This window comes from Rhopalosiphum maidis, chromosome 3 (assembly GCF_003676215.2).
Source record: "Rhopalosiphum maidis isolate BTI-1 chromosome 3, ASM367621v3, whole genome shotgun sequence".
Taxonomy (NCBI): domain Eukaryota; kingdom Metazoa; phylum Arthropoda; class Insecta; order Hemiptera; family Aphididae; genus Rhopalosiphum; species Rhopalosiphum maidis.
This window is the reverse complement of record NC_040879.1, coordinates 74,898,265-74,957,910: the sequence shown is the minus strand read 5'-3', so window position 1 is coordinate 74,957,910 and position 59,646 is coordinate 74,898,265. Positions and strand designations below refer to the sequence as shown.

Here is a 59,646-nt window from a genome sequence, read left to right as displayed (position 1 = left end):
TTAGCGTTTTAAATGTCAGACATATTTAGATTCTATTTCTAATGCGTTGCAATGTCATGCACTAAGTTTTCAACATTTCAACGTAACATGGTTTTAGTTTGTTTTAATGTGTTAATTTAGTACTTCAAGTTATGAATAGCTTGGTTTTTTTCTTTTAATGATTTTTCAAGTTCCGATTATTAAGTACTGTTAAAGTATTATTTGTAGTTACTTGATTATTTATAACCTCGTTTAATCTATTTATATTATTTATAATAGCTATAGTGTCTATCTCTCTCTATTATCTATAGTGGATTATTTTTTCGAATAATTTTGAAACAGACAATAAAAAGCTTTCGTAGGTCGGTAATTATTGTTAGAATCAGTGTTATCTTTGTCAGGATTTTTAATTTTTATTATTTTAGCTTTTTTCAATCCATACGAATACATTGTTTGTAACTTAATCAATATTTATCTTGATAAAATGAAGTATCTATCAATAGTTATCAGATAATTTTGAAAATGATGTGCGGCTAATATGATTAGTCATAATAAATTCAAAACTCTGATAAAATGCATTAAAAACATATAATTTACTCGTATTATATACGTATTTACAAATATAATTGTATTAATAGGTACGTAATAAAACAAAATATATTATTGACAAAATTAAACTTAAAAATGACAATTCAAATATGTACAACATAATTTCCTAATAATCGTTACAATTTATAACATGCATATTAATAATAAAATATAATTATAAATAATAAGCCAATAAATTTATAAACATAATGATGATACGTAAGACAGTTACAAAATGATTGTATGATACCATATACTCCTATTATCGCGTATACAGACTATCATGTCATTGCTATGATGGTATATAACAGGGGTGGCCAAACTGCAGCTCGCATGTTATGATAACATTTAAAAAAAAAAATTTTTAGTATGAATTTAGGTATGTATATTTATATTTATGTATGACCTTTTTTTTATTTTTTACATTTTGGCTCTTCCATATTTATTAATATATTTGGTGGCTCGCGAATCTTTTCTCATTGACCACCCCTAGTATATAATATTTTAAATGAATAATTATTGTCATAACTTTCAATGTCACACTATAATAATAATATTATACAGGATGTATTTTTCTTTTAAGAATATATGCTTGATTTCAAAATAACTAATTTATAAACATATTGAAAAAAAAATAGTTTAACATTTACTAAAACCGTTTAGTAAAATATAGTAATCAAAACTAAATTTTCATCAGTAGTTAACGATAAAGATATTTGAATACTAATAATAATATGTGCAATTTAAATAAGCCATGGTGGAGATAGGACTAAAACGTTATAGATAATAAAGAATAATATTGTTATCGTATATTCGTATTCGTTTTCACTAATGGTTTTTACTTTGAGCAAGATAAATTACCCAATAGTAGAAAGTTGAACGAATATTTTAACTTCATAACTCGCAAACGGATTACTCGAATTAAACACAGTAAAATATTGTAAACATATTTTTTTTCAATATGTTTATAAAGTGGTTATTTTCTGTACAAAAAAAAAAAATAAATATTGATTAGAACACAAGTTATTTCATTTTTCAGAATTTCGTGATACATCTTTATATTATACCTATTCATATTTTGTACAAATTGTTGATATTAACGTATTATTGTGAGTTTGAAGTAATTTCTCAAATGTTTAAATGTCACATACGTTTGCGAGGCCATGTAATATAATATACATTATAATAAACTAAGCGTTTAAATACACGTTATTTTATATTATATAGATATATAATATGGAATCTGGCCTTTTTAATGTTACTGAATTCTGAATGTAAATAACCTTACAATGATAGAAAAGATACTTTATCGTTCAACCTTTTTTATCTGCTTACCTCTCCTGTATCAAATGAGTTGGAAACTAAAGAGTTCTAATTAAAAAAAAAAATGCAATGACCTGCGACACTGATTTTAACTTAATCAATTTATGTATGACTTTATAATATATAAATGACCATTAAAAATGGGCGCCTAGAAATGAAAAAAAAAATCGTTTGAGGGAAAATAGTTATTTTACGCATGAAAATGCAATGTTGTAAATATTTAAGTATGGATAATTATAATTTAATGAATTTTTAACTACAAAAATATTTTATTATTTTCATATTTTGTTAAAATTTTAATTTGAAACGCTTAAACGCTTATACATTTTTTTGTGGATTAACAACCTTATTTTTGTTTAATTTTATTTTATTAAACAATTTTTGAGGAACCTAGTATGCAATTTTCAAAGCGTTTGACTAAATTAAATTAAAAAATAAATTTGCTATACATAACTCAAACATATTGACTTTTTTTTAAATTTTACTACATATAGAAAATGATAATACAAATACTTTGTGAACATTTTTAAAGAAAGTATCTATATATTTGGTTTTGGAATTACATAAAAAAAAAACTATTAGATGTAATCAAAAACTTAACTAACATAAAAATTCTCGTTTTTCCTTAATTTTTTTCTTCGATTATTAAAAAAATTCAAAGGACTTTTTACTTATAAAATAACAATTAAATTAAATTTACTATTATAAGCTACACCTATAGTAGATTATTGAAGCATTTCTACTGTTCTTAAAAGTGACGACATACAGAAATAATGAATAATACACATATATCTAACGATTTTATTTAGTAATATTATATAACACTATAAAAGTCGCGAAAATCATGTACAATTATGTCCCTCTCCTTCCCCCGTATATCAGTATTCAGTGTCTAGTTAACACGACGTTCACGTGGCTGATCACCGTCGCCGCCGACGCGTTGCTTTGGCTCCGGCGCGCACCGGGGTGCATGGCTGTAATAACGTCTCCACAAATATTGTAACACGACCCGCAATGTAATCCCTCACAACGACGAAGACTTCATGATATCAAACGCCAGAGGTCCAACGGCTCTGTCGTTTTTTCCACACTTAGATATTTTTTATCTTATCACGACCGTTGACAACAGTTACCTTCGTCAAGTCAGTAAGTCACACTATTTTGTCAGTTGCCAGATGTTTCATAATATACGCAGGTGAACCATTTTGTACTTCCAAGTTCAACTCCATGCACGTCTTGCAAATGATAGGCTAAGCATCGACCATGGGCCCTCGGTGAGCGAAAAGCCGACAATCACTACTCAACAATAATCCTAAGACATCATGTTGTCGTAACGTATCTCAACCAAGTGTATAAAACAACTCCCCTATGTTCCTTAAATTTTATATATATATTGTCATATTTTATTAGCAGATAAATGTCCTGTCCTTTCTAAAACGAAATTAGTTTTTTTATTATTAAAAGTTGAATTTTCATCCATCAAAATTATAAATATTATTATATCTTATTATATCCAATAATGTTATCCTATATGAATTTCCATGCGGTTTGATTTTTGGTTTTGTATGTGTACATACTGCATTGCCATTTTTCCATATTTTACTATTTCATATTTTTATGAATGTTATTTTACCCAAGACAATTTATTGTCAGCCACCTACGCAAAATTCTTACAATAATAGTATGCCAAATACAAATAATTGATTACCTAAATTATTTTTGTTAATATTTTATTATTCTTATTATTAATGTCTTATTTTTGTTATTTTTATTGTATAAAGCCATGAGTTCTACCGACGAGCCTTTAATTATAATAACATAAATTATGTTGTTGTAGTATATGTTATTTATTCTTTGTCTGTGGGCCGGATAAAATTTGTTCGTGGGCCACCATTTGGTGACCCCTATATTAGAGCATAAGCACACTTATACAAATCAGTTCGATTATCTGTAAACTATAATTTTTATTATAGTTATTTTATTTTTAGGCAGGTCGCATTCTAGAGGTTATACCATGTTCCGAGAAGGCACACCAGCATCTGAAAGTGTTCGCATGTTTGCTAAGACTGGGCGCAGTGATAAATTGGACGATGGCGGTGGTGAAGATTTGATTGGAGGGAATGGTGGACGAGCAGCCGAAGATATGATACTGAATACTTTTGTAGCGCCCAGCGTATCGACAGGAGCTGCCTGGACTCAATCACAGTTCTTCGTTGATGGAAATCATTCTAGGGTAAGTATTTACTAATTCATTATAACTTAAAATATAATAAATGTGAATATTCGATGATCTATTATTTAAACCCCGGTAAAGCTAAACTATTTCATAATCATTTTAAAAAGTACAATCCGGTCACAGATTTATTAATTTTTCAATCAAAATATTTCACTCTTCTTAAAATATTTCAATGAAATATTGAAAAACATTTTTTTTTTCTTTTAAACGTTCGGTTATAGATAATTAGAAATAATATATTGATTTCACGCAGAAATTATTGATAATGAATAATTTATCAGTTATCATTCAAGGTGTACAATTACTATGATATGTTAATAGTTATAAATTAAGTTTTATAACTGACTAGCTATCCATGTAACTCGGTGTAAGTGAGTACCCTAGGTCGGAAACACGACTTTGGAGAAATTCTAGTAATCACAATTTTAGTTTTGTGATTAAGTGGGTGATAAAAATGTTGACGAAGTTGTTGCTACTACTGATTAGGTAGCTCGATATTATAGTGGTCTTGTTTTGAATGCAGAAAAGTTGAATTTGAGTATCTAGGTGTCTGTCATCAACTAGTGTAAATCGATGCCTAACCATGCAATCCCACATCCTGACATCGAAAGTCTGGTGCTGTTTTGTACGTCAAAAGGTTAAAGTAGAAACTGAAAATTGATTTCAGTGTCATGAAAATTTTCAAAAACATGAAAATTTGATAGTTTATCATATTAGTTTTTTAAATTAAGTAAATAAATCTTTTGATATTTTATAGTTATAGCTATAACTTAAAATTATGTTATTATTCATATATTCATAATTATATTTTAAACTATGTACTTTTATTACCATTTATACCTATTTTAATATTATTTTGGTGTTATATTATATTGAACATAATAATATAGTAAATTAAAAATACAAATGATTAAATATATATTATATATTATACCTATATTAAATATATAATATTTAACTCAGTAATAAATGTGCATTTTTTTCTTTTATTAAAAATGTTGTATTTTTACTTCAGTATAAATGTTGAGTGTATATTCGTTTTGCTAGGTACAATTATTGATTTTTTTTTGTAATTTATTGTTTGAGTCACTTCCAAAATTTTACCCAAATTATAATTTTTTTTTATTTTAGTAGTATTCTTATTATAAGTGTTGTGTTTGACTCTGACATTATACTTGTTATAATGTAAATAAAAATGAAATAGAAAATTTATAAAGTATTTGAATATATTTAAAAATTAATTTAATATATTAAAAATTAATTAAGTTAAGAACAATTTATTTATTTATTTATTATCAACAATACGGGCTGAGCTCAATTATACATAATATGATAATACTAATTCAAATTTTAACAATGAATAACAACAATAAAAATAGTGAAAATTTTAATTATACTTAAATAAAAAACATGAATTTAACAATAAAAGATACTACAAAAATGACAAACCACTATTTGCCATACGCATCATTCTAAAGATTGGCTGATTCTCAGCAGTCAGCATAATTGGTGTTGCATTTTAAAATAAAAAATAAAAAACCTAACCTTGACGGACAGAAGAGCAAAGGACTTTAAAGTTAATCATGGAAAGTAAAATAGGATAATCAATACAGCCATATATTAGTAGTTGGAGAAATTTCAGGTTAGCAAATTTTCTTTTATCTTTTAAGGATGATAAACCAAGCTTATTTAAAATTGGGTTATAATCATGAAGTTGATGGTCAATACTTAAAATAAATGCTGTATATTTTAGAAATTTATGTTGTACTCTTTCAATTTGATCCTTTCCACAAAAAGTGGCAGGATCCCATACAATAGTACCGTATTCTAAAATAGACCTTACGTGGGCACAATATAAGGTTTTTATGGAAGAATTTAACTTAAACTCAATAAAAATTCTTCTAATAAGAACAATATATTAAAACTAAAATTTTTAGAAATTTTCATTTGCGAATTTTCAAGGTTACATTTCTAATAAAATCAAATGACGTGATTGAACTTTAAGTATTCAGTAATCAACGGTGAAAATCAATTTTTGATACGCAACTAAACCTACCAATTAGGCAATCCGACTGCGACGGATTACGGATAATGTGAGCGCATAGATGTTATTGTATTTGTATTTAAATACCTATACAATATTACCAAAATCGTGACACTCGAGTATTATTAAAAATAATTTCTAACTTATTCTTATTAATTTACAGAAATAGAAACTATATAGACGAAAGAAAATTATTTATAGTATTATATTTAAGTATTTATCGTACTATGTACAAGATAATGATTTTAAATAATTTTGAAATAGAAAAGGGTGGGTAAGTGAGTATCGCTCTACTGTATAGTAGAGATGGAGAGTAGGTCACTATTATAGTTTTATAAATGTGTTAAATTTAAATGCAATGACAGGTATCATTGTACACGAAAAACGATTCTGAACGGAAATGATTTGTCAGTCTAAGATAATTAATAGGATATATTATATTATTACCTAGCTATATTTAATTTTTAATACATATATCGTTATAAATTTCATACGCTAATTTTTTTTATATTGACGCTAGAATTTTTTTCTACAGTTATTTTAAGAAAAAGTTATGGAGAACCTTGTGTTGGGTTTTTTAACCTTAGGTATAAATCATAAAAATTTAATGAATTTTAAACTTCAAAATTCCTTGCAAATTTTTGCAATTTTTGCGATTTTGACATATTTCGTAAATATTTTAATTTTAAATGCTTATAAACAAAAATTGTGATTTAAAATTTTTGATTTTTTTTTACTGAGATAAGTAAAACGTATAATAAACCTTCTATTAAATTTTAAAGATTTTTTGGAATGCCAAGTTTATTTTATCGGCATTTCAAAAAAAAACTTAGAAAAATCGAAAATTTTAATTGTAAATTTAGATAACGCTAATATAAACATTTGGTGAAAATATCAAGTATTTCCAATAATTCGTTTTTGTGTTACAGTAAAATTTAAAAAAATGATTTTGTAGAAAACTGATTAATGCGTAAAATTCCCGTTTTTTCGTTACTTTCTTAGGGTTTTACTTTTGACCCCCCCCCCCAAAGTACCAATTAGATTAATTTTCATTTTTAAAGAGTGGCTGAAGTCAAAAATCTAAGCATTATTTCTACTCCCAAACGTGGGTGGTTGTGCAATTTTCAACGCCGCCGCCGTAACTGCCGGAGTGGGGTTCAAACCTGCCTGCTTAATTATGAGAACCTAGGCCTAAAGCCCATTTACCAACTACAATTTGAGTTGTAAATCGAAACCAAATCTCGAGCACTTAGTTTCGGAGCCGCTGAGAATTTCGCGTTAAACGTAATTTTACACAAGCAAATCTTTAATTCGCAAATAACGAAACACATTTAATCTCTTTTCGTGTCTACAATAAAAATTGTTTATAATTATAATTTGACGTACAACATGTATGCACACACTATTTAAACGTCTAAGATATATTTTTAGGTATACTATTCATTACCACACACAAACGTACACATGTCGTTTTTTACAGTTAAACGTATAGATACATATATATTTTTTTTCTCTGACAACTATAAAACGATTTAAGAGGACGTAAGTACCCGCATATTGTGTTGTCTTCGTCTTACACACGTGCAACATAGCAAATTTTTGTTCACCATTTTCAATATTGTGCTGTTCTGTTAGTTTTGATATTAGAGTGAACTGACTTATTATAAAATTTAAAGGTAAGATAATTATCCATGGGCCCCTCGTAGTCTTTTATTGATATTATTATTTTTAAGCATGTTATGATATTTTGAAACTGTACATTTTAAAATTATCATAACTTACTTAAAAATAATAATATCAATAAAAGGCTAGGTCTACGTAGTACTACGTCCTCTTAAGCGCGATTTAAATAAATCCAACGTCAAAACGCATCGCGCGAGTTCCTAAAGTGATTCGCTGTCGAACATCGGTTTTAAATTGCTAATAAAATATTTTTCAGTATGTCATCGTGATTCAGTTCGTGTACGTTTATTTGTTTTCCTAATTAACTAACTACAGATAATTGTTTTTTTTTTTTTTTTTGGTAAAATGATTTATTGGAATTTCTTGTATTTTTTTGTAACCTGTTTATGTAACGAAAAAAATTGAAACGCAATTTAGCAAATTTACGTATAAAAAAAAATTAAATTAATAATATGATTTTATAATAATTATTTAAAATCTCAGTTGGCACCCTTTCAGGCACAATTAAAGCGGATAATCGACACGTCACTGTAATGTACATAGTAGGTACTTGTGTCCAATATATTAATTTAAAGTATACAATATTATAATGGGAATTGAGAATTATTATTAAATAAAGAAATATTATTACGTTCGATCATCAAAAACAAATTTAATAGTGATAAACCTATATATATATATATATATCAGATAGTGGACTGCCAAAATATATCTAGGCTATTATGAGTTGAGTTTTTGGCATTTTTTTTTTATTATAAGAACTAACAAGATATTATTATAAAACAGTAAGGTTTAATTAGTTACTTTTGTGATATTATATACTTATAAAATATGTTTATAAACTTAGCTCAACTGTGTTATTAATTGATATAACATTTTAAATAATATTTTAACTGGCGTTGAAGAATAAAAATTTTCATATTTATGTAATACATGACCGTAGATTTAAATTAATTATGTTAATATTTTCTAAGAAATATTGAACAATTATTTTTATACCTAATAATATATTTATTTGTTAAGTTGTTCTGTTTATAAATAATTAATTAATTGTGTATATAATGTTACCAAAATTCTAATATATGCATATTGATATTTGATATCAAACAAAGATTTATTTGACAAAAAAATAACTTCAATAATTTGTATGATAAATATACCGTCGAACATAAAATATATGCATTGATTCACTGTACATTTTATACAATTCGTGGAATATAATAATAATTGTAATTTTAACTATTCATATTAACAACAATATGCAATAAGCACAACAATGAAGACACGTATTATACAAATACCTTGTTATAATAAAATATACTTTACCATATTTTTTTTTTTTGTTTTCCTTTCGCAAAATAATCATCGATTTTTTCTTATTTTAAGAAAAATACTTCAGTAAGAATTCAAAGTTATTTCCCCGGTGACTAGTTATTTGATTACTGAGAGAGTCCTAGTATCGGAAAGGTTATCAGAAGTCGTATCAGGTACCTACTGCGGATGAAGCAGTATATAATTTTAAATAATAAAAAAAAGCATTGAACATTTACACCATCTCTACAATTGTTCGAGTGTAAATTCGTTTTGTTTATTTTATCTGATGAGTTTACTTTTTTCCTTTCCCACCGCGCTGACTCGGCTCGATACACGGAATTAATTTTCCGCTGATTACCTGATATTTTTCCACTCCTTTTCCTTCAACTCCCATCAGGTACCTATATACATTACCTCTATTACCTTTAATAACCTGTATAATTGATAATCCATATAATTATTCCAATGATAATATGTTAAAAGTTATTTAAGTTATGTCTGAAAATACGAGTACAAGCACGTATATACGAGTATTAATAATAATAATAATACATTTAACACAGTTTGATGAATATAGTAAACCTACATGCCGGTAGGTATTGTGTCATAATATTAGCTAATTACAAACCAGTCACGCTAATAAAACTATTACTCTGGATAAAATTTGATTTTCATTATTGGATGTTAATGATAATGAGGTACCTACAGTAGGTTAGGTTAAACCTACTTACACTCTGGATTTAATATTAGCAACACTAAACTATCAAACTCAAATCTTGTTTTAGTTTAAAATTAAACAATATTCCGAAATGAACAACATTGATTCCGTCGAGTTAAATCTACATTAAATAATACATTAATATTTTATTTCTATTTAATAAAAATCGTTGTCCATTGGATTAGGTGGCCAGATCAATACTATTTACACTGATCTTTTAACTAAAATAATATGGGATCTATTATTATCATGGTTTTCTTTATGAGCTCCTCAAATATTTAAGATTATATTTAAGAAGTTTCTAAAGGGATCGTTATCACGTTAAATGTTCTACAAGGCGATCATTTATAAATATGTTCATATTTAATTTAATCGTTTTAAATCTTATAGAATCTTATATTAATTCTCAGTATTTTATTAATGGTTTATTTTTTCACTCTATTAATCAAGTACGGGATCTAGATTTTATCGTGTCGGCTGATTTATCATTTAATGCCTATGTTAATACACAAGTTATGGAAAAAATTCCCATGTTTATTTGTGTTCATTAAATGCATCTGACTTGATTTTAATGATCCTTTATGCATACAATATTAAAGTATTGTATTGTTCACTACTAAGATCATTCCTAGAATATGCAATGGAGTATTTTTATATATTTCTTTTATTTTCATCTATAGTTTCTTTCAAAAAATTATTGTGTTTTCTAAAAGAAAACAATTTTGTTTTAAATCACAGCAATTGCATAAATCGCACTTGTTTACTGTTTACGTTTAGTGCAGTATATAAAGTATATTAAATTTTTATATTATTATTATAATTGATCAAATTGTAAAATCCATACATTTATTTTTAAGGTGTCATTGATGTCACGCATGATTCCATCTCCGGATTGGTTTATTGGTATAGATTCGTTTGATCTGTGCGTGAATGGAAACTGGCTCGATAGCATCACTATTGAGGTTAGTATATTATTATCATACTCAGTATCGATACATTAAATTTATCAAAATATAAAATGTGGAATATATATTGTTCTAAAAATATGCATGTTTATACTAATGTACAAGTTACATAATAGAGTTTGTAGTTTATACTACATTATTGTTACATGGCTATAATATACCTATATTTCAATATTTGTGTGAGTAAGTAAAAAAATTTCTAAAAAGTAATACAAAGTTGATTAACTAAAAAATATTATGAATTTTTTCGATTCGGGATATGAACTTTAATAATATTATCATTTATTCTTTATAGAATTTAACTACTAAATTACAAACATTAATTTATGATAACTACGATATACCAGTAATAAACGTTTTTATGTATTACTGTTAGTTAGATAATCACTGAAAACGGCCAATATATGTATATGAAAAGAGAGTGAACAATTTTGTGAAACAACAAATTATTTTACTATCTTAGTTATACTTTGCATACATTGACTAAATGACTAAATATTAGCGTCTTACATTAAATAATAATAATATCAATCATTTCACTTTAAGAATGTTCTTTGAAATATGTAAATTAAACAATGAACCATCTTAAAATCAATTTTATTATTATATCATTGGATTAAATTTAACTATTAATTTAGTTAAATTTAGATTATATTTTATCTAATTGTGTATACATTTTAATATAGGCTGATCCAATTGACGCGGGATGCGACAACGGCTTCACGTTTACCGCGCCGAACTGGCCCACCGATCCACAGGGCATTGTATACCGAATAAAAAGCAACTATCCATCACACCCTGCCAGCTCTTTCTATTATCCACAGTTCAATCGGTTACCCACCATAGCGACTTTTCAATTTATAAAAGTATTATTCGATACCTTTTATGGATATAATAGATGATCTATTTAAGTATCTACACTATAATTGTTTAAAAAAGTATTAATTTTTTTAAAATTATTAATGTAATAGTAAAACTACATTTTTGAAAAATCTATATTCTTACAATTTTTAATCGTTGTCATTTTTTAAGTTTTACTTTTTTGAGTCACAGCATATATTTTTATTTTCATATTTCACAGCAGAATGATTTTCTAAGTACTTCAATACAAACAAATAAATGTCATATAACTATACGAGTATTGTTAATTAGTCGGTATTATAACCATTTAATGTTTAAATGCGTGGATTAGTGGACTAACATTTCATTCAACACAATTCATCTAAAGCCTGTATAAATGATTAACTTCAGGTTTGAAATTAAATATTTATACTCTAAAATACTACGAAATATACAAAATATTGTAACCTAACACAAGGGTTATCAACCTTTTGAAATCCACGCCCTACCCCTTACTACTAAAAGATTTATGTATGCCTAATATTTTTATGTATAATATAATATACTTCATAACATAGTTTAATGTTGGTTATTGGATTAATATAAATATAACTTAAATGAAGTTTTTTTTTGATATTAAATTAATTTATTTGCATAAGAAAAAAATATTATTACAATTTAAAATTAAAATTAACTATTATTAATTATAAATTAATGAGAGGGTTGGAACTGTTTAATTTAATTAATTTTTGAATGTTTGACGACATGTGATAATGCGCATCTCAGATTACTGTCCACGTCCAATCATGATCGATGTTTAGATTTTATATAAACAAGCGCCGAAAAGCTAGACTCACAGAGGTAGGTTTAAACTGAGACAAGTAAGGTACGAAAGCTACAATACAACTAAATAGGACATAGGTAATAATATAAAATTAGTCATACGTAATACGTTAGTCATTATTAATCATACGTTTTACGAGATTATTAGTGTAATCATAATATCTATAGAATAGGTTAGGTGCAAACCTAATCTATGAAATTAAAAATATGTACTGTCATTAAAAAAGTAAAGCCAAACAAATGATAGTGACAAAAAATATAATTTTTTTATCTAATTATGTGAAAATAATATTTTCAAAAAAAGTTGAAGGTAAAATAATGAGTGTGAGAACTTAAACGAATCACGCGTTATAAGTATATTATATATGTCATAGGACCTATAACCTAACCTAACCTATGTCATAGGCCATATAAAAAAATCAGTATTTTATGCAAAAATACTAGGCTCTTTACAACGGGATAGCCTGTCTGTGGACTACTTATTAATTATTCAAATGGCCGGATAAGCAAGCTTATTGAAAATAGACATCTGCATTGGGAATTTTTACAAACGTCAATTATTATACAGTAATTTTTACTTGCACAAAAATAAAATATTATGTAAACTTTATAAGCATCTATTATATTTATTTTAGTGAAGTTGAATATTATTGTACAGTTTTTGACTATAAACTAATTTTATGTATATATATTGTATACTCATAACTAATTTTGCCTATTTATTTTGACCTAACTTAACCTAACCGTGACATTTTTACACAGTATTTGTTTTGCACGATGTTTTGTAATAACATTTTTGATAACCCCGCTCTCCAAATTATTAATATCTCTTCCTTGTTTCTCTTTATATTATTATTTAATTTGGTACTTAGTCGAAAAATATAGATATTGTTATTTGTTTTTTTTTTTTTTGTACAAGCAATAAATTGCAATACAATAACTTTATAATAATTTTAGTTTTTAAAAAGTATAACTGCTCTAAATTTTTCTGCAACAAGCCCATTTAATAGCTGGCTGTTTGGAAAAATAATAATTAGTTCACAAACAGACTGTTCCATTAAAAAGATCATAGTGTTTTTGTCAAAAATTTTAATATTCCTTATGACCTACGACATACTAAATGATTACATTTATAGAAATACTTATAAACCAATTCTTTTTCATGGAATGTGTAATATTGCTGTGTTTTGTTTTTCTTGGTAAATATTATAGATCAAAGAATATGAACAATCTTTGAACGGTAGAGGACAGGCATCAGACCCCACGGTAAAAATCGAAGAGAGCGTTATTAAAGTTTTAAATGGTGACAGTGATAGCGATCGTGAGGTACAACTGGAAATGGAACAGCAAAGACGAGAACAAGAGTACAATAACTATAAAAGGTAAGGTTACAGTACACTGTGTATTAACTAAACTGTGTAAATTTCTTAAATTAGGCTTAATTTATGTTATATCTTACTTAGTCTATTACAATTTTTAACGACTTATTAAATTAATATGTATAAATATATTTCACATTAATGATTTTTAAAAAATAAGCATTAGAGTTGGGTTATGTTATATAGTAGAATCCACTTATTTGAGACACTACATAAAGGGGACAACCGCTTAATAGGGACAGATTGTATAGTCACGAACGAATGTATCGGTGTATTAGTTATTCGGTTAATCGGGACAGTCGGATAATAGGACAAATAGTTCACCGCCAAATGTGTCCCAATTAAGCGGATTCTACTGTATATTTTAATTGTATGCTATGTATTTAAACAGTAAAATGTATGGTAGTGTATTATAGCTCTTATAAGTATTAATGTGTATATTTATACTATTGTACACTATGCAAAAATTGAGTAAAAAATGTTAAATTCAAATACTTGTAACTTTTTGAATTTTTAAATATAAATGCAACTATTTATCGTAATACAATTTTACAAAATTACTAGTTACTTCACCTTAAATCTCTCTAATTTGTTCGAAAATGTAAATTACTTAAATATAATATAATATTTTGACTTAGTAAAATGGGTATCATTGGAGGTAACATTTTTATATTATTATAACAAATTAATTAAATTATTTTAATCAAAGTACTTAACAGAACAATTATTTATAATGTTACTATTATATATACTCTTCATTTTATATTTTCATATGGACAGATCTTTATCTAATCTTTATCCTTATCCTTATCACTATAATATGAAATATCATACAACGTTTTTATTTTTCGTATAAATGCCATAAATTGTTAGGAAAATTAAAATAAGTTAAGCCCTAAGTTATGCATTTAGTTATATATATTTATTTATTATAAATTTAGTATATATTACTCATATTTTTCTTTATTCTTCTTCTTATTTATTTATTTATTTTTTTTTTTGAGGACTTATTAGTATTTTCAGGAGACAGAGTCGTTTTAACATCAATTAATATTGCTTTCACCAATACTGTGAAGAATTGGTGTTATGTTTATTTAGACAATATCATAAATATTATAGCTTAAATGATTTAATAAAACTGTAATGACTACATTCCACTTTAATAATCGATTGTAAAAATACAATCCTCAAATTAAATTTGGTGGAAAAAGCCTTGAATACGATCCGTCACCGAAATATCTAGGAGTGACGCTTAATAGACAGTTAACTTCTAAATACCACATCGAAAATAATGCTGCTAAACTTAAAACTGGAAACAACATTATTTATAAACTAGCTGGCTCATCCTGGGGGGGCAGCGATGCCCACCCTGAGAACGTCGGCCTTGGCGCTAGTCTATTCTGCCGCAGAATATGTCTCTCCAGTATGGTTAAATAGTTCGCGTTGTAGCAAGATCGATGTTCAACTTAATCATTCTATGCGTATTATCTCTGGTACTGTCAAATGGACTCCGACAGAATGGCTCCCAGTCCTTTGCAACATTCTACCGCCACACATCCGGCGTAAAAAAGCTGCATGTAGAGAATAACCTAACCTTCCATTACATCAAGACGCATCAAACTAGAATCTTAGGCTAAAATCTAGAAAACCTGCTTATCTAACTATAAATAGACTCATTGATAACCAGTATGACGGTATGAATGAATGGACACTAGAATGGCAGAATTATACCATAGACAATTTTATAGCCTAATCAAAAGCCTGGATATTCTAGTTTCTGCAGGACAACAATTAGCTCGTCACGAGTGGGTAACACTTAATCGCCTACGCACAGAACATGGTCGCTTCGGAGAGATGCTACATAAATGAAAAATGAGATATAGTCCTGGCTGTGACTGCGCCCACTCATTACAGTCCATCTCCCATATTTTAAGTGATTGCCCTCTTTGCGCATTTAATGGGACAGTGGAAGAACTCCACAAAGCAACCGACAACATTGTAAAATAGATAAGGACACTTGACATCCAACTTTAGATTACTTAACTAATTGACAACATGGAAAGGTTACCCATTACATTAATTTTAAAGTTTAATATTGTTTTATTGTTATGTGAATTATTTATACATATCTGTGACTAGTTTGTAATGCTTGCATATTATACCATACGATAATAATAATACTAATAATAATGGTTTATTATAAATAAATATAGTTTTAAATTATATTAATGTATTATTATTTATTAACTACTGCTTACAGCAATTAAATAACGACTGATTGTTCATTTTTCAGTATTGGCGATGATAAAGTATTGGTTTCCAATAACGTTACATCGTCCATATCAATACCAAAAGGTAATAAAGAAGCGTTGATGAACAGTATTTTGGACAACTATCATGTTCAAAAACATAATAAAACTCACAAAAAATCAAGTGATTATTTATTTTATTTATTTTTAGTTTCCAAAAATACTGTAATTATGAATATCTAATAATTGTAAACTATCAAAGCGTTATTTACCCTTTTATAGATTTCAATTAATAGGGGTTTTATAGTTTTTTTTAAACTAGATTTTCATATAACTATGTTTTATGTGCAGGGTACCGGGACTGTAAATTGGGTGTCTGGTCTGAATGGAGCGCATGCAGCGTGTCATGCGGCATCGGCGAAATGCAGAGGCGCAGAGAAGTGATAAAACACCCAAGAGGAGCAGGACGGCAGTGTCCACCATTGTTGCAGACCAAATGGTGTGGGAGCGCCAAAGACTGTCCCCCACAAACACATTTTGAGTGGTAATAATACAAGTTATAATAACATATATCATATTATGTTATGTATGTTGTTATAATAATACATGTATACTGTACATCAAATTATTAATAATAATTTTATTTTATAAAAAACATCATTTCACAAAATGTTAATCAATAACTGATTCAGAATTACAATTTCCTAAATTCCTTAAACACTCTTCGTGTACAACATATAGGTAGTATTATATATTATAATATATATTGTTATTTAAAACGCTAATTGCACTCCAAGTATCGACAACTAAATCGTGTCACTAGCCTTATTTATCGCCAATCTCCTTCATGCAATATTTTTTTTAAGTTTTGTCTCCTTATATTTTAAGACAGAATTGTAAAATTTACTGTAAAATATTTACTTGTATAGATAAGGTATAGGTTTATCAAAAACTTTAGATCAATTTAAGACTATGTTATATTATATTATATTTACAACAGTACCTTTGTATGTTAAGACGTGTATTATATTATTTATTTTCCATTCAAGTGGCCAAGCTAATTATAAATTATAATTAAGATACTAATTATGTTTTTGACATCAAATATGATAATAATATTGTATGTATTAATTTTACGAGAGCAAAAATTTGTATAATCTCACCATTGTATTATTGAATGTCTGGCATATTGTGGTTTTTTTTGTCAAACGAAATAACTATTATTAAAAAGACGTACTTAATATTGTTGTAATAAGCAAACTAATTATTAGATTTTTAAAATCTATTGAAAATTGATTATTTATATAATTCTTCTTAGTATTTTATTATGTAATATATTTTTAGGATACCACGTTCAGTATGATTAAAATAATTGTATTTTGTATAATATAGGTTATGTATCATTGATTGTAAAATGTATTTTTTATTATAATGTAATATTATATTAGTAATTTAACTTGACTATTTAATTGTAATTTAGATGTACTGGAGTTATAAAAAAAACATACTTACCTATATTATCATAATAATATATAATAATTTAGGTAATAAAATATAGTGTTATAATTAATTGTGGATTGTGATAAACAATATTATCATACTAATTTATTTTTTTTACTTCAAGAAAATGTGGCTATATCTATAATTTTCCATAAGTTGTAGTTATTTTTTTCTAATTACTCTTTGGCTGCGTATATGAGTATATAATAATAATAATAATTATTATTATAATATAAACACATAAATACATAATCATATCATTGTATTTATAATATATCATATCATACAGATATTATATTCTTAAACAGCGTTATATCTACTCGTTTGTGTAGTTATGGTACTCCGAATGGGAGAGAAACTACTTTCGCATTTATTCCCTTCATTCAGCTTAAACATCCGTAAACCACAATAATTCTTGAGGAATACCACCGAAACAAATAAAATTCCTATATTGGGGACAATATTTGATATTTCTAACGTTAACTTAAAGTTCCAGAAACATATAATAAAATATATGATTTCTATTTTCCCTATGTTATAATAAGTTGTTGACCTACGCGAAGAAGTTTTAAAGGATGTTATACATCAGAGGTGGGCACCCCGCCAACTTTAATAGATTTGCGATCGACCTCCGAGATTTTCTAGGTTGTCGCGGTCGACCAAAAAAAAAGGTTCTCATTTTGTCAATAAACAAAAAATATATTATATGTACAGTTGTTTTACTCATCTTTTATTCGATATCTGTGTATAATTTCGTTTTTCATAGTTATTTATTGTTTTTTTCTAAATATAATTTTTATATTCGTGGAATATACAAAGATATACAAATTTACAAAAAAAAAAAAATATTTTAATTGTTTTCTGAAAAAAATTCAAAAATTCAAGAAAATGCGAAAGGGTGTCGCGATTGACGGTAAACGGTCACTTTGTGCGGTCCATTGTTTGAACTACATAACACGGACACTTAGTACAGTCAGATAAAATTTTAGATTACAGAACGCAGACACTTTGTACTGTTATATACATAAAGTATATATTTATGTTTATAGTTATACATAAGTGTTAAGTAAGTATAATATAAGTTATTATAATGTAAAAATTAAATATAAAAGTATAATAAAAAGTCAATAAAATATTATATTTTATAATAATATATTATATATTATTTTATATTAAGTGTAATATAAAAAGTCAATTTATTAAAAAACGTTATAAAATATAGTATATTAATATTAGTCAAAATAATAAAATCAACAATGTGTATAATATAAGTATAAATTAAAAATCATATTGAAAAAAAAAGTTAAATAATAATGTTAAAACCGGCATGTATAATATAATATGGAATTTAAAAATCAAAATTTGTCATTTCTTTCTTTTGGTGCTGGTTACATAAACTGAATAGATTATTATTTTCACATTAATTGGATTTTTGCTTTTTATGTAGCCTATTACCACATTTGCCTAATTGTACTGCACTCAAAACTGTCCAAAAACTCGGATTCGTTGTTCCAACTAGTATATTAAATGAATTATTCCACCCTTCACTGAAATTATTTGTTTGGTGAGACTTAGACATTGTTTGCGATTTTACATTCCAATTAGGAGGAGGATACCGTGCATTGTTATTATTATAACCACTAACATAGGTTCTATCAAAGTATGAAATAAGAAGTAGTAACTCTTGAGATAATGTTGCATACATATTACTAATTTCGACCAAAATATCGTCAATGGGTAAAAACGCCAATGAGGTAATCATTTTGCACTCTTTGGCAATCCGTTCATTTTCTTTATACAATTTTGCTAGTCCAAGTTAAGTCCTGTTGAATTTGTCACCATACAGACTGACAGAAATGAAAAAAAACAACCTTGAATCTGGACTCCGTTAAAAACTCGGTTTATCATTTTTATTACGTCTAATTAAAAATCTATAATAATTTGTAAATATACTAGAACATTTAAATGTGCCATCCATGAACCATATATTAGATGATGATAAAAAAGACAGATCTTCATTTGTAGCAAAAATTAAGATTCTATGTCCATATCCGTTGTCATAAATTAGAAAATCAGCTGCCTTGCCACCCATTGTAGTTTTCCATTTATCTGGTAATGAAAAAAGAAGATTTTCGCGCTCGCCAGGAGCATATTTACGTCGTGCACGTCTTATCGTTCGTCGTAAAGCATCAGAATTCCCCAACTTAGAACAAACTGTACCTATAATAAAACATCAATACATAAAAATATGTATAAATATTTTATAATATATAAAAATATGTAAAAATATTTTACTATAAAATAAATAATTTTATTATTTACTACATTAAACTATTTACTTACTGTTACATCCATGTGCAATTGATAAAAGAATTTGATTTGTTCTTTCTTTGTTACTAATTGCGCACAGCTTCATGTCAGTTTTTGCATTGTTAACGGCACAGAATGTTGTGTCATCCAATTGTTTTGGATGGTGGTTATGTGATATTAACTTAGTAAATATGTTATACTAAAAAAATGAATACATAGTAAAGTTAAATTTATATTATAAAATATTATATCATTCATAATAGGTATTATGGAAAATTAGCCTTTTGGTGAATATTTTATTAGGCTTTTAAAAACTACATATTATAGTAAAAATATAAGTATCGTAATAATATAAATAATTCACTATCTAAATCGAATATCTTGTTATAATCGTCGGACAATCTACTCGAATGTAATTATTTTGAAATACAATCGTAATTTATGACTTTCCTTAGCTGGTGTTATCAGTTATTATACATATATTCGTTTATTTAGATTTAAAAAGCTTAACAAAAATGTTCACAAAAAGACTTATTTTGTATAGTATATAAGTAGTAAGTATTTATAATATTTGTGAAATATATGTTCTCAATATATTATATTGTTGAAAAAAATATAATATTTTTGACAATAACAAACATAGTATAGTTATTAAAACATATACAATTAAGAAATAACATTTATGTATTAGGTACTTAATGGTTCTTTACGATTTGTAGAAATTTTTCCTATACACGCAGTGATAGAACATTTCCAACGTACATCGTTTAAACTTTCTCTCAATATTATGCACTCAAAACCATCTTTAAAAAGTTTTGGTCTTAATTTAGTAGACTTTGTTGTTGTCATCGTGACGACGTGACAGTCGTCGTTTTAGTGAAATTCAGTTCAACGATAAACACAAACGATAATTTGATTAACTCCGATATCGCGCTTGGGAAATATATGTATATTTAGAATGTATAAGATACTTAGATTTACCAAATAATATTTAAACTTAATAACACTTCTAATAAAATTGTATATAATATATACATATGTATATACTTTAATACTTTATATATATATATAATAGTATAAAGTGTCCGCGTTCTACAATCTAAAATTTTACCTGACCGTACAAAGTGACCTAGAACCGCGATCGACTGGGGTTGGCCACCTCTATTATACATCACTCAAATTTTTAATTATTCGAGTGCTTGTTAACATCTGTAGGAGAAGAAGTCGTTCTAACTTCAATTATTATTTTTCCATCAATACTGTGGAGAATTGATATTATATTTATTGTTAAGTGCTCTAAAATCTTAGAATAATAATAATAATTAATAATACATTATGTGCTTAACAACACACCATATAGTAAACGGTAATAAAACTTAGTACTACATACTCAAATTTTCCGTGACTGGTGCTAGGAGTAGATATCAAAGGAAAATCTAAGATTAACAACAATGAAAGGAAAGATAGGTCTAAGAAATCCAGATTTCTAAAAATACACCAGATTCATAACATAATAGTTCTAGTACTTGATAAACAATGAATCATTTTTGTCTATATCAGAAATTACGTGTAGGTGTCGGTTTGCAATGAATAAAACAACACGTCGTGTATGTAATTGGGACGGCACTTTATTGTATTTAAATTATTACAATGTATGTATATAGTTATCATTATTATCAGCCAGCACTATCAGAAAATCTAATACAAAAATAACTTATTCCACAATCACTGAGTTAAATTTAGAAATTAAAATGGCCTATTCATCTATTATTGGGTTGGTCCGTTTTTGGCCCAAAGTTATTATTAAAATGGTAATTATAAAACGAATTATGTGCTGCTATCTAGAGAATAATTTATTTTTTAGATTTTGGCCATTTTTGCACTAAAATAAAATATAATTCTACAACATTTTTTGAAATAAAACGCAATTTGATTTTTTGTGGATTGGGCCGATATGGTGCTACACGCTGATCATATATGAATAACTCTTGACCGTTCGTACTCTCGCGAACTTAGTTAAGTAATCGTGGTCGTTACGATAACGACCGCAATATACGTGTTACGTTTTAACTTGACGTTGGTTAATATAGATGGAAGCGGATGAAAACAATAAACGATATCAATTAATATAATGTGCTTTGCTTAAAGTCATGAAAGAGCTTTTAATGAACACAAAACAGCTAAGCTTGAGCTAAAGAATAATGTAATACAATGTTAGGTTATGTGGTATTATTAGTGGTAACACTTTTATCATATAATATTATGATAACACAGAATAACCAGAATGGACATTGGCTGTGAACTCAAAAATAATGTTCAATTTGTTGGAATATTAGTGCAACCATAAAATAACAAAAATTTAAAATTCTTTTTCTCTGGTTACACTGATTTACTAATTTTACAGGGCCTAGGACAGTTCAGCAGCATACATTTTTGTAAGCAATAACAAACGTTATCACGTTATTTCGAATATTTGGAATATCAATCTTGTTAGAAAAATAGAATAATGGGAAATATCCTTCCATAGGCAACACTGATATTCCAACAGGTGTAGCAAATAGGTTAGCTCTGAGGGCTTGGATTAAATTTTTAATTGTAAAACAAATTTGCATTTAATAACACTAAGATATTTTCTTTAAATAAATATTTTAAAATTATTTGCAACATCTTATTTTATTACCCCACTACTATATCATTGCACTGCTCAATGATTAGTTGATTGGCACGCTACAATATTTGGACATTATAACTAATAAACTTAAGTGGTTTAGTTAACATAATATATTTGAATTATTTACAAAGTTATATAGTAAACTTGTTATTGATAATCAGTTATTTCAGCCAAAAAATATAAAATTTTATCCATCATACAGAATCACCTGGTAACGCAATAATATTTTTATAACAGATATGAATTTGTCATTAATTTTACTTGACAACGGCTGGACCATATTATGCACAAATTTCATCCTATAAACCACCTCTCAATTTCAATTGATTTAGTTTAAATATTTTAAAAATTGGGAATTTTCGAAGTAAACACATTCAAAACAAAATCAAAAAATTATAAATGAGGACAGCAATATGTCAAATAGACATTATGATGTATAACTAATTTAAATTAGATTAATGATAAAATTCCACAATATTAAATCAGTAGAATTAACAAAACCTAAGTAGTTTTAAATGGATTGTCGGTGATCAGTTGTTCAAGCCAAATTATATAAAATATTGTCTATGCTACAGAACCATACAACGATTTAACCATTTGATAATGTAATAATAATATATTCAACAGATTTTAGTTTGATTTTAGTCATCCACTTGAGGCGGTGTTTCATACCAAATCGAAGATTATTCTCGAAAATTTTGAATTTTAGTGATTTTATTTAAAAAATTTTCTAACTTAATATGTCTTATTTATTAGGTATAATTGCCTTTTATTAAAAGGGATGATATATAAATAAAATAATGTGAGTTTTTTATACTAATCTAAAATTTTTTAAGTCATTTTACTTTTTATCTTATTGTTTGATACAAGAAGACTATGTTGCTCTCAGGTAAAAATATTTGAATTTAGTATTTAAATACAATGTAGTACAGTGGTTCCCAAACTGTGAACCACGATGCCCTATGAGCACGGCGAGATCTTTCTCACTTAACCTACGTTTTTTTTAAAAATTTTTTACGGTTTTTCCGTTTTGGAGCCGGTGTTTACAAGAGGTTAACGGTTATACTCACCGTGCCTCTTCGTCCCCGTTCGATTGGTATGTATTATATATTCTATAACCTAACCTATTATATATATTGGTACAGGTCGCGTCCACCGGACGTGTTCCTAGGTTGCGGATAGGGGAACGCACTGTAGATATACAGGTTAGGTTAGGTTAGGTTAGGTTAGGTTAGGTTAGGTTAGGTTAGGTTCTGGATCGATGAGCATCCCCGACGGTTGGAAAAACCTTAGGGGCTGTTTGAAGGCGCAGGACGGAGACCTTAAACTCCTGACAGCCAAAGCAAGGGACCTCGAGCTGTGGTTAGGTTAGGTTAGGTTAGGTTAGGTTAGGTTAGGTTAGGTTAGGTTAGGTTAGGTTAGGTTCCCCCCCGACGGGACCCACCTTGACGTGGTGGGGGGGCTCACCGCCAATCACTTGGTTGGTGCTAAGAGGTCTCCACTCTCGCGCCGGTCCTGACCTTAATTGGTTGGTATCGGCAGGTCTTGTCCCCCTGCTAACAACAGCAAACGGACACGGAAGGAACCGTAAACCACCATCGGGGGATTGATCGACCCCCGGTGCCCTGGTAGATCTGGACCATGGACTGATAACCGGACAGACGGCGCGAGGCTGGTGTCGTCAGTGGAGGCCTAGCCAACCACCAAACAAAATGGACAGTTCATGCACCAAGAAAACGGTTACTGCTTCAGGGGTATCGGAGACCCCAGAGCCGGCGGTTGGGGGACGGTGCTCGCCCCAGGTGTCGTCATCACCCGTAAGCACCAAAAGTGTAGAAGTGCTGAGGCAGGCTTCTACCGCCAGCAACGGAGCTGGTAGAGTTACTGCCGGAGGGAGTGCGAAACAGGCTCTCTCCAGTGGCCGGAAAGCCACTGAAGATACTGTAGGATCAACTGGAGCTGGATCGATGAGCATCCCCGACGGTTGGAAAAACCTTAGGGGCTGTTTGAAGGCGCAGGACGGAGACCTTAAACTCCTGACAGCCAAAGCAAGGGACCTCGAGCTGTGGTCTGTTAAAGTGAGAAGCATCGAAGCCAAGGCGGCTATAGAAGGGGTGCTTCTTGCTGTAGCAGCAATAGGTTCAGTCCGTGAAGCGGTAGCAAAGGCTGCCAACGCCATGACAAAGGCGGTCAACGATGGCGGTCAGTCCCGGAGTGGTGGTGCGGCAGCAGGCATGACGGGCGTATGTGCCTCTACGCAGACTATTGCGATTGGGACCAACCCGGTCAAAAGGGTCTGTGCAGGGACGCAGACCACAGACCAGGCGCAGCAGAAGCCACAACAGCGACAGCGCCAGCGGCAACAGCAGCAGCAACAACCACAGCAGAAGCCGCAGCAGCAGCAGCGGCAGCAACAGCAGCAGCAGCAGCAGCAGCAACAGAAGCAGCAGCAGCAACAGCAGCAGCAGCAACAACAGCAGCGGCAGCGGCAGCAGCAGCAGCAGCAGCAGCAGCAGCAGCAGCCGCAGCAGCAACAGCAGCAGCAGCAGCAGCAGCAGCAGCAGCAGCAGCAGCAGCGGAAGCGGAGGCGAAGAGGTCCTCAGGGATCCGAGCAGCCCACATGGAGCCAGGTGGTCCAAAGGGGAAAGAAGAAATCCCCGTCCCGGCCCAAAGCCCAGCCTTCTCCGGCAACGGAGAAGATCTCATTGCTGCGCCAGAGAGCCCCTAGGACCGCAGCCGTCACCATTGACCGCCCGGCCGAGGGGGGTTCGCTGGCGGCAGTCATGAAAAGGGTGTCTGGTTCCGTGAGCTTGGCAAGTCTCGGGGTCAAAGTGGTGACTACGAGGCGCACCAAAGCCGGCGGAATCCTCCTCGAAGTGGAAGGCGAGGAAAAAGCCAGAATCCTGGAGAGGAGGATCCGAGAGGTGGTAGGAGAGGCCGCCAGAGTAAGAAGGCCCGAGCGGAAGACTCCCGTCCTCCTTCTGGATGTCCCTGAATGGGTAGAAGTGGAGGACGTGGTCGGAGGGCTCGGCGCGGCCGGAGTAGTCGTCGCGGCTCCTGACGTTGACCGAATTTCCATCAGGAAAAACGGTGGCAGCCGCGGCGACCGTGTCGCGAGGGTAGATTTACCTTTCCGCGACGCCATCGCTCTGGCCGAGGCAAAGGTGGTGGTGGTCGGCTGGACCCGTTGCAGGGTAAAGCTTCTTGAAAAGAAGCAAACCACCTGCTTCCGGTGCCAGCAAAAGGGCCACCTCGCCGCCGAGTGCCGCAACGCGGCAAAGCCTCGGGCCTGCTACAGGTGTGGAGCCACCAGCCACCTCTCGCGGGGCTGCTCGGAAGGCAGAAGAGGAAGCGGCGGCCCATCTTCGGTCGTTGGAGGAAGTTTTAGCGGTGGTATAACAGTCGCGGTGGAGGAGGGGCCTGCCGAGATGCAGCCAGTGGCGGAGGAGTCGTCGCAGCAGTTGGCCGGGCGGCCGGCGGGCCGTTCCGCCTCCGCGTCGTCGTCGTCGGGGCCGCAGCCGTGATGGAGCTAAGGTACGTGCAGACGAACCTAAACCACTGCCGGGCAGCCCAGGACCTGCTCGGGGAGTTCGTGAGGGCGGAAGACATCGCGGTGGCGCTGGTCAGTGAGCCGCAAGGTGGCGGTCGAACTGGCTGGCACTTCGACTCCACGGGTCGAGCCGCCTTGGCTGTCTTCCGCCCCGGACTTACACTCAGCGACGTAGAGTCGGGCGACGGGTTCGTAGCGGCTACCGTGGGGGGCGCGGTTCGCGCCTTCAGCTGCTATGCTTCCCCCGCCATGTCCGTCGCTGAGTTCGGGCAGTTCCTGGGTCGTCTCGAGGCTTCTGTGAGGAGGGATCGCGGTGTTGGAATCGACCTCATTGTTGGGGGAGATTTTAACGCCCGGTCGGCGTCCTGGGGGGACCGCCTCACGGAAGTCCGCGGTGACGATCTCGCCGCGTTCGCCGATTCCTTGGGGCTGGTCGTCATCAACTCGGGTCGGGAACCGACGTTCTTCGGGAGGGGGAGGGGTTCGTGCGTCGACGTGACCTTTGCCTCCGAATCCGCCGCGAGGAGGATTCGGGGGTGGACCGTGCGTACGGACGTGGAGAACATGAGTGACCACCATCACTTGTGTTTTTCATATCGCACCGGACGCACGCTCCCGGACACCTCCGGTGATCCCCCGGCGGCGGCAGCGGCTGGTCGGCGGCATCCGGGTTGGCGTACTTCCCGGATGGACGCGGACCTGCTCGCCGCGGCCGTTCTCACCGTAGAGTGGACGGGAGCGACTCTGCCCTCGGTAGCTCCAGCCGGTTCCGGAGGCGCCGAAGCCACGGCCGAGAGGCTGGTCGGCTGCGTGACCGCGGCTTGTGACATGGCTCTCCCCCGGAGGAACCCACATCCTCGGGGAAGACCACCGGTTTACTGGTGGAACGGCAATGTCGCGGCCGCGCGCGCCGAATGCGTGCGAAGGAAACGGCTGTGGATCAGGCGTCGCGGACGCGCCCACGGCGGTGACGTGTCCGCGGCGGACGTCGAGCGAGACTACCGGGAGGCTCGAAAGGAGCTGAAGCACCGCATTCGCGAGGCGAAGGCGAAGTGCTGGGCAGAGTTGGTGAAGACCGTCGACGACGACCCCTGGGGGAAACCCTATAAGGTCGTCTTGAAGAAGCTCCGTGGGCCCCCGGCGACGGCGTCGATGGAACCGCAGACGGTCTGCGACATCGCCGCCGTCCTCTTCCCCCGAGGGGATAGAGACGGGGGAGCCTGCCGATCTCGTGGGAGTGCGGCCCGAGGACGTTGCGGAGTTCTCTCTGGAGGAGGTTACCGCGGCGGTCGGTCGCTTCGGGAGCCGCTGCAGGGCGCCCGGTCCAGATGGCATTCCAAGCCGGGTCTGGGGCGTCGTGCACGCGGTGAGTCCTGGGTGGCTGGTCGACGTGTTCAACCTCTGCCTGAGGGAAGGCATCTTCCCCGGCCGGTGGAAGCGCGCTCGGCTCGCGCTTCTCGCCAAACCGGGAAAGCCGGAGGGGATGCCGTCTTCGTACCGTCCGCTGTGCCTCCTGGACGACGTCGGCAAGATCTTCGAGTTCCTGTTGGCGGTCCGGATGAACAGCCACATGTCCGCCTCGGGCGTCGAGTTGTCCGAAAGGCAGTTCGGCTTCCGGAGCGGACGGTGCACGGACGACGCGTTGCGGTTGCTTCGCGGGCGGCTCCGGACCGCCGTGAACGCACGCCGTTACGCCGTTGCCGTGAGTCTGGACATCCGGAACGCGTTCAACACCGTCGGGTGGGGAGTGGTGCGCGCGGCGTTGGTGCGGATGGGTTTCCCGCCATACGTACGACGGGTTCTCGACTCGTACCTCAGCGACCGAGTCCTGCACGTGTGCGACGACAGCGGGGGGCGTTCCAGTGACCGTGGGAGTCACGTGCGGAGTCCCTCAGGGCTCCGTGCTCGGACCGCTCCTGTGGAACGTCGCGTTCGATACCGTGTTCCGCTTGCCGCTGCCCGCTGGTGTAACCATCATCGGGTACGCGGACGACACGCTCATTGTGTCGGAGGGGAACACGTTGTCGGCGCTGCAGGACCGCGCGAACGCCGCCCTGGCTACGGTCGCCGGCCACATCGGGGACTTGGGGCTGCAGCTCGCCGTCGACAAGACGGAGGCTGTGGTCTTCAAGGCTCAGTATGGGTCGCCCGACCTGAGGCTGCGGATCGGGGATCAGGCCGTCCAGTTGTGCGAGACCCTCAACTATTTGGGGATCTTGCACGAGGGCAAGGGGACGTGGTACAACGCGCACTTTCGCGCCGCGGCCGACAAGGCCAGGCGAGTCATGGCGGCGCTGCGCGGACTGATGCCTAACATCGGCGGTCCTCGCGAGAGCAGGAGGCGCCTGCTGGTGAGCGTCGTGCATTCAGTGATGTTGTACGGCGCTCCTACGTGGGGGCCTGACCTGGCTGTCAGCAGGACCGGCCCGAAGGTGTTGGCATCGGTTCAGCGCATCGCCGCCATTGGGAGCGTGAGTGCGTACCGGACCGTGTCCTACGACGCCGTGACGGTCGTCGCGCGCACCATCCCCATCGTCCTGATGGCCAAGGAACGATTTGTGTCGTTCGGGGCCAGAAGGGCGACGCGGCCGACGGGAACGGACGAAGGGGGGCCCCTCCCGCCGGGCGATCCAGCAGAGGCAGCGCCGGCACACGACCCTCAGGCTCTGAGGGCTCGGGTGGTGGCACAGTGGGCTCGGGAGATGGGGCGCGAGGTTCCGCCCGCGGACAGCGGACGCGAGTGGACCCGCACCTTGATCCCCCCGGACCTGCTCTGCCGGTGGGTGTCCAGGACGCACGGGGAGATGTCCTTTCACCTCACCCAGCTGATGACGGGGCATGGTTGTTTCAACCGGTTTCTCAGGAGGATCAACCGTGCACCGTCTGCCGGGTGTTCCCACTGCGGACCACCCGACGGCTACGGTGAGGAAGTCGACGACGCTCACCACACCCTCGTTCGCTGCGAAGCGTTCAGGGGTGAACGTGAGCGTCTCGTCGACGTGATCGGACCCTTCGACCCTGGCGGGCTGGTCCCCAAGATGTTGGAGAACCCGGCCAACTGGGGGGCGGTTGCCGACTACGCGAGGGCAGTGATGACCGCCAGGAGGAGGCCGAGCGCGGGAGGCAGTTTCGGCAGGGGGTGGCTCCGTCTAGGCGGCGGAGATGACGGCGACGCGTTCGGCGGGGCGACCTCGGCGGCTAGCTGGGTCGTCGGCTGGGGCGGCCTTCTCTTAGCCTCGGGCTGAGGGCAGGCCTCTCAATAGGTTTAGGGTACCATTGTAAGGGGTTGTGGAAGGGGGACTGTCCCTTCCTCACCCCATATGAATATCGTTTATTTTGTGTTTACAATTCATTTATATTGTTGTATATATATTTTGTTGTTTTTTACCCAATAAACGATGGCGACTCACCAACCGAAGTATTGCCTCACGGCGTTTCCGGGTGGTGAGTGTATTGCCGGTTCAAAAAAAAAAAAAAAAAAAAAAAGTTGATATATAGTACCTATAAATATAGTACCTAAATTACCATTCGTTCGGAAAAACGATCGTTTCGGTGTTTTATCGGTATTTCAGCGTAAACCCATTTCGACGTAAATTCCATTTTCATTTATTTTGCATATAGATATAATGACTTTAAAAGCATTATATATTGTAATTTAATTTAAAACGCATTTAGATGTCATAATATTTACTATCTGATTTAAAATGGACAATTTTCATAAAATACAAAATGTCATAATCGGTTAGGTAGATTTATTTTTTTTTTAAATAAACTTAACACGTTTAAAGAGTACTATATAATATAATATTATATTTTTACTGTTTAAATTAGTTTTATCAATCTATCTATATATCTCCCAAATATTTTAGGTGGTTTAAATGCACACCGTCTTAAGTGCGTTGCCTTGTTTAAATAATTCCAAAATAAAAATATTATTATAATAATAAAAGTTGTTAAATAACAACACGAAACGTTGTCGATACCTATTTAAATTTCATTGTGTTTACGATGAATGTTTTTTATTGTATTTTAAAATTAAAAAATAGTTATATAATACATGATGGCAAGTATCTATATTAGTATACCCACTTAATAATGTCAACAAAAACTTAAACATAATATCATACTATTATTATTGTAATTTGTATTAGATTGCGACGTGACATATAAGCATGAAAAATATATAATTTAAGCAAATTACATATAGGTGCATTTGACCGATAAATTTGTATAGTCAGACCGTGGAACCCCCTCCCCCTATTTAGGCATTAATAAAAAAAATGTTTGTGGTTCTCGGTAAAAGTTGTGATTGAAACGTTTTGACGGTTAAATCGTTCGGTATATACGTGACGTACTAGCGGTTCTCAAACTCTTTTGGTTCAACTATCCCTAAAAATAAAAATAATTAATCGCTCTTCCTTTGGATAAATTAAATAATATTTTAGTTATAGTATTATATTAGTACCAATAGTGTATGGGTACAAATATAAATTGTACATCAAGCCTCCTCTGAGTATTTGAGCGTTGAGCCTCATAGTTTAGGAATCGTTGCTGATAACTATCCATCTGCCATTATATATACAAAAGGTTATTTTCGTATAATAATTTGGCTTTAGTAAGTACACATTTAAATTCAAATTTTAGTTCTGTTCATTAAATGAGAAAATACATTAATACATTTTTTTCGTGTTTGATTTTATGAGAATGTTTGTTAATAATATATTATCTTAACTAGACTACCTATGTGATGTATAATACCATCGACGTTGTTGGATTTTAAAGTCCTTAAATACTTTTACTATTACTATAATATGTTTAATGACTTTACGTAATAGAAGTAATTGATTTTTATTTTAAACTGATGTTAGAATTAATTATTTTTCATATTTTAAAACAGTTGAAACATATTTGAAAATTTCTGTATATTGCTTAGCTTATATATCCAGCAAAATATATAATGAGACAATTTATAATGATCTTTTAAATTGAATAAATAAACTGGACTGTGTTCTATTATAAAGAGATAATTTAATTCAGATACAGTATATTAATATTGATATTTTTGTCATTTATTTTAATCGTATCATCTTCGTTTAAAGTCGTTTCTATTTGAATATCTTTCGAAAAATGCTCACTCAAAAATTTATTATAATCATACACTATATTATGTATAATCAATGACACGTTATTTATGGCCATTAGTTCTTGAAGTGGATGCACTAGACGTCACCCAGTGGCGTTTTGTAACCGCCACTACCGGACAAAAAGTCTTGCGAAATATTTTTATTGCTGATTGTATATTTTCAAAATATTATATTTTAAATCATAATATTTTCAAATATTATATCACATTAATATATTATAATATAATATAGATCTATTATACCTACATATACTCGTAATTATGCGTATCCGATATTCACGTTTCGCATACTTTACACTGGGTAAAAAAAAAAATAAATTATTATTAATTCCACGAAATGTATTATAATTTTGCATAATATGTATTGTTATATTATATAATTTATAAAGTAGTTATACTATTATTTAGTATACAAATCGTTCACATTGTTTACAATATTTTGGTAACAATAATATTATTTTATGTTGGTAAACTAAAACTAATTTTTATTTAAGTTTAAGTATAATATACTAGATATAGGTTGGTTATAGATGGTAAATTAATATCATAAAAATCATAGTTTTTTAAAAAAATTTTGAAAACAAAATATTTTATCGTAACAAAAATTAGTATTTAACATCGTAGATTTATAAAATATCATCAATTTACAAGACATTACAATTAAATATAATAATAATATAATAATATTATATAGACATAATTTTGTTAGTTCCTAATACTATATAATATGATAATTTTGTTAGTAAAAACTAAAAAGCAAAAGGGAAAATTTTACTATTTTTTAAATTTTATGGTATAAATTTTAAAACTTTCATCAGTAACTAAAATATATCGCTATAGTCTTGAAAATGAAAATATTTCATTATAAAATGGTCAGAAGAACGCTAATATTGTGGTTTCAAAAGCTTAACCAGTTAATATGTTGGTCATTTTGGTCAAGTTAGTCAACCCATACACCATGTCAAAACCCTTTTTCCTTTTACCAGTAAAATTTTCCCTATATAACATTTTTAATTATAACAAAATTTATGATTATGAATTACGATTAATATAATATTTGTTATTATTGATTTGTAAAATGGTTTTTGTATTTATTAGTTTAAATAACATGTAAAAAGTTTGCATGACTACTGATTATAGTCATTGTAACTATTCGGAGTTCATATTATTTTCTTTAACATAAAATAAAATATTTTATTTTAAATTTAGTCTTAATTCAATCGTAAAAAAATTAATTAAATCGCAATAATACATCGTGCGACGCAATTGTTGTAGTCAACATTTAAAAGTTCAAACAATTTACGCATGATATCAAAATATTCTTATTTCTTAATATATCTATATTTTCTTAAAATATAATAATATTACTCTTATCTCAAATAGTATAATATATAGGTAACTATTTAACAATTTATATAATATGGTCATATAGGAATGTATATAAAACTTATGGGGATTTTATCAGTTAGAACAAATGTTCCAAATTATTCGTATAAAATATTGTCTGGCGGAGACACATAATAGTTAAATTGGAAAATGTATAAATATATTTAAAAAATGTTACTCTAAAAGGAATACATTTTATTAATATAAATTGAATAATAATTATAACAGGTATCAAACAAATTAATATATTATTATAATGAGACTTACACGTATTATACTTAATTTTTGTACCTAAAATATCATTATTACTTATTATTTTTCATACTTAAAATTTTTAATCTACACTCATTGCCCTTTGTTATGTATATAATATAAATATATATTTATGTATATACAAATATTCAATCTATTTAATCTAAAAAGTATATACATTTATAAACTTATTATATATTAAATAAAAAAATGTATTTCGGATTTCAATAGAGCTTTAAAATAATAATTTTGGTCGAATGTGTATTTAAATATTAGTTTAGAATGTTTAACTAATTTAACCGTATAATAGTGTCAACATCAAACAAAGAGTATGTAAAATGGTTATTATTGATAGATGGTACATAGGGCGATGACCTAAATAAAAAATTAAGTAATTGAGTATTTAAGTACTAATAGTAACTACTCAATTTTATTAAAATGTGCTAAAATAAGCAAGACAAATATGTAACAAAGTTACATTTATTACCAATTATATCCAAAATAGCATTAATTAATGCTTATATCACTTAAGTGATAGTAAATCATCTTTTAATTTTGTACTACCTAGATGAATTTTTTTAACTTTTTATACTTTTTATCGAAACTAAATAGTTTTGTTTGACAATCACATATAAACCTGCAGAATTTTAATAGATTTTAAATTTTTTTGTCAAAGACTGAATCACTGATATTATAGCTTTGAAATTACTAGCGTACCTAATATTACAAGGCATCTAGCTACTGCTTTACTTTTTGTTTAAGTATACTCGTACATTTTTTTTTCATTATACTTATAGCTTGCTATGTGATAATAACATGCATTTAGATATTTAGCATCATACTAAGAAAATAATATGAAAAATAAAAATATAACATTTATATTAAAATAAGGATGATTCGAGATCATTACTAATGGTGGAGAATGAATATTTTTCAAAACTTGTCTAGATGAAAAGTCATAGAATAATATACATACATAAATATGTATCGTAACTCTAAAAAGCTATAGTTAAAATTGAATTTCATATATTTTTGCATATTTTGTCATTATTTCATATGAAAGCATACCTGAGTAAGTTGTTTATTAAAACAATTAAAATAATATTTTTCAATTTCGAAATAGTTAGGAGTGTTTGGACAAATAAAAACACATACAGAAAATCTTCAGTATAAAGATTAAAGATAATTATTGTACAATAATTATATTGTATAATAATTATTGTACTATTGCGTGTCGTATCCGATTCGAAATGATAAAACTACTGTTAACACCATGTCTGTGCTACATAGGTATATTATACGCGACGTATGTAGGAAATAAACTTTAATTACTTGTCATATTTAATCAGGACTAAGGAGATTACACATCGAGTAAAATACCCGCAAAGTATGTTTTTCAAGTGTGTATATTATGACGTATATGACTAAGGAATAAATAAATTAAGTCCTTTTTTATAAACTTTATTAAAAAATAATTTTTTTCTTTTATTGTTTCTTTCACTTAAATAATATAAATTATCAATTGTTTTGATTATTTTATTTCAAATGATTGTGTTAAATATATATTTTTTTGTAGCTTGAAAACGCATAAGAACATATTATATTGAGTTTTTTAATTACCATAAGTTATCGGGTCTAGTCATTTCTGACCAAATGTATTAATATATTTAAAAAAAAATTACCAATGCACATAAACTCCTAGTCCTACTGATAAATAAAAATGGTTGACAATCGACTAGGAGTCTGGTTATATATAGGTAACTAAGTAAGTTTAAAAATGTTATCATTAATAACAATATAAACTAATGTAACATCGAAATTAAATAAAATCTATTTTATAACCATTTAATTTATTTTGTTATAATATTATGTAAATATTTATTAGGTCTTTGTTTCAATATGAAAATTAATATCAAATTATTTACACAATATAGCTATCATAGTCAGATTAAAAAATAAATAGGATTTAGTGAAAAACTGAACATAAAATAAATCCATAAGATACGATTAAAAACTAAACAAAAAAATGAATTTTTAAGTAGGTACTCATATTACAATTGGTTAAACATTGCAAATATATAGCGATATTTGATAGTAATAAATAATAATAATAATCCACGAATAATCGTCCGACAACACGGATTTTAAATATTAAAATAATTAGATCCATTATTTAGTTTTTGAATATTTATACATAGTACTATGTCTTACGATATTATTAGTGTTAATATTATGTGTAGTATATTGGTTAATACTTAATACAGTTTCCTTTATACTATATAATTGTTCATTCCGTTTTACGTTATTTATTTGAGATTGTGTATACATGTATTGTAAAAACTTTCAGGATTTAAACACGGTCTCATACGGATATATAATTTCCAAATTTTTCCTCAATGAAATGCATTGTTTTTATGCGTTTAATAATACTGTTTCTTGGAATAGACTAGCATTGTACTGACTTGTTTCATAATATTATAAACTTCGTTTTATTTCAATAGTTATATTAATATTATTTTAATAATAAATCTTATAAATTGTTAACGGTTAGTATTGTTCATTTTAAGCAAAAATAAAAATAAAATATTATTTTTAAGTTGTTTGAATATAACAAATCGCAATTTATTATAATGTTGTTTTTTAAAATAGCATTAAACTATTATAACCAATCATATAACCATTATATGAAAATCATTTATATTGTAAAGCTAGAATTTCTTAAAGCTGATTCTACGCAACATTATATCACGCCTCAAAACATTTTTGGACCTTGAGTGTTCATTTGATATCATGCAAATCGTTTATAAGAACAAAATAAATTATTTTACTTATGTCTTGTTCACACCAGCGCTTAAATAATCAAAATAAGATTATTATTATTATTTTTATTTGTATATTATCTAGGTCTTCTGCATTAGGCCACTGTACAGGAATTTCTTTTGAGCATGTAACGTCCTTTGGTCGATCCTGAACGGTTGTCCACGTAATTTGGAAGGGACATACGTCTGCGTCTTACAGCCGGACTCAAATTATATTGAACCTAAAAACATCAAAGGTTTAATTTTGATTAACTACAACGTGAAAAATTTATCCAATTTTACCATATGTGTGTTATTTTGTTCTAATTTGTGTTTTTTATTATTTGGTTCTATGACTACACGAATAAAGTTTAATAAATATTTTTCTTAAGTTGTTGATTATTATTATAGTGTTAAAAAATAGAGATTAAAATATTTAATTTTCTTATTTTAAATAATAGTATGGTGTTTATTGATCAAATGATTTGTAACTAGCCTAACCTAACCTAACCTTATGAAAGTAAAAAAATATACATAATTATAATTGAACGATGTTAACAAACAGTATATCGCACTAAAACGCAACATTTATATGAGACTTTTAGCTTATGTAGTTACATAATATGAGGTTTTCATGTTATTATAAAACAGATGGTTATATACTCGTAAAATATGGAAATTATTCAGCTTAAAATAATTATTTAATTTGGTGTATGTTATCAGTAATATGAACAGTCCAGACATTGTTATGTAATCTAAATGAATAATATGTTAATGTTATGTGATTTTAGGATATGCCAGGATATATTTTAAGGTATTCATAACTGCATAAGTAATTAAAATTAATTATGAAAAAGTATTTTATAGATAGTTACACAATACTAGGTATAGTATACAAAATACATAAATTTAATCAAAATTTAATTTATGACCATCTATTATTTACTAATATAATTCCTATACAATGAAGAGTATAATGAACATTTTAATTACATTTTCATATTACCCTATTTTCTGATAGATGTATTTTAAAAATTTTACTCTATACCTTTTTATTGTTGATTTTATTTTAAAATTGAAAAAAAAATTAAATTTTTCAAAATGTTCACTGTTTAAGTGTATTGTGTAGTATTTTATTATTATAGTAATCTTAATTAGGTAGGTACTCAATTTCGACGAGCATGAGAAATACTATAATTTGTTTTGATTGTCCGAATTTTTTTTTTTATTTAAATCTGTTATTTGAATTGCTGTCCTAACTTTTAACGCGCGAAAGACATAAAGGAGATAAGGGTGTAATTAAAATGATGAATTTTCTTTTTCAAATACTATTATGTGACATGAATAATATAAGTTTTATCATACTACTATAGAACTTTTAAAGTCAACCGTTTATAATCATTAGGTCTACATTTAAATGATACCAACTTCTAAACTGTCAAGTACATACCGTAAAAGTGATGAAGGGTCATAAAGCATCCTAACTTAAAATAATAAAAAGGGCAATTAAAATTTGTATTCAAAACGAAATTAGTTTTCAACATTTACAATGAAATCGTAAATCTTAACTTATCTTTTTATTTACCTTTGCCTGAGCTAGGAGCTCCTTAAACACCTGTACTATGTTTCTATTTTCTTTGGCTGAGCATTCCATATAGCCACATTCCCAATCGTATTTAGATATTGCTTCGGTAATTTCCATTGGTAAAAACCGTTCAGACAATTCACACTTATTGCCTACAATGACTATTGGAATTTTTGGTCCTCTTCTTTCAATTATCTAATGAAAACAATTTATAAAATTGATTAAATCCTACCAAATTATAGTATGATTTAAAATATCTGTTTTCAAATTTACTTGTTCTTTAAAGTGTTTAATTTGATCCCAGGTGTCTTCTCTGTCCACACAGAAGACTAAAAGAAATGCATCAGCAGTTGATATAGATAACTCTCGCATAGCTGGAAACTGATAAGCTCCCGATGTGTCCAAAATATCTAATGTCAATCGTGCTCCATCGGGTAATTCATAGTCTCCTAATAAAGATTTTAATAACATTTATAATTATCATGCAAAGTACTGAGCATAAAAAGAAAGTCAACAATAATTATAATTCGTATTATTATTTACACTTTCCGAGTTCCTAAGGTTGGTCATATTAAACTGAAATCCAGAATAATCGATGACTTTATAGTACCACCCAAACTACGTTTTTAATTATCTTATACGACAAAGCTCGCATGTCACTGATAAATAACATAATTTATACTACGGCTATTTCGTAGGATTACAATCAAAAGGGATTATCTCAAAATATCAAATACTTCTAGAGATCAAATTTAAATTTCAAACTGCAATATATTCTTGCACGATGAATGATATTTAATAAATAATGATTGTTAAATATAAAAATTGTCAAAGTTATTCTCCATTAAGTCTTTAAATTAATTTAATTTTAAGCAAACTATATCAAATTTAACGTAACAAAATGTAAGTACAAAAAAATTAAAAAGTTATACAGTAAGAACGTTATGTGGTGTTATATAGTATAATTTTTTCATACTGAATTGTTCTAAAATGTATGTTTTTCTGGAAATAAATTTAACCTAGCTAAACAAAAGAAAACGTGTCGTAATGTTAAAATCAAAATAGTATAATGCTGCTATTGCTTATAGAATCATTAATTTTGCTGAATATTTTGTAATTAGGTAAAATAATAATTGATAATATTGTATACTATCTTTTGATTAGTGTATGGTTAAATGTTAATACAATAAATATGAAAAAGGTGGTACTAGTTTTTCACCAATTAATTTTAAAATCTTTATAAAATCTTTCTATTTTAACACAATATAGTTTAAAATGAAAAATGTGATATTTACATTGTCAAAATATAAATTTGGTAAATTGAGTCAATTTGGTTTAAAATCTTTTAATTATTTATAGCTTTTTAAATACTACATTTAAATGGTTGTTTTAGAGCTTAAATTATAGAGACAACAGAAAAAAAATATATTTAGACATTTTTAGTTTTAAGACATGATTTGACTATTAACTATACCAATGACTAAAATTACAATCGGGTATAATTTAATATTTATTTAAAAAACAGGGACAGACGAACAATTTAAATGGTGTTGGGATGAAAAGTAATAAGTACGGATAAAGCGAACGTGATTTATATTTGTATCAGTACTAATCTGAAATTTATAATTTTCAACCATTATATGGTTTTAAACTTTTAGAAGAATTATTGAGTTATGACCTATTAATTATTATACAACATAGATAGTATAATCCACCAGCTACACAATGCTATACACATGTTATACTATACTGTAGTATACTATGTATAGTGTAGCACCAGTTTTCTTAAGTATAAGAATGTAATACATGAGTTTCATTAATCATTTTAAATTATTAAAATGTACATTATTAATTAATAATTATTAAAGACTAAGTCAGTTTGGCATGGCTTGAATCCATAGCTTTAATATATGCAAGTTTAGTAAATTGAGCCATGTGCCCCAATATACTTACATAATTGTCGGTAAACCGACTCGCAGCACAAAATTAAGTGTTACTAAGAAGATAATGTCATACACTTATACGTAGAAAATGTTAAGTCGGATGGTTATCAAAAGTTAAATTATAGTACTCAGGTAATATAGTCACATAATTAGAGCTTTGTATTTAGATTAGGTATAACCTATATTAGACGTTAGTTTTATAATATTCTATATGTATTACTATAATAATAAACCAGAGTTACCATGAGTTGATATGAATTGAAATTACAAAGTAAAGCATTTTAAAATAGGTAAGTATTGATAGTTTTAAAAACGTAGAGACTTAAAATTATGATGACTAAAACTATGACTTAGTTTTTCACAATTTGAACACACCATTATTTTTTTTTTGACGAAGAATAGATTAATTATAGGAATAATATTGTTAAACATAATATTAGAAACATTAATGAATATTCAACTTTGGAAAAATAGGTAAAAACTCATAATAAATAAATTAGGTGAATAAAATAAGCTCACTAAACAGTTTCGAATGTTTCATATGTATCAATCTTTGTGAAAATGAAATCTATAAATGATATTTAAACAAAAATGGATTTTTTATTTAATTGTTTTATAAAGACATTGATAATCAAGTTAATAGTTTACCAAAATATTTATGTTACACCTCAGTTGTAAATTTGTTCAATACATGAGGCAATTTTTGCTTAATTCGTAAAATGGACTGTTAATACGATCATTTCGTAAGCTGGACATATTTTTATTTGAACAATTCATAAAATGGACATACTGAAAACTTACCCAGTTCATAAATTGGACAACAAATATGTATAATAAACTGTTAATATGCTGATGATAATCGTATAGATAGGCTTATCGCATTTATTATGATAAATTATTACAATTAATTTTATTTGTAAAATAGTATTTACCTATTGATAATTTATCAAATAAGCTTTATTATAATATTATACTGTAATCAGAAAAGAACATCAGTTACTTTTTAATAGTTGTTCGATATTGTATATTTTTAGTTTCAGGTTGTGTATAAACTTTTCCTTCTCGTTTAAAGTTATTTGATCAAGAGTTTTGATGAAAAAATTGAACTTTGTACAACATTATAGACTAAGGATTACGAAACATAAGTTATTGAAGCTTTAAAATATGACCGGAAAGGTGTAAAAAGACCAAGAAGTTATTACAATATACAAGAAAAATACCAGATTACTGGTATTGCTGGAGTTACTAAGGTTAGTAATAACTAATAAGCAAAATAAAATATTTGCAACTGACGATAATAAAAAAAAAATATTATTTACGATATTCATGCTGGAACTGACCACAAAGGAGAAAAAAGATGTAAATAAATAAACATTTCATAATTATTTCAAAATGGCTGCGATTTATAAAAAAAAATTGTATAAACGCTGCACTGAACAATTAAAAAAGACAAAGGAATTGGCCCTTGTGTTATCATAAAATTTACTTCAGTCAAAAAATGAAACGATAGAAGTCAAATAGATTTGATAGAGTTTCAAAGATGATTATTACAAATATATTTTACACTATAAGGAACACTTTACAACATTTAGTATATTTAGGCCATTGTTGGGGAAAACTATCATAAATATTATTAGATATAGTTCTTAGCTTTGGCACACCACATGTTTTACAATCGGATAACGGTAGAGAATCTACTTTAGGCATTATAAAAGTTCATTGTGGCTAAATCTTATATTGGTAAATGATCGGCCACGCAAATCACAAAGTCAAGGTTCAGTGGATAGAACGATAGAAGTAATGCTACCCTTAAAGATTCATTGATTATGTGAATACAAGGAAATATTACAACAAACTGGAGTAATGGATTAGGTTTTATACAATGATAAAAAATATATCTTTTCGTATGGCAATAAAAACGGAACCGTATAACACTCTATTTAGAACACAACCAAGAATAGAATTAGGAACATATCTTCCATCAGAATTTCTTACTAAAATAAAAAATGGAATTAAAAAACAATTTGATGGCTGTTGGTAATTTAGACAATAATAGAGGTGGCATAAATCTTATAAAGATATTAAAAAAAAAATTGTACTCAAATTTATGTTTTGAAAAGTACATACATATTCTACTCGTAGTTTTGTAAGACGTCGTATTTTTTTTTTTTCAAAGTACTTAAACATTATTACATTAGAATTTATAATCATGTTTGGTTTATGAATTGTGCAAAAAAGAATAGAAAATGTCCAGTTAACAAAATGACCACATTGATAGTACACTTCACGAACTGAACAAAAAATAGCCTATTTTATGTTTTGAAAAATTTTATAAATAAGGTGGAATATAACTATATAAATTAACACCATAATATCTACAATCGACACAGTTTCCTATTTAAAAACTTATATTTAAATGTACAATGTAATTTTTCTGGTATAGGTATACAATTTTAACTAAAGTTCCAAGAAACATTCTGTTGATATTTATTTTAATTTTCTAGAAAAATAGTATTTGACTGCATTCGCTTAAATTATCTTAGCAATCCAGGGATATAGATAGTATTACACGGTAAATGGATCATTTTGTATGTGTGACTAATGTATATATAATTTGTTCTTAGAATTAATAAAAAACCATACATTTAATGAGATAGTTTATGAAATAGAGTTTAAAATATGGATAGAATATAGTGAACGGATATTATGGCTTATTATTCTCATATCTCATTAAGCTAAGAGTATGACGCAATACACTATTATAGTATTATGTAGTATTTTTTTTTTATAACTATAAATTTAAAAACGTGACATTAATATAAAAAACTATTTCAAGGTGGTGCCTTTACAGCAGTTTACCAGCATTTTCACGTTTTACGTAATTAAAATGATTTATAGTTTTCACGGAAAAAATAAAAATTAATAATTATGTTATTTGATATAATTATCAACAGTCAACACAATTAAAATGTATCACTTTAAATAATTTGAAATTATTGTTAAATAAAATAAATCGCGAGCTTTGATAAAATAAATAATTCTCTCACCTCTGTGTAATTCCTCGATAGTCTCCTTGTATCGGTCAGGGAACTGATCGTACAGGAACTGCTTAATGATGGACGTTTTGCCAACCCTAGCCGCGCCCATCATTACCACTCGTCTCCGAATCTTCATTGTCGTACTGCCGCTGCCGCTGCCTCCGCTACTGCTGTTGCTGCAAGTCGATTCCCCGCCCATCGAAGACAGCCTGATGCGTTCTTGTTGTTGGCCCGGCATTATTTTCCTTTCACTGAAAAACCGTACGCTGGTCAAAATAAAATAAAACAATATTTTGCTATAAACCTAATGGACATTTGTCCATTTGTATTAGATTTCTGATTTCATTTTTCACGTCTCAATAAAACATACTAAGACTAAGTAATTTTTATACACGATGGCTTTTATATTATATTCTTCGCACACAATCCGCAGACATTTTTTGCATCGGCACCAATTGATTTCTTTGATTAGTTCGAAATGAATACCATGGCTCATGCAGTTATTGCTTTTAAATTGCTTTACTTGGAATATTATCTTTGAGTATACTCTATGATCTTGGGATTTAATTTGAAATTGTTTATAAAGTTCTCTAGATTCGTAGAAAAGTTTCACAATTATTATGTCTTTACTCTATCGACTTTGGGCATTGACAGCTGCAGTAAAAAAGTCTTAATTATAATGAATAAACGATAAACTTTTATACAAAATTATTTAGGGACATCCTCTTCCCTTCTTTAGACATTTTCTATTAAATCATTTGAAACAGTGGAACATATTATTTATTCATCTCGGAGAATCACACTTTAATGTGCATTGCAAGGCTATGTTTTTTAAAAAGCTGTATTTATGCCGATAATATAATATGATTTTGTTATGAACTGAACTATTATTTTATTAATTTTTGGTTTTTAAACTAAAAAGAATTAAAAACCCGAATACTACATTTTTAGTTATTTTGTTCTTGATGAGTATATTAAATTGTATCATTTATTTATTTCTAAATGTAAATATTTAAATAGTTTGTGGGTATAGATACTATATAAATATATTATATCTTTATAAAGTAGACGAATATAGATTGTTTATTAATTATTAGTTTTAAAAGTATATTTTCTTTGCTTATATGTATAAATAACATAGTATAATAAGGTTAATAAATTTTAACATTATTCCAACCAAATTTACTCCCAGAATTAAAATATTATCGATTTTGATTTAAGTATTAACTTGTTATTTAGATTAAAAAAAATACGTATAACAAATAGATAACTTAATAAAACTATAAATAATAGATTGTAATACAATAATTATTGGTTATTTTTTTGAAAATTTTACAAGAAATTTATGAATAAGTAGTAGAAAAATACAATAATTGTATGCATGTATGTATGTGTTTATGGTATGTATATATATAATACATATGATATTTAACAAAATAAATATAAATTAAATGATATAACTATAAAAACAATATGAAACACAAATACACAATACCTACTTAAAATTAATTATTTTTGAAAAATCTATAGTGATTTTATGCCACATTGAATTTAGTTTGGCTTTATTAATATTATTTTCGATAGCCATAGTAATATTTTCAACGTTGTGTTATAATTTGATTGTGTTTGGGAAAAGCAAGCTAAATTTATAATAATAAATTATTAACGATAAATACGAAATGTATATTGACATAATGTTATGAAATAACCAAGAAATGAGGGGAGGACATTTTGAATTCTTCCGTATTGCCAATTAGTTTACTCAATATTATACTTCAAATTAAAATTTACTGAGTGTACCTAAATACATTGTTTTATTCGAATCACCCCGAGATTTTCAAGGGATTATACATTTACTTTGAATAAATTACTAATATTTTCGAACTTTCGACGATTTTAATTGTTGAAAATCCACTGTATTCTTAATGTATCTTACAGTTTTTAATAAATCTAACAGCTGATACAGTGATACCCTTGACTTTGCCCGTGAATGAAATAAGTGGTATAGGTACCATATCAAAATAAAATCTGGAAATATTAAAGTAGGTAGATGCGATTTTTAAGAATCTATATGTTTTACTTAGAATAATAACGTTAGAATAATGTTAATCAAATAACTAACTATATAATAATAAAATCATCCTAATCCTATATCTATAATAAACCTATTATATTAATTAGGTACATAAACTTTAATAATATTCAGAAACTATTCAAATTTTAATTAATATACATAAAAATAAAAATAATTTTATCATGGGTCAATGCAGATATCATCTCTTTACCCATAGTTATAAAATGAAGGCGATTTTCATTTTTACATAAGAATAGCTATAGATAATAATAATTAAATTCATATATTATTTGCGAATATTTTATAATTTTTATGAATCTCAAAATTTGAACTTTAAACAGTTCAAACGATTATAAATAAAATTCGTGCCAATGTATTTTTAATGTTTACATATTTCTAAAATAATAACTTATGTGCTGGAAATTGTATTAAATTTTCGAGTTTCTTGATCGAGCCAAAAATGTATTATGAGTACTTTTATGTGAAAAAAAAACATAAGTTGTGTGATGAGAAATGATTTAATGTGGTTTTATGCGTGAATATTCAAGATTATCAAAATTTAAATTTCAGACATTCATTAAAAATATTTACTTAATACCTAACTTTATTTATATAATTTTAGTAAGCAAAATATGTTTTATACATGGATATTCGAACCCTAGGCATAAATATTAACTATAAAATAATTTGCATATTTTCGAGATTATGACAAATTTCGGGTGTTGTATTACATTTTCAAGCTTTTTGTTTGAGCCTTTTATTTTTATTAACACTTAAATAAAATTAATAAAATATCTGTTAATAGCTCAAAAGAGTCGAAATTGTAAAATGTTACCATAAATATTTTGTCAAAAACTAGTTTTTGCATAAGAACTTTCGATTTTATATTGTTTATTTTTATTTTAAAATTAATTATTTATAATATTTTCAGAATTACAATAAAATAAGTAAAATCATTATTTTTCATTTAAATATTTTCATTAATAGTTAAATTTTACACGATTATAAAAAATAATGTGCATTTATATTTTTGAAATTTTTAAGTTTTTGTAAGAAATCTTGTATTTAATTTTCAAACAAAATTTAATTTAAGATTTATAAGCGTAATTAAAAATAGTAAAAAATATATTATCGTAAATAAGTTGAAATAAAAACTAAAATGTCGATATATCTACAGTTACCTTAGCCTAACCTATATGTTTTTTAACTATGAAAAAAACAAAATCAAGTTTTTTAATATATAGTGTTACGCACCTAATTATTTTCGTTTTCCTTATCTGTTTTTAGTTTTTTCCGATTATTACGATACTATTACAGACACGAAAAAATACATATTATTGTAAATCCTATACACATTCATCGTTTCGCTTAGAATCCAAAACTAATGATGTCGTGATGATGTGTCTCGTTTGAACTAAATAAAATAAGATATATTTCTGTTTTATTGACGATAAATAAAATTGTAGCTATAAAAACGGAAATAAGTGAAATAAAGTACTTTAAAAAAAAATACATATAAGAATATATTACTTATTAGAAGCACTGTAATTTCTCAGATTTCCCAATTATTGACCTCCTTGTTATACATGTGAAAAAAAATAAGATAAAAATATTTATACTGAAGAACTGAAAGTTATATTCTTTTCCAAGTTTCATTTTATTTGTTCGTTAAAATTTTTAATTTGGATCAAATTCTTGACGTTACATTATACTAAACACACGTACGACAATGTGCGCATAATCCATTGCATGTACATTAAAATTATACAATAGAAATAAAAAAGCGTTATAAATAAAATAAGATGAAATTCCAACTTACAAGTTATTAATAAATTTTTTAGTAGTTCTCCTTTGGAAAGAAATCTAATTTACACAACGAAGGATCAAAGAAAACGTATTCAAGATAATTGTATTTTCGTACGGAGAAATGAAACATGGCTCTAAATCTTAAATAATTGGTATATCGATAGTGTATTATTTATATCTACCATTTATACGTATGTAGATATTTTCAATATCTGTTTTATCCTTCTTTCATTTTGCTAAGCGATATTGTTTGTGTTATTGAACCTTTTAAAAATTTTTATACACAATTATTTTTTGTTTTTCAATATTCCTTATTACTATTTTATGATTGAAATAAAGAAGGGATTACAACATATTTTTATGTCTTATATCTAGAATCTAATTATATAATTGATTATGACATTCATTCTCCTTTGTTTTATTTCAACGAAATTACCAAAATATTTATTAAAAATGAAAATAAAACTACGTTTTTCAAATTTTATGGTCTGAACCTATGAAAAATTATGGCAGTATGAAAAATGGTTTGTTAATATTTTAACGAATAATGAAAAAAAAAACAGAATCAGGTGTCTCATGGAAAATACATAATTATCTATTAATTTATACTGTAATAGTAATACATAGTTTAAGTTTTATTTGTTGTACACTCTCTGTAGTAAGAACAAAACTGTGTAGTACTGTATTATATTGTATTAGTATATAATGTTACATTATATAAAGTAAGTTAAACATCATAAAGTACTTCCAATGTTTCAAACCGTTTATTGTGCAAAAATTCTTATACCAAACGTGTTGATTATTTTATATGAAAAATCGTTCGATTTGATACTATTGATGATTTTAAAAATGTAAAAGTGAATGTATCAAATCTAAATATATAACATAAAATATGTTTCGTTGTATTATTTATCAATCGTTTCATGAAATTGGTATTTTCAAGATCCAGCTAATTTTAACATTTTTTTTGCACAGATTAAAAAGTATAAAATATGAAGTTAAATATAAAAGTTAAATTAACTACGATGTAAGAATGTATTATTTTAAGGTTTTATACTGAGATTTATTTGTTGACTGAAAAATCTATTGACAAATACAATTTTCGTTTAATTTAAGTTCAAACTTAATATAATAAATTAATAAATAGCCAATAGCAATAGGTAGAATAGAATAGGTTAGAAATATAATATTTTATATATATATATATGTATATGTTTTTATTTTAACAAGAAATATACAATATATTATATTCCTAAAAGCAATATTTGTGATACCATTAATAGTGTATTATATGTGGTAAGGGATAAGTGAGATAAGTGAAATTGTCTTCCCGCATAAGCTACTCATAGGTACTATTTTTGTTGTCACGCTTTGTCAGGTGCGTTTGAAAACGCCTTAATAATTATTAGGTATAATATGGGATAATAATAAAATCTATAATGAACTGCACTTGACGTTTACAGTATCAAGATTTGCCATTTTGTTTCATCAGTAACACGAGAATAACTCATCTATCAAGTATTTAATATATTAAATAAAACGTATCGATACGTTCGTGTATATTAATCCAATTTGAAACTTTACCGACCGCTTTGTAGCTGATGATTTCCACTTTTCCGCACACTGTTTAGAGAGATTTTCACTTTACCGCCAAGGATAGTGGTCGGATAAAAACATTTACTGTCCGTTGAACGGAAAAAGATAAATTTTCTAACGTTCAACTGGCGTCGAAAATTAAACTTTCGTAGCAGGCAGCCGTAACAAAAAATTATTTTTATTCTAGTTCTCTTATTATACTATTGTTTTCTTTTTTCTTTTTCTTTTTATTCTTACTACTTTTTGTTTTTTGATTTAATTAAAAATTGAACATCTAAACTAATGTTACACTTCATTATTTATTACATATTTAGAGACTAGAGCACGTCTGTGTTATAAATAATATAATAGTAAGAATAATTGTCATTAAGTAATTTAGTGAGGATACAAAACTGTTACCTACCTAAATTATTTTTTTTACAACGTCTTCTAATATTAAGTATTATATATTTATACATATGTCGAAAAACAAACATTAAAAGTAATCAGAATATTTACTAAAATTAGCCATTCACATAAACATTCCTATGCAATCAAATACGATAAATACAAATTTAATCTATTTCGTCTCTAACTCTCCTGGAAATATATTTAAGAATAGTAATTCAAACGCAATGCTCTTAAATAAAATAAATCTGTCAAGTTCGTTAGTAACGTCAACTTATAGTCCTCAGTCATCAACTTATCTCATAAAAAAAAAAATGATGGTAAAAGATTATTTAAATCTCCAAACCGTTTTAAATTAGGAACTCAAAACGAACACCTCGTTGAAAATACAATGGACCAAGATTCTGCGAATAACAGTTAGAACGACGCATTGATATCCCTCCTCTTATTTATGTAAGAGGTGTGGCAGACTTTATTGAAGTGCACTAAAAATTAATTAAGCTTATATGTATTAATATTTTTTTTCTTGTAAATCCACTACGTACCTACATCTCTTTGAAATCAGATACGTGTCATGAACATTAAAATATAATAGAAAAATAAAATTTGTACAAAAGCATCAGTGCATAGTTATTAAAAAAACATGGTAAACAAAAACCCTTAAATCGATGTCTGTTATAACATGTATAGTAAATAAGTAATATATAACTATAATAATCTGAATCGAATTATACAATACTCATCGTATTGCCATAAAAAAGTATTATATACATAAATCGGAGAAAATAAAGTAAAATATATGTATAAGTACTATCATTTTCTGAGAATTTTTACTAAAAAATAAAAATATGTCATTTCTCTTTGCTTTACCTATATGCCAATGTGCGAGAGTTCAGGTTTTATAATATTACATAATTATATTATAATACTCCCACAGGACAAACAAGCTTTTATGTTTAGACTACTTATATAGTATTTTATGATTTTTATGAGTGAAGTATTCTTTGCGTTTTATTTACATTTATTATTTATTTCAAATTTTTAACGTCACGTTTTCATCGTTATAAATATTCCGTATGAGAAAATGCTTTGGCAATTTTACTGGGAGTTTTTAATTTTAAACATTCAAATAAATTATGAAAGTTTTATAACTCGGCAATCATAAAGCATTTTCGCACAACATTTTTTACAATAGGTACATTCAATTTCGAAATAAAATGTATTATAGGTGATAGGTACGTAATATATGATTGAGCAAGTACAGTGGCTTATTGTAAACTTATTAAACATTTTTCATTTTTTTTTACAAAAGCGTTGTTTTAAATTATTTTTATAATAAGTACTGTTAAATTCAAGGTTTTATTATAATTTAAAAAATATTTATTTTTATGGTATATATACATGTTTAAATTCATGATTAATGCAGTTTTAGTAGATTAGTCATATTATTGCTTAAATGTTAATATTATTAAATTAACTATAGCTTTTATTTGGACTATATTTATCTAATTATTCTGGCTATCCGATCCAGACCAAGTTAAATATTATCAATCGTTTTCCGTTTTTTTCGTATATCAATAGAATATTTGTAGAAACCCCGCCTAAATAGGTTCATTCGTTTTAAAGTCTTTCCCAGACAATCTGACACGTAACATGTATTTATGTGTATTTCATGAGATACTAAATTTTTTTAATCGTATACCTACGTTTAAATATCACAGCGTATATAATTTGAATATTATGCATTAATGATACGTAAGAAAAATAAGTAATAGAAATTATTACAAAAGAGCCAATTTTCCAAATCCATGTAGTAGACGATATTTTATTTGTCGTGTTGTTGGTGAAATGTACGTACTTGAATGGCGTGCTTTTCCTAGAACCGGTGACGTATAATATTGACCGTAAGTAAAAAAAAAGGTTTTTCCAAATAAATCCTTGTCGGCTATATTGATATCGGGTATCAATAAAAAACAAGTTATGTCAAATCACATAATACTTATTTTATTTTTTGTAACCAATTGCACCATACCTATATATAATCAAAAAAATGCTTCTATTCTTGAATACCAAAACGAATTTGTGTGCTATTTAGTGTGTAGTAACTTATACAGGTTAAAAAATATGCTAAAAATATGCTCTGAATTTTAAGAAATGTATTGATATAAGTACTATAATTTTATTGAAATCGGTTCAGTGGTTTTTGAGATAACCCTACACAAAAAATGCATTTTTACAGCTCTTTATATTTTATATATTGGTATAAATTGTGTTATCAATAAAAGAAATACGTGAAACTTTAAGGAACCATTTTATTTCCTCAAAATGTAGTTTTTGGAAAAAAATACAATATATCGTAAAATTATTAGTTTTTTGGATTGATCGGAATCTAAAAAAATATTTTACTTTTAAATTCTAAAAGCTTTTTAGTATAGATTATTTAGATAACAATTCAAACATGGTCACAATAACTACGAATTGTTATTAAAAAAACAATGTTGCTATCTAAACATTATAGTAATGTGGATTTATTCTCAATTGCTAAAATGTTTTAGGAAAAAGTATTGTAGCTTATTTACTATTATAGTTAAGGATATTACTTCTATGAAATATTGTTTTGTTTATTCTATAATATCTAAAGTTTTTGAAGAAAATATTACAAAAAATTACTTATAGTTTACCTCTAATATATTTGATGTAAATAAAATGATAGTATTTTTATGATGGTTTTTATTCCGAGTTACAGCTATATAATACTGGTAAAAATTCCAATTTATTTTTGAATGCGATATTATACTATAGTCTTTAACTTCCTGTCGGATGTATTATGTTCAAGGATTGCTGTGGTATTATCACAATATTTCACCGTTATTGATATTAAATATCTAAGTCAAGACGTTATATTTTATAAATTTACATATTTATATTTACCCTTCTAATAAAATGTATAAAGGTATTAACTTCTAGGTACTGTTAATACATTGATGTATATTGTATATACTATACAAAAATCATATTAATATACAGAGATTGAATAAATACATATAACATGTAAATATGAAATATATTATATTTAAATAATAATAAACATTACAACATATTAAATTCCAATCACGAGTTAAAACGAAAAGGGGAAAGTAGGTAACCTTTCTGATATTTAGTAGATGTCAAGTGACCTCTTATCATGGATGTGTTAAACTTAATTTAAATTATAAATCATTACATACGAAAAAAGATTCGAAGACAGTTTGTCAGCCTATATTAGTATGTTTTATAATATATCTAAGTAATGTCTAATACATATACTATATATAAATATGCTGAGAATTTCAAATATGGTTAGGTTAGGTTAGGTTAGGTTATGGTTATTATTTTTATTATTTTTTTGGAATCATAACATAGTATTATCAAAATCGAACACAAAAAAATAGTTATTTTACGGGTGAATAAAAAATCTAATGTCGTAAAAGTTAAACTTGAACTGCTCATAAAATATTAATGTAACTACTTTTCAGTATTTTTTTTTTATTATTTTTGGTAAAAAAACGTATGATAAATTTTATACACAATTTTCAAATCTTAGATATAAAAAGAAAATGTTTTATAAATTTTTAACTAAACATTAATTTTTGAGATTTTACAAATCAATAATTATATTAATATAAAAATTGAATACTAATATTTTTGATATTTTTTAAACGGTAAATTAACAAAGATATGAAGATCTTTGTACATATTAAATATTTAAGATTTTTGGCCCAGTGAAATTTTTTTAAGTCTTAAACGGTTATTTGTTTTGAATTACATACACAAAAAATATAATCAACTTTGACAAAATACAAACTAGATACAATTTTTTATCAAAACCACCCTCAAAGTTAACGATTAAAGCATTTTTTTTATCTAATTGTTGTTTAATTTTATACACATGAAAAATCACAATTCATTTATTAGAATTTATTTAACCTAACCTATTTATTTAATTTGTCAATAAATGTTATTTATATTACAATTTATCTTCTTAATAGTGTGAGAAAAAATTAAAATTTGGTACACCAACTAGGTAATAAAGTTACAATCCGGCTGGCCGTTTATGATCATATTATTTGTGTTGTATCACATCACTTGTTTTATTTATTTCAGCATAGTGGAAAAGTGACCACTTTAAAGAACAAACATAGGTAACTTTTAACCGATATGGAGTAACATGAAACTCATTTAAGACTTTTACTAGAACATTATTTTTTATTGAACAATTACGAAATTAGACTCCATATGGTAAGGCAGCTATATAATAATTTATAGTTTTTGTTAAAATGTTGACAAAATTATTCAAAATCACGAAAATTTGCAAATTTATTGGCAGTTGAAAATTTTTAAAATGTGAAATTCTTATAGTTAAAGATTAAAAATTTAATACAAAGCTTCTCATAAATAGTTCGTACAGAAATCAAAAATATAAAAATATAAGTTTTTATAGATATTTTAAGTTAAAATCTGGACAAAATTATACATATATTTTAAACTTGAACAACGATATTCATTATTTTATTAAAGTAAAAAAAAAAATAATATTCATGGGAACATACAACTTTGACGTATATTAATATATTTATACATTTTATTTTAAATGCAATTTTTTTTTGGTAAAAAAATATTTCAACTTAACTCTAATACTGTGCGTTACTGTATTAGTAATAGTAAAATAAATTACTTAACCAAATAACGATATAAAAAAAAACATAACATCAAATATATTTAGATAATAAAAGCTGATATAAACTATTTCCGCTGAGAATCGTTTTTTCGTATACATTGATGTGTCATTGAATTCAGATTGAACACATCCATTACAATCATACTAAATTTCTTAATTTATTATATTATAGCATACCACCAACTATTTTATACATCATAAAGTTCTGTAAATTACTCATCCATTACCATCAGAGTATGATAAATTTATTATCCATATTCATTCAAATCCTTATAATTGTATAAAAAAAAGTTAGGTAATGAGTTTACAGCCAAACCTATTATAAAGTTTTAGTAAGAAACATAATGTGTTACTATTTATTATGTAATATATTTATAAATATTTTACGTTTATACTGTTACATTTGTCATTTGATAGTAATAATTGTTCTTAAATAATATTTAAACACACGTCATATTATATTAATTGGATTACTATTTTTAACTATTTTACTCTGTGCATATATAAACATAAAGATAAAAAATATTAAAAAATACTGCATTAATAAAAAATAGTAAAATAATTAATATATATTTTATTTATAATCAAAAATATAAATACTTGATTTCTTAATCTTTTGGTAGTAAACAATGAAAGGATATCATTCCTTTTATACATAACCATATACAGTGCCTAGGACAACTTTATTTGCTGACCTATTTTATTTAAATATTTTTATAGACTACGAATGTGGAAATTGCAAGTATTACGTTGTTGGTCCCGTGTTGCAATCGTATTCACTATTCAGATCTTCTCTACTACTGATGTTTTATAAACTACATGAATATATACATGTTTCAAGTGTTTCATTGCTGTATTGTATGCATTTACAATAGACGAAAAAATAACATTAATGTATTTTTAATTTGTGTATTGTCTAACACCATGTCTGATATGTGAAAATTAGAAATTTTATAATACATATTATACGAAAAATAACAAAAATTAGAATTTTAATAATATGTTGCTAAAAAATAAAAGGAAGGGGTTACCATGTTTTTAGAATCACCTTTATATATAATATATGGATGGATTTATTATATTATAGTGGCGTCGAGATATGGAATAATGTAAAAAATAATACACGAACTTAATGGAAGAATATCATACTATGAAATGAGATACAAACGAGAACATGAAATCACAGAGACTAGACACACTTAACTTTATTAAAAAGACGATTGTCTTTTAGTGTTTACCATACCATTTTAGTACAATTTATTTCGTCGTCGTCTCGGCGAAGCTATCATAAATTAGGTAATGAATTCAAACGCACTCGACAATATGAAATATGTAAAGGTGAAAGGTTTGTGACGACCGTGATGACATGATCAGGAGATAATATAGTTATCTGCAGTGAGAGTTGAGAAATCAAATGATGGCTTCTACTGTAAGTGGAACGTTTCATCTAAGTTCTAACACAACCTTGTTAAAAGGTCTAAGTTAATATAAACGTGAATAATTAATGAATTATTTACAATAATGAACTGTTGAAAAGCAATTAGGTACCTATTTCATATGTCTTCGAATCGTTAAAATAAGAAAATAATTAAAATACACAACAAAAACAGAGAGGAGAATCATATCGTACTGAGAGACATATTTCGAATATATTGTCTAATTATTTACTTTTTATTTTATTTTAACTAGAATCAAGTTTTTAGGAGTAGGCTGAATAAGTTTCTTTAGAAAATTTGTAAAAATAAGGACGTACGTAGGTGGCTAGATGTAGGTATTATTATATAATTGTGATATAACCAGTTTTCTTTTTTTCAAATAGGTATTTTATCAAAAAAAAAAGTGTTTTAGAAAAAATTAAAAATAATAGTATTTTTTGTCACGCTGTAAAAAGTGTATTACTATGTAAAGTAGGAAAAAAATGTTTGAAGATGTTTGGCCATTCTAGCCACTCCCTTTAATTACACTTATTCATACGATATTAGTATGTTACATGGTTATAAAAACTGTCTTAATCTGATACAGTGTACATAGACAGTATTATTAGACTGTTATCGGTCAAAATATCCAATTTAGAAAATGTTTTTACATTTAGACACAATCATTTTAAAACGTCGATTTTATTCTAAAATAATATAAAATAAAAGTTAAAATGTTAAATAATTCAATTATGTAGTTTAGTAGATACAATATTTAATATATATAATCATAATTTATTTCCACCTGGAAAATTCACGAATCGCCACGCAATAATACTATATCAATACGTATCTTACCGTTAACATTATCAACAAGTGTAAGTAACTATAACGATTTTTATCTGATTATTATACATTAGATTTTATTACATAGTACTTATACGCTGTGGCTGTACCTATTACGTTTAGTGTATGGTTTTTCAAACTCCCACACATTACAGTTATCATTATCTATATTACGTCATTAATGTCTGTATTGTTGTCAACGTCGTTCGGTTTTCGTGTTAATGTTGAGTGTAATTTATAGAATCATTAAAAATTAAGTTTAAATTGTTAATATGGAAGTAATTAGATCTGACAAAGGTAGAAAGCTTATTTAATGAACACATGTATAATATTTAAACAACACTGTTAACATGTAACATAATGTAACGAGTTTAGGAAAAAAAGTAACGGAAAAAAGCATATACAAAAAAATAAAAATGGAAAAAAAAGCGAATAAAATGAAAGTAAAAAAAAAAAAATCAAGGTGCATATTGACTTCGAAAAAGCAGCTATTAATGCAGTCACATCTACATTAGTCGAATATATAAATATAAAAGGTGGTTTTTATGAGAATGTGCACAAAATGTACTAACAATCAAACAGAAGAAATTAACTATCAATTTTCTAAACCCGTAAGCTATAATCATCCTTATATTTGGACACTGATTAAAAAAAAAATAGATTAGAAATAGATTCTAATAACAGTAAAATATCGCAATTTGTTTTAGATAATACAATCAAATAAAAAAATATATTTATATATATGAAAATAAGCAGACAAATTATAAAATCAAATTTATTAAAATGTCCTGGAATATTAGAAGCTGTATTAGACTATTTTAATCACATATACTAACAGTATAGGTGGGATCAATATCACACTATTTCTTAACGAAATGCTTCAACTTGCAATGCTAATGAAAAAAAGTCAGGACAAAATTTACTGAAATGTATCAAAAATAGATCATAATACAATAAAGCTTTGATGCCAGCCGAGGAGATAGTAAAAAGATTGTAAAAAGAAGATTAGAGAGCAAAAATCGAAGAATAATCCAATAAATCCATTTTTTTTAAATGAACTAGTTATTGAGAATGATTGGTATTATTTTATGAAAAATCAAAATAATTTTTGTTGATTTAAATCCTTACTAAAAAAAGACATGAAATATTTAGCTACATAATTCATATTTTCAAACTGTTATTATAAAAAACATATGAGGACCTTGACATTAGTGATACATAAATTCCAAACAATGGAATACAAAAGAATTTTAAGGTTGAATTTGACAAGAGCTTTAATTACACTGAAAACAATTTAACGTATGTAAAATATAAATAATATATATATTTTGCTTTAACGATTACCTGGTGTAAATATATGGAGCTATAACGATGAAACAAATCACAAACATTTCGGTATCAGACTGAAAAATATGTTTTAAAATGTCGTACTTGATCAAAATTAGTACTTAATCAAAAGAGTTGACTGCCCATGTGTGATTATATAGAACAAATGAAAGATACGTACTATAAGTGTATATTATATATTATACAGTGTAATATATATCCTAATAAAATATAATATCGTAATAGTCGTTTACATAGGTACCTTTAAACAGGTATACGGTCGTTTATATAATTATATTTCTGGACGAAGGGGTAGTGCAATAGTATGAGAACTATGTATGATACTACCGAGTGCAGGTGTTCATATTATTAAAATCATAATAATTAAGGTGTGCATGCCTATCAGCTGATTCGATGTTAGACCGAAATTACATTGCACTGTGTATGAAAGAGAAAATATTTTAATTTTTGACGCAACAAGCACATACATTGATAATTATTTAAAACGTTTGTTTTTAATTTCATAAAGATAATATGAGTGATAATAATAATATTGTTGTAATTAATTATAGCCTTTATTACTTACAACAATATTAATATTACGTGCCAGAATGGATTAAAATAATGCTTTAAAATGTAATACGCTCAAACAGTTTAAATCGAATTAACGATTTTGTTGAATTTTTAGGGGTTATAAATGCTATTTTTTTATGTTATAAAAAAAAAAATAAAAATCAATATTATTTATTTATGACTATGTACAATTTTTACAATATTATAGCATGATACTGCAACTGTAATGGCAATTGATTGTATATAGTTTTACACTTTGACATATTCATAATCGTGAATGGGCATTTTTATTCTGAGTGAAGCTAGGAATGTATTGCGTTTATATTATATATGTTTGTGTGTGTGTTTACTTTTTTTTCTGTATTTGTTGACACTATTTTTGGAGCAAAAAAGTAATGTATTTAATTAATTTTCATTTCATTTTGAACAATTTAATGGCTCTAGTGGCCATTATTTTAATTTAGGTATTTGCTTGTATTTTTATTTTATTTATGATTTATGAAACCACAATTTATTACTAGAACGAACATCTATAAGGTCAGCCGGTTCTGTCATAGAATAGGCATATAACTACCTGAAATAATGCCTATTAAAAACATAGCTACCTTTTTGTTATGATAGGAAAATATGATAAATTCCTCAATCTAAAACAACAAGCACTTATAATCCTAGCTGCAGGGAAGAATATATATATTTGTATATACAAAATAATCCAGAGTCACAATTTATTACAATCCTATTTCATTTGTATTTTGCTTTAAATTGAATATTGTTAAGACGTATGCCATGCAATACTGTAATTCCCTAAAAGTAGCTGGTAATTTTGGTGGACAGAAGCTCGAGCGTCGTGTAATTTCTTATCATTAATTTTACGTCTTGGAAAGTTAAATTCAATATTAGTATAGTAAACTGGTAACTATACACGATTACACGAATCATGATCAAATGCTTACTGGTCTGTTAGTTATATTATATTAGTAAACATACTATCTACATCGTAGATTATTACTTATTACTTGTTTTGTTGACTGGAAATAAACAGAATATCCTGGGACGCAATTTACATACGTTTAAAAAATACCTAGGCCGTAATTTACGTAGTATACAACTGACCTTTTTTTATGAACGCAATTTTGAATTGATAGGAGTTCGCTGGCGTGGAGGAACATCTTCTCTCATTCAGCAGCAATATTATATTTTTAGTTGAAAATCAACACTCGGTAAATTAGTTTTAAATTAAAAAATTGGGAATTTCAAAATCTATAATTGGCAATTTTAAATACTACACCCTTCTCCCCCATGAATTTTTTTTAGATCATTCCCGACTAGCTGACCAGATTAATTATTATACTGTATGCATATTCATTATTAAGCAAAACAGTGCGCAGCTAAATATTATTCAACACATTGAAATAAGCAAATATTAACGCGTAGGTACACAGTATGTCGTATGAATTAGTGGCTATAACCTAAAGGTATATTATATATACACATCAATATACACTTATACAGCTATACAATCAATATTTAGATAGTTGCAGGATATTATTATTCATATACCTATTCTAATAGGTTTAACACATCAATAGTTTATGTAATCAGATGTATGCATAATCTAAAATGTATGTACCTATATTATAGTCGTGTATTCAAATTTTTTTTGGGTAACTCTACGTACATCAATGAATAAACAACATTATGTCATATGTTCATATTTCGTATTGTTTATCACCTTAACACGTATAATATGAACAACTAATAAGTACGTATGTAAATATCTTAATATATATATTTGTATTAATTAATGAAGACTAAAATAGGTATAGGTATTAATAGTGGCATAGTCAAAATAACGAAAAGGGGAAAGCTCATAAAAAAGTTTATACACTAGAGATAACTTTTGTACTTATTATATGAACAAATATATATTATTAAATATATCATACTGAAATAAAATAAATAATATTTTTAACAAATTTTTATTTAAATTAATTTATTACAAAAGAATTACATCTTTATAAAGTACCTACTTATAATAAGTCCAATGTAAAACTTTCATCTTTCTACACAATTTTTTTTATAAAAGCAGTCAATATTTATTTACTACATTGTCATAATCAAAAAAATACGTCCGGTATGGGAGGCATGGTCCATATCCCCCCCGACTATGAAACTAGTTGCCATACAATATCATATTGTCAGACATTTCGCTTTGATTCGAGTTTGTGATACGTAGTTATCGATGCCTACAATACAGCAAAGCGAGCTTTTTTTTGTTCAGCTATTGAAATTCTTAGAAAAATATTCTATTGTATTTCTATTGTTAGACATAGTTTGACATTTAAGTATAATGGCCAAATATTTAATCCTACAGGAAATAAGCTATGTATACGCCAATGTTCTCAAATAGAAATAAAAGTAAAATTCGTTCAGAAAAAGTTGTCTTCTTCTGAGTTATTATGATATAATACTAATGAAACGAACCAATATAAACTATAAAGTATGTTATAATTGTTGTAAGAGATAATTTTTATTAAAAAATAATTAATGTAAAATTATAATTGGTTCG

The 59,646-nt window shown here is 29.2% G+C and overlaps 2 protein-coding genes across 2 annotated transcripts; one reads left to right on the top strand and one right to left on the bottom strand.

The window, feature by feature from the left end:
- The first annotated feature begins 2,933 nt into the window (after positions 1-2,933).
- On the top strand, positions 2,934-17,275 carry LOC113558388 (spondin-1-like). Its single transcript, XM_026963841.1, has 7 exons — positions 2,934-3,036; positions 3,879-4,123; positions 10,743-10,847; positions 11,537-11,716; positions 13,746-13,915; positions 16,206-16,345; positions 16,513-17,275. The coding sequence occupies exons 1-7, from the start codon at positions 2,934-2,936 to the stop codon at positions 16,707-16,709; spliced, it is 1,140 nt and encodes a 379-aa protein (XP_026819642.1). The 3' UTR covers positions 16,710-17,275.
- Positions 17,276-35,873: 18,598 nt separating this feature from the next.
- On the bottom strand, positions 35,874-42,576 carry LOC113558726 (GTP-binding protein Rhes-like). The gene is made up of 5 exons (XM_026964244.1): positions 42,347-42,576; positions 37,630-37,805; positions 37,357-37,551; positions 37,222-37,255; positions 35,874-36,013 (listed from the first exon to the last, which is right to left on the bottom strand). Exons 1-5 carry the CDS (start codon positions 42,573-42,575, stop codon positions 36,003-36,005), a joined length of 645 nt encoding a protein of 214 aa, XP_026820045.1. The 5' UTR covers position 42,576; the 3' UTR covers positions 35,874-36,002.
- Between the last annotated feature and the right edge of the window lie 17,070 nt (positions 42,577-59,646).

Excerpts from the sequence above, each read along its gene's own strand:
- LOC113558726 (XM_026964244.1), bottom strand. The coding sequence starts at position 42,575 with ATGCCGGGCCAACAACAAGAACGCATCAGGCTGTCTTCGATGGGCGGG. Across the intron at positions 37,806-42,346 it reads TATCGAGGAATTACACAGAG|GAGACTATGAATTACCCGAT; the intron begins GTGAGAGAATTA and ends AATCTTTATTAG. Across the intron at positions 37,256-37,356 it reads AGCTCCTAGCTCAGGCAAAG|TTAGGATGCTTTATGACCCT; the intron begins GTAAATAAAAAG and ends TATTATTTTAAG.
- LOC113558388 (XM_026963841.1), top strand. The coding sequence starts at position 2,934 with ATGATATCAAACGCCAGAGGTCCAACGGCTCTGTCGTTTTTTCCACAC. Across the intron at positions 3,037-3,878 it reads CAGTTACCTTCGTCAAGTCA|GCAGGTCGCATTCTAGAGGT; the intron begins GTAAGTCACACT and ends TTTTATTTTTAG. Across the intron at positions 10,848-11,536 it reads TCGATAGCATCACTATTGAG|GCTGATCCAATTGACGCGGG; the intron begins GTTAGTATATTA and ends ATTTTAATATAG.